The following is a 53,512-nucleotide window of genomic DNA, read 5'->3' on the forward strand; positions in this document are numbered from 1 at the left end:
CACCTGACGGCAGCAATCCGCCCCAATGACGCGCAACGTCCACTCATTGAAAGGTCATGACGTCACTCTAAGATCACTGACGCAAAGCACACCTTATTGTATTTGCAACAAAACGAAACCGATTGTGTAAAGCCAGCGTTACTTTACTGAAGTGAAGAAGAATGGAACCGACTGTTTGTTTATTCGACCATGAGCTGAGCCGATTTCAGGAGGGCAAGCAATATACGGTACAGTGCCGGAACCTGAAACACAAAAGCTACAAATGGTACAATTGAAGACTAAAAATTACATTTGCCCCGAACGAAATTTCCATGCTTTATACTGCAAGCTTATGTGCTTGACAAGCCGAGGACCACGAGCTAAGCTTCTTGGCATTTCAACTTATTCGACTTTATCCAAGGCTAATCGTAATCATTATCCTCGTCCACAGAAGGGCGATCGTCAGTTGAGCGTGTAAGTTCGGCGTAATATGTGACAAATTATCCGCAAAACACACCAGATGCCATCTCTAGTCGGGTCACGGTGACCCGACTAGGTAGACAACTGCAAAATAGCTATGTTTAATTGTCTCGTCTCAACTCTAAACATAACGTATAACGTGTGTCATAGGTACAACACCAATACACCACTGCCCACAAGTAGGTTTATATCTGCCCAATCTTGGATTAAACACTCAATCGCTTCGCTCATCTCGCAGTTGTTTACAGCACACAATAGCTAAATCCCTCAAGTGCTCACTTTCACTTGCTGTTGTCGAATATAGCGAACGGATTACAATGGCGGCGCATTCCAGGACGGGGATAGGTGCACACCAAACCGGTATCTGGTGAGCTTCGCCCCACCACATGCTGCCAGGATAAGACCCCACGCCCCTCCTGTGGTGTACATGAACAATGAACACTGCGGCTAGCAATGGGCATTATTCTGTCCTGGCAGCGCAGGGCGGACTTTGGAAAGGAATGCCACTGGGAGTGCCACCCCAGAGACTCAGCCAATGTCATGCCATTGAATGTCGGTATTCAAGGCTGGCCTTTGGCTGCATAGCCTTAACCTTTTTTGAATTGTGACCCGTGCTCGTTTCCGATTTGTTTTCTTCGTATTTCAAAACGATTTGGCAACGACTGCATATTAAAAAAAGTTTTGTTTTATGTAACTATCTTGCCCTCTAAAATACATCCTATGTCAACAGATTAGACTTTGTCATCATTCTGTAAATCGTTTGAATGCATTTTCGTATCTTTTCCTTTTTCTGTATCGCTTTGACAACCGTTGCCAAAGCTGTTTGTATAAGCGTTATGTCATTTTGTCGTCTGCTGTGACATCTGACCGGCAAACAGTGCTGCGTTGGACGGGTCGGGACACTAGCCGGCTCGTTTCACGTCTGTTGACAAACTGCTGACCATTTGTTCTGCCGTCACAGCTGATGGAGGAATTCAAAGAGGCACACAGAAAAATGTTCGCCCACAAAGACAGCAACATTCCGGCAGCCACAAAACCGGTGAGTACTGAGTACACACGACTGGCTCCCAAAGGCGGCTGCCATTCATTTCTGGCGTCCGTCGGAGACGCAGGAACATTATTATTTTTGTTACCGATGCTACAGCGAGCCGGATGCGTGCTTAACGGACTGAAACCGCATCGTATTTCATTTCAGTGAGTAACCGTTTGAGGAAGGAACATCACGCATGGTTTCGTGTCTCGCAGTGCCTCCCTCACAAGGCGTCGGGCACCGTTCAGAGGCCGACACAGCGCGTACCGTGTCCGTCCGCCCCCACAAGGTCACGGGAAACAGCCACGCCTGAGACGGCAATGAAAACGAAACAAAACATCGTGACCCCTACCCGTCTGTAAACAGGGACGGGCCGAGGCTGGACGAGGGGGGGGGGGGGGCGATACGGGGGCAGGGGAGGGGAGCGACCTTGCGTGACCGACGCCCGCGCTCCGGTCGCCCGGTCGACATTAGATACATGCCGATGAAGCCGTGCTAGTGCCGGCCGGCGAGGACACGGGCAGTGACAGGCGCGCAGCCGACGCCGCGTCGGGCCCTGCCGTCCGCAGTGGACCCGGCCCCAGGCGGATATACCTCCCTCTTCGATGTACCCTCGGGCGATGAAACTCACGACTGAGCCGTTCGTGTCAGGTCGGACAGCGCCAATAGTGCCTGGCAAATAAAGGCGCCGTTTCTTTGTGTGGGTCACGTTGCCGGGCGAATTAGCTCGACGGGTATGGATCTTGGGTGTTTTCGGGTGCTCCGTTGCACAGTTGGATTTTGTTTTCGTAGCGTTCCGGCTGGTGTACAGTTTCAGGCACGCAAAGGCAAAGAACAAACGCCTGCATCTCGCTATAGGCACGCACACATCTATCGCGTGGTTGCCTATAGTTTCATAGAGGAACGAATGACATTAATGATTCACACATGAAATTAAATTAAAAACGGAAACGAGCCATGGAAGAGAAAACACCGGCAATCAATAACAATTATCCGCAGCGCTCACCGGAAAAGTAGCGTGCCTGACATACTTACCTATGAGCACCTGACTAACCCATCCGCTGACTAGAAACCATTAGCTTCCGCTACCATCTGGACGGCTGGAGCCGCTTAATGAGTTCCCGTGGGAAGCGCTCCGGGCCGCTGGGTTCTCTCGCGCTGCCGCCGCGACGGTGTCTCCTGCCGGTACCGTCTCCTCAAACTTCGTATCCTAAACACGCACGGGGAGAAGTTTTTGTAGCGGGGATACGGCGGGCTGGCACTGCACCGACCCGAGTCAGGGCCAAGAGCGATCGAGACGGGTCGGGACGGGGAGGGACGGGGAGGAGAGGCAAGGCGAGACGAGGCGAGGCGGTGAGACGTCACTCGACCGACCAGGCGAGCCAGACCGCGGCATAGCGAACAAGTAATCCCCTGTAAAGGTCATCAGGTCACGCCGTGACGCCGGGCACTCTCTCGGGTGTCCTCGTGCGTCCGGTCGGTCAGAGGAGTGCCGTCGTCCGGAGCGGCCACGAAAACGCCGTCTCTGTGTGGTGGTGGTGGGTTCTCACGTGTCCGACAGCCGAGCGAACCGTCAGCTGCACATCGACCATTGTTGACATCGGTGACCTTTGCCCCTGATACCTCGCAGGGTATCGCTGTGTGACGCATTAGTGTGACGTTCATCGCTCGGCGAACGGCACCAATCCTCGCACCACCTCCGCGGCAATCCTCGTGACGGCTTGTGACGCGACTGGTTTTCGGTAATCAACAGAAAGTGCTCCACTTGTGAGTGAGTGAGCGAGCGTGTGCCCAAAGCGTGACGCCGGGGGCTATCAGCGCGTCGCGCCGCCCCCGCGAGTGCCGGCACTTTTACCGGTGGGCCAGGTGGAGTGCGACCGTCAGTGGAGGGCGAGCAGCTGTATCCGCCGCGCGACCGGCGATCAGTAGCGCACGGGCACGGCACGCGCGAGGGCTGCACGAGCGAGGAGCGACGAGCACGGAGCGAGGAGCGAGGAGCGGGAGCGGGAGCGGGGAGCGAGAGCGGAGCGAGCACGGGGAGTGAGCAACGCTCAGGTGTGCCTGTTGTTGAACGGACGCATTGCAAAATACCGAGAGATATCGTGCGGTGCATCGCGAGGCATCGCAGCGAACGAGAACTAGCGACCACGCAGCGTGGGGTCTGTCAGAGTTGATCGCAGTGTTTTGGTGAACTTTGAGGGCCGTCACCATGGTTCGGGGACCGATCCCGAGTCTGCGCACCTGGGAGGTAAGTGCCGACTGCGCGACTGGGGCATAAATTGAGCTGGGTCGAGGCTGAAGCTTTTTTGGTGGGGGTGAAGCGTGGGGGCGGGCTGCAAGAAACCACTCGTACTTAGAATGTATGACATTAACACGCGCAGTGGAAGGGGGGGGGGGATTTCGTCCACCCCTCCTGTTTTTCGCCAATAACTCGCGCCGCAAGCATAATATCAATGTGAAATTTCGGCTACCTGTCCAGAATTGAATTGCGGATCTTCTCGTGCAAAAAGTAAGAAAATCGGTTCACAACTTTTCTAGTAATAGCGGTGTAAAGTCAAACATCCTGCCGCCGCGGCGGCGTGGCGCGGGGCGTAGTACTCGCAACCCTTCCACTGCGCGTGCTAAGTTACTGCTTATTTATACGTGCGCATATGTTTTTTTGCACCCATTCATGCATTTTTTATGTCCGTTACAAAGTCTGTTGACAATGCTGTGAAATGGACAATAAAAACAAACTTCCTTTTAATTCAGCTGATTTTTTGACTTAATTTAATTGTTTATTTAGTTTTTAGAATTTATAAACACGGGTTATACTTTAGTATTTCTGAATTACTTTTAAGCGTATTTTAAAAGAGTCTGTTAGATGACCAATACCATGGCAGCAGCAACAACAAGCAACAACAGTACAATCATTGGATTGGAGTGAGTTAGGCACCTGGAAGACTTTCCGAAAGTGTTTATTGAAATTTAGCTGTAACTTGAAATAATGTATTTGATTTTTTTATATTTTACCTGCTTATAGATGCTGAATACCACATATGCTTTTCATTAGCCGTTTTCACGACGGACTATCTGGCGAATGCACCTAATTCTCACCAAATCTGCACCGGCCGGCGTGAAAACGGCTATTATAAGGCAGCGCGATTAGATGTTCGTTAGTTAAACGTATTCCAAAGACCCTATACCTATACGAGTACACGATTCTTGTTACTTATTTTCGAACTACTCCGCCACCCAGAGGTGCAAAAACCTCTTCAGGTGTCACATACTTTGCCAGTGGCACACGGAATCTGTCACGCAGCTTCCATCAACCAGGTGATGTCAGCTGAAAGTTTACATTGAGATGACTGGATGTTACTTTTCCCTGATCTCTGAAATATTGATCATTTCTGGAATTTTAACATATTTTAGGACAGGTTCCAATGATTAGGCACTCTTATTGAGCACCTTGAGACCTGACATTTATTTCTACTGTTCTTTTCTCAACAATATTCAAACATTGAAACCCTTAAAACACCTGCCTTCGGACTGTGATTATACAAATGCAGTAAGTAGGTGTGCATCAATTATAGTACTTTTATAAGGCTAACTATTATGATAATTCACTTAAGATGAATAAGATTAAGTTGGTTTAGAGGCAGAAATGACACACAGCCTGGTACACAGCACCCTACACAATGGAAAGCATCAAAATGGGTAAGTGCCTATTGTGAGAGTGTTAACTAATAGCTCTGCGTGTGTCCGCTAGGTGGCAGGCCGGTAGCGAGCATCTGACCGGTCACTGCGCCAATAAACAGTACGCGGCTAGACACGAGCGAGTGCGTTTGTGCAGACGGAGCGCGGACGAGTACGAGAGACGGAGCGAACTCACACATGGCGCAGCCCGACGAGAACCCCGGCGGGGGCCCGGCCGCTAGTGACGATGAGAGTGAGCACGGTGCTGTGGTTGCCTTACCAGCGCAGTGGTTAAGTCGATTGACACAACCTGATAAACTCGACCTCTCTGTGGACAGAGGAGCCGCCTTCAAGACGTGGAAAACGCGATGGACCGACTTCGTCACACTTTCTGGCCTGACCGCACAGCCCAAGGCGGTGCAGTTGGCGATGCTGCGATCCTGCCTCTCGGACGACACCGTCCATATCGTCGAGAATATGGGGCTGTCAAGGTCAGACGGCGAGAACGTCAGCAAAATCATCGAGAATCTGGAGCGACACGCTATAGGACAAGTCAGCCAGGTGATGCAAAGGCGAGCATTCAACCTGAGAATCCAACAGGACGGCGAGACATTCGACGACTATGTGACGTGTCTCAGAGACTTGAGCAGGGACTGTGGATATTGTGATCGGTGCAGAGACAGCCTTATTCGCGATCGAATTGTAGTGGGTATCCGTGATGCGGATGTCATCAGGCGTTTGTGTGCCATCCAAAGTCTGACTCTGGACGAGGCGATAAACATTTGTCGGTCAGAGGAGTGTGCGGCGCGCGACGCCCTTCAGATCGCGGACGGCAGCGTTGGCCCGGGCGTGGCGGCTGCGCGGCGTGGCCGGTCGGTGGTGCCGCCCGCGGGCACGGTCGGTCGAGGTCGGCGGCCGGACCGTGACGTCACTGACCGCGTTTGGACTGGGCCGGTGGACCGGCGTCGGGCACAGCCCGCCCCTCCCCGTGCGGCCCGGCCCGCTGCCGACCGGCAGTCACGTGATCGCCCGGGCGAGGCCTGTCGCCGCTGCGGCCGCGGGCGATGCCGGGGAGAGAACAGCTGCCCCGCCATTGACAGCGAGTGTTTTCGCTGCGGTGAATACGGCCATTGGGGCCGTATGTGCGACAGGAGACTGGGGCCGAGAAGGGCCAATGCGGTATCCGTCGGTGAGAGCGCCTGTGAAGACGACTGTACTCAGCTGAATATGGTGACGGTGAACGGTGTTCAGCACAGATCGGCGCCGACGGTTGCAGTGGACGTGTTCGGTACCAGGCGCGGGAAGTTGCGAGCTCTTCCAGACACTGGAGCCGACATCAGCCTGGCCGGCCCTGAGTTTGCAGAGACGTTCGGCCGTGGTCGCATGACACCTTCAACAGTGCGTCCGATGGTGGTCGACGGCCGATCCTGTGACTCCATAGGCAAGGTGGAGGTCACAATCAGGATGGGAGACATCGAAGTCAACGAGCAGGTCCACATCATTCCTGGAGTCAAGCGTCTGATCCTGTCGTGGAAGACGACGCAGCGCCTCGGCATCATTCCAGAGGACTACCCCGAACAGAAGTGGAACATTCCTCAGGACATCACGGCAGCGGTATCGGCGCGGCGGACAATCACACGGCCAGCCGAGCGGCAGACGGCGGCGCTCGGCCCGCCGGTGGAGCGGCAGACGGCGGCGCTCGGCCCGCTATCCGAGCGGCAGACGGCGGCGTTCGGCCCGCCGGTGGAGCGGCAGACGGCGGCGCTCGGCCCGCCGGTGGAGCGGCAGACGGCGGCGCTCGGCCCGCCGGTGGAGCGGCAGACGGCGGCGCTCGGCTCGCCGGTGGAGAGGCAGACGGCGGCGCTCGGCCTGCTATCCGGGCGGCAGACGGCGGCGCTCGGCGCGCCAGCGGAGCAGCGGGCAGCGCGGACCGGCGCCCCAGGGCCAGCGGAGCAGCGGGCGGCGCGGTCCGGAGCACCAGAGCCAGCTGAGCAGCGGGCGGCGCCGGCCAGCGCACCGACGGAGCAGTGGGCGGCATTGCTCCGCGAGTACAACGACGTATTCCCCGAGACGGAGCGAACTCACACACCTATATGCCGCAAACCAAAAACATTGTCAAGTTTCTAACTAGATGCCAGGTATGGTCAAAGCTATGGCCTAGTTTAAAGAAGGTAAGTACATTTTTGATAGGTACTGAAAATTATTAGACAAACTTGGATTATGTTTAACATGTAGGCTCCGGCACAAACAAAAGCAGGTTATTATGCAAACATAACCTGAAGGTTGACGGAGGGGCAGCATTTGAGCTGCCCAACATTATATTAATTCCCCGCCCCCAAGGTTTTGCACACAAAATGTGATGCCAACCTTAATCTAAAATATTTCATTGATATGATTCAAATAAAAATGAAATGCATCCTAAATACATTTTCATCTATTTCAATTTTGACAGCAGGGTAGACAGCTGAAATTGGATTCCCATATACACTTATGCCAAATTTTCTGACTGAGAATTTGTATGCTGACAGTTTTAGCTGAATCTCACCTCAAGGCTCTGTTATGGGCTATTCCTCGTCTTACATCATGCCATCCTGGTCCACATGCTTCAAGACTGATTGAACTATAAATATTACTATCCACAGCATACATCTTGTGCTGGGGGCATACAAACAGCCCGCACATCTTGCCCGCGCAGCCGTAGTAATGCTGTTGGATCCCATACTGCCTCACCTCACCTCCCCAGCCCGGCTAAGACACTCAAAACACACTGTCACAAACTGTCACAGCCGGCGTGACAATCCGCCGGCCCCTCGCCAACTCCACGGCCAGGCAATGGGGATTTACAATGGAGACAGCCGCCGCGTGACAGAATCCGCCGGCTTTTTGCAGCCCCCCCGGTAGAGGTCTGCACCGGCCGGCTGCAGCCGCGGCTGGCTGCAGCCCCACGGCTGTGGGCCGGGGCGGCTGCAAATATCTCCAAGAACACGGCTACGGCTGTGGCCACGGCTGTGAGATTTCAAGCTCAATCTTAAGTACTCCAATATAAAATTTTAAATCCTTAATCTCACATTCTGATAAGCAGTCTAGCCTGTAAAATTCATGCAAAGGATGCCCAGCAACATTGAAAGTGGTGAAGCCTTTGAAAACCTGTAATGGTTTTACCATTTGTTGTAGGGGAGTTTGCACTCTGGTACAGAATACTAATTATAGGTACCAATTGTTCCTTCATCATCAAGAGCTTGACAGTTTCAGAAAATGCAGCATGTTGCATTGTCACATCCCTCTCAAATCAATCTCACCTGGTCATTAGGAGAGCACCTTACAGCTATTGAAGATGAGCGTTCAATAATTCTTTCAGGTAATAGAAAAAGAAATCACGCCTAGGTAAAGGCAGGTAAAGGCTTCATAAAATATTATCTAACATAACTCTTAGATGTATTTCTGGATTTTCGGCAAGTCCAATTACATAATATAAAACTGGCGCTTTATGTTCTAACTGGTGTGTGAGTGACCGCTAACAGAAAATGCTGATCAAATAAGCCAATGGAATTAGATTATAAGTGAACATGAACCTTACTTACGGTTAATTCACATGATGGTGAAAACCCTGAACACGTAATTCACATGACGGTGAAAACCCTGAACACAATATTTCTTACGCGAGCTGTTGACTTTACTAATAAAATGACGTCTTCTTCTGAAAATGTATAAATTTGATACTTACTCTTTATTTGAAAGCAAGTTTTTGACTACGTAGCATTATTATTTATTAATTATAATTTTTATGGCTGTTTATAGTGACACAAAACAATTTATTGCCACTTCTTTGCTATTGACGTCATTAAAAACTCAAGTAAAATTTTTGATTAAAAGAGGTAATTGTGGCTCGCACGTCCTTGGGGGATTTGAGCGAAGATCATTATTTGGAAAAATCAAAATAGAAGAATGTTTTTCTTTCTTGGATGCTCACTAGTGTTTTGATGCCTTGCATATCAAATTAGTTTGAGACTTGCCCAGAAGGCTGCTTCAAGTCTGGCATATCACACCCCAGAAAATATGCAAGGTAAGAAAGAAGCAAGAGTTTTGACTAGACAATCTCTGTTTGACAGTCCATCAACTTGAGTTTCATTTTCCATACCTAACATTGATAATGAAAAGCATCATGGTCTGTTGTTCTGTCCCACAACCATGCTTCAGGATTTGGCATTAGATGTCTACACTGCTAGTGCTTCTATTCTGGTTCGTTGTTTATTGTTTCTGTTGTTGTAGGTACCTAGGTACCTACCCATCTTTCTTAACCCCTTGCAAGGGCTTGTGTAGGCAATAGGCATGCGTTGCGCATCAGGCTTCAGGCCTTCGGCCTAAAGCCAGATACACAACCACTTAACCTATGATGCTTCATGAGCTTGAGAATCTATAGCCGATTGCAATGTGCTTTTGGCTATATGTTTCAACTAAAAACAACTTATTATATACTATTTGGTTGCATTTCATTGAAAGTATCCACGGCCGGCTGACGGCTGGCTGCCCACAGTTTGCCACGGCTGTGGGCGGCTGTGGCTGTGGAGCCACGGCTGCGGGGCGGCTAGGCTGTGGAAAATTGCAGCCGTGCAGAACTCTAGGCCCCCCCGTAAATGCGTACAGTTATGACGCAGCCGTTACGATTATAATCCACAGCTAATTTACTGCAAAAAGTAAACTTACTGCAAAATAACAAATGAATAAAAGTGGAGCCCCGTAGTAGCTACCTATCTTACTATTCGCAGTTTATATGGAATATAGAACCTGACACGCTAATTGGTGTCTACTTGACCGCAATCTGTCACGTTTCATGGGCTAAAAGTGCTATCTCTGGCACATACTCTGGTTGGCGAGTTGGCAGGTTTTTGCACCTCTGCCGGGCGCCACCCATGATCAGGTGACCAGGAGTGCCCCCTGGTACTTCAATTGCCAGTGATTTCATTTATTTGCGGAAAGGACAACTGCAAAAAGCACAGCACGAAATTATTTCTGTCAAACGTTTCCATTCAGATTTGCGACCTGTTGAAAGCTAACGGCATCTTTTGTGCAACCACTCTTCTCTATCGGATGCACGCAGCAGAAATCGCATTTGGAGCACCCACGATAATCCAATGCATTACGAAACGTTCTTCGTATGGCTCAAACGTGCCTTTTCAGAATAACGAAATGTAACTTCAGGAAATATGGAGAACGCAGATAAAAAAAAAGTACATTTTACACTGTAACAATGATCTATAAAGTAGGTTGCCTATACTTTGCTGGCATTCACTAGTCACAGCCAGGAGTTCATAACAATGCCATTACGGACCACTTTATTGAAAGCTGGCGTAAAGGAGCTTCGCAATCGCCATTCATATGCACCCTTTGACATCAGACACGTACCCACAGTTAGGTAATCTGCAGTATTACGCTGCGCTGCGGTTATGAATTCTCCAACTATCTGCGGTGGTGTTAACTGGAGCTGCAACATCCGCCGTTGCACATGCAGGAGTGTGCCATTCTTACAGCGGTGAACTGAAAATGGTCTGAACTTTGCACTCTGTTAGCGTTGCCAAACACTGGAAACACCCTCAGCCATTCGGAACTGAAACTGGCGCAAGTAGGTCTAATCATTTAAATACGTAAGCTCGACTACGTTGCCACTGACAATTTATGAAGCCCGAAATTTCCTTTGGCAGTTATTTTACCTACTAAATGACTTTTTTTACATTGCTATGCAGATATTTGCCATTGCCTTTGAATAAATATCGCACGAAGTGCTCAAAGAAAAGCCTCAACAAGTTAATATTGACCCTTCTTTATTTATCCTCCACGTCTCCAATTAGGTTTGTTCTGTCATACATTTTGCTTAACAAATAATAATTTAGAGCCAATTCTACCAGTGACTCCTGACCACACCTCAATTCATTAATTTCTCTTTAACTACGCACACCATTTGTGGGCAGATTGCAGACGATAGGCGTATCGGCGTCCCTGCCCGCTGAGAAGTCATTAGCTGGCACTATGTGGCCGATACAGATTACATCAGCTGATCTCTGATAACCCTGTGTGCTGGACTCGGTCGCAGGAAGGGGGGCAGGGTGCACTGGGTGTTTCTGACTGGCCATATGACGGGCCGCCTATCTCGCAGCGGGCTAACAAGGTCAGATTAGACGCTGTTACCTGCTGGGACGGGCTGCGAAGTAAATGAGTGAGTGGTTCACACCCTACAGCCGCGGAGGATCAAACGAAACGCCGACAGGTTCGGTCCGCGGGCTTGGCTGCAAATTAAGACCGGAAGTGATTACCTGTGCGAATATATGACAGCATCAAGGTCACATGGAGAGACCTAGATATTATTTGTAGAACAAGTTGTGCATAGAAGAAGATAGACTATTCTTTTATGTGGGCGAGGATGGATGACATGGTTATGATTAATATAAGGAGGCTTGAAATGATTTATTCTGCCTAAAATAAAAACACTTTGACATGCGTGAGATCATTTCAAGCCTCCTTAGATAGACTATTCACTTGATTAGAGCAACAATAACCAGGGGCGGATCCAGAAAATCTCCAAGGGAGGGGCTATTAGAAACCAGGAGGCCCCCCCCCATAATCCCACCTGTTGGAGGCCCCATCTTCCCACTTGTTGGGCCCCCCCCAAAAAAAACTGCGTTTATTGAGCTTATCTAGCTGTTCAGGCAACATCTCAACATCTGTGCAGGCTTGGAGGCCCTCTGTGCAGGTTAGGAGGCCCTGTAAAAGTGGTCATCTCTGTGAGTATAAGAGACCTCCAAGTTATGAAAAGCTTTACCAATCTTCTAACAAAGAAGTCTTCTCAGCTAGTCTTCTAAGAAATAACTAAGTGGGTAGGTTAAAAAAAACTCATCGGATTTCGGCCACTTTATTTTCAGGAGGCCCCCTTTTCAGCTTTTTAACTTTTTAACTTTTTATTTTATTTTTGAAAAAAATCGGCCAAGGGGGGGGGCCATGGCCCCCATGGCCCCCCCTTGTATCCGCGCCTGACAATAACTTATGTAGCTTCTGGCATGCACACTAATCCTACCGACTGACATTACTGACGTCGGAACCAGAAGTCGCGTCACCTGTCAGTAATTCTGTGGGTTTTGGCTGATAGCAGCCCACCACCGCTCTCAAGGTTATCCACGTGCACAGCCACAGGAGCTGGTTAGGAATGTCTCCGAAGCTGGCGACCGCGGACCGCAGACGTTCAGCAGTGCCGCTGATTGAACTGTTGTTATGGACATCGTGACAATGTGAAAGTCGGAGTCACGAGAGCGTCACGGAACGTCGAAGGAGAGTCACGGGTAGTCACGGTGTGCAGGTACAGACACAGACCCTGTCACGGCACATCAGCGCCGACGGCGAGCGTTTCTCTTGAGCTACGTGCCAGCTATAACGCCAGCTATAACGTGAAACATTTGTATTCCACCCTTTGAATCTCATCTATCGTGATTGGTCAGCTATAATCCTGTAATAACTACTGCAACTGCCTACATTTAACCCTCGCCGGACCTATTGGTTTTATACATACGCGCCAGCCGAGGGGGGGGGGGGCGGGTACGACCCCCCCCTCGCCGTTTCGCCCCTGGTGGAGCTAGCGCGTCGCGGAAAAAAACGAGCGTGTGCACCGTTACGAGACGCAGAGATTGGTACCCGATTTTAAGGTCCTAGGTCAACCGGTGACCTCTGAGGTCAGGTCAAGTGCCCCAGGGTACGGTTCAGTTTTTGGTGAATAACTTCGCAAAAAACGGCCGCAGAGCCGCGATTTTGGCAGCATCGTGTTCGCCTCGCTCAGGCGCGTCGAATGATGTACTTTTTGTTCGGGTCAGGTCAACTTGGGCTGTTGACCTCAGGTCAAGGTCAGGTCAGCACCCTAAGGTCATGAAGTAGGTCGAAAGAGGTCATGTCGCATATCATTCGATTCGGCAGGTCTTCCTGAGTCCATTGGTGGCTTTCCCGACTCGCTAGCTCAATTTGATCAAGAGTTATGGACGAAAAACGAATATGACCTTGATGACGTCATAAATGACGTCACGCAAGGCCAACATTGCAAAAGTGACGCATCTAACCTTGCAAGGAGTGCATCAAATCACGATTCTGTGTGCTTGAGATAGTTGGAGATCGTTCCCGGCGCCAGAATAGCAGTTTGAATTTTTCCCCATTGACTTATAATGGTGAGGTCACGAAAATGACCTGACCTCATATGACCTTTAGGAAAAATCCGAGATATACAAAGTGTGAGACTCATAATGGATACTAGATCCTGCAAGTTTCATTTCCCTGTGACATCTCCTCTGGCAGTGAGGGCGTTGCGAAGTTGCGACATCTGAAGACCGTGCAGAGGTTCACTTATGACGTCATAGGTCAGTGACCTGACCTGACCCAAAAATGCGGTTGGTGTCAAAAGATCCGGCTTGGATCAAAGGTCAGGTATGCCAAGTTTCAGCTCTCTATCGCCAGCGTGTTTGGAGCTATCGCGAAAAAACCCTATGGGGGGGGCGGCACCCGCCCCCCCCCCCTCGGCCGGCGAGGGTTAATGCGAGTTTCTCGTTTTTCCTCTCAATGATCGATAGATAACCGGCCACAGGTTTGTGTCATAATCATCCGATCAAACAACTGACTCAAGCTCATTTCCCGGTCTCGGGATTCCTTTGAAGATGCGCAGCTGTGGACAGTCTCTGGATTACACACAATCTCTGTTACGGCAACGCACAACATAATTAAACTGGGGCTTCGCATAAATATTCATTATGCCATTGTCGCTGCTCAAAGCGACGCTACCGTCGACAAGCTTGGCAGGCATCTGCTGGCTGCTTCTTGACGGCTCCCTGGGAGGTGAAACTTGGTGCCGTCTGTGCATAGAAAACAGTGAGAAGCCAGCCGACAGTGTAACAGTTGTGCTGACATTCTCTGTGGCGGCACGTGTGGCGATTTTCCATCGTGGTACCGAAACGGATTCTGAACAGGTGGTTCTGGCGTGGCTGTCTTTATCCCTTTCATTTATCACAGGCTCAGAGATATTAGTTGGTAGACTGGAGTCAGAGAACAGTGCCATGTAACTGCTGAAGGTGATAGAACTATAACCACTTTCGTTTGCTACTCGATTATTGGGTGAAATTGTTTGAGTTGTTGTTGATTAGGGCATTGTTGACTTGGTGATGTGCCAAGGCTTTGGCAAGCATCTTATTGGTGGTTTCTAAAGCTCTGTTTGCTTTGTCATTTCTTGGCATAAACCTTGCCGATAAGGCACATAATAGTCATTAATTATCCATTTTAATTGAATTTAATCTGTGATTACCATCGAAGAGACATTAATGTCTCCCGTTTTCTGCAATTTTATTACAATCATTGATATATCAAATCCCCACGAAACCACAACGGACGCCAGCAGAAACATTAACCCGCGCCCCGTAGGGCTACCGGCGGACCCTACCACCCGTAGGGGGGGGGGCCGTTTCGGCCCCCCCCCTAAGATCTCGGAAAGTTACCGGCCGATTTTCAAAATTCAAACGGCGTTCGATAGCCCCACCCGGGAACTACCTTTTGACCAAATTTCATTGACCTAGGTCAAACCGATGACGTCACAGGTCAGGTCAAAGGTCAGATTTCCACCGTTCACAGGCATTTCAAAAATGTGTTGTGAAATCGAGTTAATTGGTAATTTATTGAAAACCATCGATGGTGCATTGTTCGTCAAACACATACTTTGCTATCTGAGGTCACTGATACCAGGTCAGGTCACAGCGAGGTCAGGTCACCGGGGTCACAATATGAAAGTGTCGTGTGATACATGTTTTATGGTCCATTTTACATGACAAATGCGATTATGTGGGTTAGGCAGCCTTTGGGGCCAGCCTAGGTCACGTTTTGGTGAAGGTCAGGTCAAGGTCAGGTCAAATAAGGTCAAATTTCAAAGTTGATATTTTTGCATAAAATGGGTATCGATTCGATGCAGCTCGTCACGGGGAGTCTAATGGTGGTCTTTGTTTTGCTCTACGAGGTCTAGAACTCCCAAAAATTGAGTTTGAAAATTTGACGTCATCAATTTTGAACAGTTTTTTCGCTATAACTTGGCCAAAAAACGAGGTATCGATCTGAAATTCGGTATGTAGATAGAAGACGGTAAAGGCTATCACATATATTCCGGTTTTTTTGAAACTCAAAAAACTTTTTGGATTTTTTGGCTAATATATCCAAAAAAATGTTTTTTTGATTTTTGGGGTTCAAAACTAAAAAATTTCAAAAATCCGAGATAGCAGTTTTGTAGCCCTGTCAATTCTACATCTTTTATTTCTTGATCATTTTTCTGTATCTTCAAAGCTGTAGGCCTGACAGGTCTTCTCGCGAAGGTCTTTTTTCGGTCGAAAATGACAGAACATGACGTCATTCTGACGTCATTTGTGGCCAACCTATCATAGCCTCTGGAAAAATTTTTGGTCACAATGTGTAAAATTGATGCCCGGAGGGGTCTTGAAAGTTTGGTGGCGATATCTGAAGCGGTTTAGGAGATATCGACCGAAAAGGACAGGGAGGGGCCGTTTCGGCCCCCCCCCTACGGGGCGCGGGTTAAGTCATAACCACCAAGGTCAAATCTTGTCCTGTTATCTACCTTTTCATTTGACACGCTTCCCTTTCACTAGACTCATTCAGGGGCGGATCCAGGAAAACTCCAAGGGGAGGGTCATGAATCGAAGTGGTGCCCCTACCTATACCCAAAATTAAAAACTCAACGGATTTCGTCCACTTCATTTTGGTGGTGCCCCCATTTTCAGTTTTTTTATTTTTATTTTTTTTTTATTTTTAGTCAGTATCTTAACTCTTAGCCACAACCACATTTACCAATTGTAAGCAAGTATATATGAATGTGCTATGTGTATATGTATATGTTGTGGACGCTGAGTAGTGAGTACTTACCAGGAACGTTATCAGGTAAGCAAATCGTTGTCAGTCCGACGAACTTGACACTGGCGTCTAAAGGGTCTGTCCTTGACACTTCAGGCTTGTCAGGGGCACCAAAGTCCTTCCAGGGACACCACAAACCTGTCAGGGGCACCTACGGCCTTGTAGGGGCGCCACAGGCCCGCCAGGAAGCAGGGGCACCACAGGCCTAGCAAGGACACTACAGGCCTGTCAGGGGCACAACGGGCCTGTTGGGCCCATGAGCACCCCTAGGGGCAGGGGCACCACAGTCCTTCCAGGGGCACCGCAGGCCTGTGAGGGGCACCAGCGGCCTAGCAGGGGCACCACTGGTCTATCAGGGGCACCACGAGCCTGTCATAGCCAGGCATCTCAGGCTTGTCAAGGCCCAGGGGCACCACAGGTCTGTGAGGGGCACCAGCGACCTAGCAGGGGCACCAGTCAACACAGGTCTGCCAGGGGCGCCACAGACCTGCCAGGGGCACCACAGGCCTGCCAGGGGCACCAGAGGGCTGCCAGGGGCACCACCGGCCTTGCAGGGGCACCTTGGGCCTGTCAGGGGCACCACGGGCCTGCCGAGGGGCACTTCAGACTTTTCAGGGGCACCAGTCCTCTCCGGGCGCAGGGGCACCAGAGGCCTGCCAGGGGCACCAGCGGCCTAGCAAGGGCACCAGAGGCCTGCCAGGGGCACCACAGGCCTAACAAGGGCACCACGGGCCTGTCAGGGGCACCTCAGGCTTGTCAGGGCCCTGGGACACCACAGTCCTTCCAAGGGCACCGCAAGCCTGTCAGGGGCACCAGAGGCCTGCCAGGGGCACCACAGGCCTAGCAAGGGCACCACTGGCCTGTCAGGGGCACCTCAGGCTTGTCAGGGCCCAGGGGCACCACAGTCCTTCCAGGGGCATTACAAGCCTGTCAGGGGCACCAGAGGCCTAGCAAGGGCACCACAGGCCTACCATGGACACCACAGGCCTGCCAGGGGCACCACCGGCCTTGCAGGGGCGCCTCAGGCCTGTCAGGGGCACCACGTGCCTGCCGGGGACACTTCAGGCTTGTCAGGGGCGTTACAGTCCTGTCAGGGCCCAGGGGCACCAGGCCCGTGGTGTCCCTGCTAGGCCTGTGGTGCCCCTGGCGGTCCTGTGGTGCCCCTGTCAGGACTGTGATACCCCTGATAGGCCGGTGGTGCCCCTGGCAGGTCTTTGGGCCCCCGGGCCTCAAGGGGGGGGCCATGACCCATGTGACCCCCCCCCTTGGATCCGCCCCTGGACTCCTTAGCTCTCGCAGCTGACTACCAAGATCCTATAAAGAGCGAGAGCCGACTACTGAGTTGCCTATGCAAGAACGGAAATGTCTCTTCTCTTATCTGCTTTCTGCTCTGCTCTCTGACTGATTTTTTTTTCAAGATCATGTCCTATTCTCTTGGGCGCTCTCTGATCTATTTTCTGTTCCCAGGAGCGGCAGGGCTGCGGCCCGCCGCTGCACTCGACCGCTCCATCCAACGGTCTGAAGCGCTCCAAGCCTGTGAACGTGCCGAAGCCCATGCCGTCGCTGGCTGAGCGGGAGGTCATCATCGAAAGTCGATCTGAAGGGCGCCAGATGAAGCAGAGTGTACCGCCGCCGCCCCCGCCACCCCCGGTACGTTATCGTCTGCATGGGTGTGTAAATTTAAGGGGAAAGTGTGAGTGGATGATGTATGATTGCCTTGAGGTGCCTGTGTCATTTGTACAAAGGGACACGCATGGGTTATGCATGGGTACACACATGTTCAAAGTCAATCATTTGTTATTCCGCATTATGCGATGTGTCGCCTTTGCAATAAGATAGTGGAAGTGGGGCATTGTAACGGCTGCCCATTTGCAACAAACTCAAAATATTAGCTGTGTCAAAGCCGACAATGCACACCCGTCTGATTTTTATTTTGTTCTTCGTCCATTATCTGTCCTCCCTTCAAAATACCTGTCCGACGTATATCGCCACCACCGCCGCCGCTGCCCAGTGCCCAGTCTCCAATGCCGCTGTTACCAGTTCGCCAGCGGTCCCACCGCCCACCGTCCACCGTCCACCGTTCACCGTTCACCGTCCACCGTTCACCATCCTCCATCCACCATCCACCGTCCACCGTTCACCGTTAACCGTCCACCGTCCACCATCCTCCATCCACCGTCCACCGTCCACCGTCCACCGTTCACCGTCCACAGTCCGCTGTCCGCCTTCCCCGTCCCACCGCCCAGTGCCCACCACCCACCGGATAGTGTCTCCATTGAAGTCGTTGACGCGATATGCGCCCCCGGCAGTCCACGCCGACAGCTGTGAGGAAGCACAGTCGACTGCGCGCGCACCACTTTCCCCTGTCTGCCGGCACTGCGAGTTCACAACACTCATTTACAGACACACACACACATTGCCTATGAACTTTCGCTCGTCAACGTGAAATGATCTCTTTTTATTGTTTTAGTTAGGTAATTTGAAAGAGTTAAATGTTAACTGTGATTTAACTGGCCCCATTAAACTAGCATTACAGTTCACCGGGAATCGCGTGTTAGCAGATCCATTAGGAACCTATATCAAGTTAGCATTTTCCTTTGACTGCCACCTTGATCAGCTAGTGTCGTGTTCACAACCAACACACAACAACCATCAACTCCACAACCGGCGTCAATTAACTCGCTAACACGGCACGTTGCGTTACACAAACTCCTGGCATTACCGCAGGTGAAACACCACCCAGACTGACGATCGCCGTGCCGTGGCGTGAGCGCTATACACGCATGCTGACTATCGGTCGGTCCATGTTTGCTCCCTGTATGGCCCTCTCACAAAGGAGCCATTAGCGGCATATATGCTGAGCGGTCTCTGGTCAAAGCGTGGGCGCATTGACGTCGATGCCCTTGGGTGGTCAAGCGCTGCTCGCGAAAGCTTTCCTTGAGGGACGTAATGCGATGCCTGAGTAAGAAACGCTTGATGATGTGTTTCGAGTTTTTCCTGTTGAATCTGGCCACACGCAACAACCCGCTACAATTTTCTGCTGATTTCGTTGACACTGATTCGATCAGTTGGGGAAGTGGCCTTAGCTGGACAGCTCGCTCCCAAAGAGAGTTAGTCGCTCCCGCGTCGCTTCAGTGGAGTGGCGGTGATCGGGTCACGTCCAATCCTTCCGAGCTCCTCACTGAAGTCGTCTGATTACCCCTCCCCGCCACCCCTCTCACCCAATCACCGTTCCCCGGCAGCAGCGGAGGCGTCCTCCTTCTCCCGTATCGTGTTCGGCGTATGTCTATCAGAGACCGTTTGTCATGACAACGTCACCTCCGAAAATGGCCGCACCAGATAAACAATGCTGACGGAGCGAATGTCTGATGACAGTGGTATCCGGCCGCGTCCGAATACCGGCATCGTTCATTTCCATAATGGGTGATTGTACTCGCCATGCACTGCGCTCCCAATATCTGGTGCGGACATTTCGCCAAATGCGGCGGCACTTGCCTCGCCTCTGGGCAGGGAAGATGACACCACGGCTGTAAATGGGATATGGAGGGCTGCTATTTATCAAATAAGCGCGTGATCTACATCGATGGCCGATCGGTGGCATGGGTGTCTGTGTATGAACGTGTCTGGTTTATGGCAGGAGAATGGCAGAGCCAGGGACAGTATTACCATCTACTCAACGCCGACTCTGGCTAAGCTGGCACAGACGCAACAGGCAAGGACCCTTCAGCTTCTCTTTCTGTCCACTTATCTGTCTGTCCATCCGCTTTATTGCTTTCCTTTTTGTGTTTGTTTGCTGCTCATATCGATTATCTGTCTACTCTTCTATCGATATAATTATTGACATCTTGAGTGGTACTATAGCCAACTGACACTACTGTTTCTATTTCTTGGCTCGACGCATTTTTCTCTTTACCAGCTTAGTCGGTCTTACTTGGCCCATACATTTTACAATCTATGTATGTGTATAAACGTATGTATAAACGTATGTAAACGTATGTGTAACCGCATATACAAACGTATGTATGTATAATGCAAAAACGTGCATGATAATGCATTTTTGGTTCACTGTTCGTGCTGAATGTTTTTCAAAACGTTGTAAGAACACAATGTGCTAGTGCATTAGAAAAAAAGTAAACATAACAAGTTTAGCCTGCTGAGTGATGACCCTCGTCAGAGTAAAGCGTGTCGGCTCGAAAATCGAGTCACTCTAACAAAGGGACGCGTAAATCTAACTTGAAAATACCACGTTTCAAATTGGTAATGCTCGATATTCGTAAGTTTATATCTGTTACAGGCAAAGTGAAAACTCGGGCATTTTGCAAAATGCCTAGGCAATTTGCAAAATGCCTGACCGGCTAGGCATTTTGCAAAATGCCCAGGCAATTTGCAAAATGCCTGACCGGCCAGGCATTTTGCGAAATGCCTAGGCAATTTGCAAACTGCCTGACCCACCAGGCATTTTGCAAACTGCCTAGGCAGTTTACAAAATGCCTGGCGGGTCAGGCATTTTGCAAAATGCCTGAGTTGTGATTGATTTATTTTACCGTTTTTGTTTACCACAGGCGTTGACCACGTCGTTCCCATGTGCCTGAGCCCCAAGCACATTCAATATTTACGAATATACCCACGTCTTCCGCCACTTCCGTCGAGATGGAGCCACTACTGAATGGACTGTGTAGATTGAGCCAACGTCTCCCTATACTTTTCGTATACGGAGTTGTAGCCGTGCGTGTGTACGAATGCTGTGATGGGGCGCGGAGCAGGGCACAGAAAAAAAACATGGGCGCGGAAAAACGCGGCGACCGGCCGAATATTGACCCGACATTCTTTGCTTCCCGTGCTTACTTACATCACGGCAACAGAGGGCCGCAGTGACACGGGGTTGCCAGCTCGATCGATAGAACAGATACATCGTATCCAATAAGCATTTTTGTTAATCACGTGTCACGTGGAAAGAAATAGTCTATATCTTGAGAAATCAGCCATTTTTGGTACATTTCAGGAAAAACAGCATTTATAAACAATGCATTGGAATGCGACGAGATACATTCCATAGACTAAAAGAACATGTGGCTTTTCCAGAAAAGCAAGTTTTTGGTCATCCACGACCCACGTGCACACCTTTATAATAAAAAGACGCTTAGAAATAACAAGTTTTACATTCAACGGACATGTTCATCTTTACACAGTCACAATGCATTGATAATGTAGGCGTGTGGCCCGCCAATCAAACTACCATACATCGAAAGAACATTCTTTTCTGATCAGATCTACCCAAAGTATTTCCAGAGTCATCAAGGCTCTTAGAAACATTACCATGTTTAAAGGGACCCTCCCACCTTCAAAAAAGTTAATGAATTGGCAAGAAAGTGATGTCGCTCGGTTCAGAAAGAGCGAAAACGAATATATACCAAATTTCATCGAAAAATATTCACTGGTTTTCAAGATATTAGACTTTTACGATTGTTTACTTTTTGGGACCTCCGCTGTTCCTAGCGGTTCCTAGCGACTTTATTTGATAGTGCGGCATTTGTTGCGCGCAAAGCAGCATATACCACCGCGTGCTACAAAACGCATTAGTCAAACATTTAAAAATCGTTAGATTTCTGCGCTGACGTCACACATTCAGAGGGATATTCCTATGCATTAGCCCCTCTGAATCAAAATGCTGCAATTTTGAAATTCAATATTTCCGATTGGATGTTGTTAGTGCCGAAACAGGTAATTGTGAGCCAGGGACCCCATTTTGACTATCTCAACTCAAACCTAATGTTAAGGTGGGAGGGTCCCTTTAAAGGGACCCTCCCACCTTAACATTAGATTTGAGTTGAGATAGCCAAAATGGGGTCCCTGGCTCACAATTACCGGTTTCGGCACTCACAACATCGAGAAATGCCTTAAATCGGAAATATTGAATTTCAAAATTGTAGCATTTTGATTCAGAGGGGCTAATGCATAGGAATACCCCTCTGAATGTGTGACGTCAGCGCAGATATCTAACGATTTTTAAACGTTTGACTAAAACGTTTTGTAGCACGCGGTGGTATATGCTGCGTTGCGCGCAACAAATGCCGCACTTTTAAATAAAGTCGCTAGGAACAGCGGAGATCCCAAAAAGTAAACAAAAGTAAAAGTCTAATATCTTGAAAACCGGTGAGCATTTTTCGATGAAATTTGGTAGATATTCGTTTTCGCTCTTTCTGAACCGAGCGACATCACTTTAATGACAATTCATAAACTTTTTTGAAGGTGGGAGGGTCCCTTTAACGCGTGTTTACCGATAAAACCGCGCCGGGCGCCCGGCAGCCGGCGCGGCGGTCGGGCCGCTGCCTGGGGCTCAGTGACCCTGAACTCGGCAGCGCTACCCGGAGAATGTCTCACTGTGTGTCCTCCCACTTGGTGCGTATCGCTTGTGATTAGCCCCTGTAAGCGGCATTTACAATAATGCTTACGCATCGTCGCTGGTGTGAGTTCGATGTCAGGCATTTTGCAAACTGCCTGAGAAAATAATTTCAGGCAGTTTGCAAAATGCCTGGTGGGCCAGGCAGTTTGCAAACTGCCTAGGCATTTTGCAAAATGCCTGGCCGGTCAGGCATTTTGCAAATTGCCTGGGCATTTTGCAAAATGCCCAGCCGGTCAGGCATTTTGCAAATTGCCTAGGCATTTTGCAAAATGCCCGAGTTTTCACTTTGCCTGTAACATATCTACTGTACGGAACCTCTAAATGGAGCAGCTCATTACGGTGTTCGCTCTTACACTCTACGAACATTAACATTCAATCAATGTTATGTAGCATCGCGAGAACTATATTTCCAAAGAAGCATTTTTATATGATGATAAAGTATGTGATTAATATTCCATAGTGGCTAAAAAGTCGATATCGATGAATGACAGGATGTCCCTTGGCATTAATCGAGTGTCATATACGAAAACAGACTTGGTTCCGGTGCCCATCATGGCATTAGCATGATTGCCTACTCCCGTGAAAATTAGTTCAAGAAAAATGGAATAAGGGCTTCGTAAGGTTACCAACGGAGAGGAAAAGCTACGCCAGGGCACTAAACAGCTAGGCATACATTTATATTATCATTCATATCACTGCATTATTTTTTAGGCTCAAATATCCCTTCAATTCTTGCACAATGCACAATGCACATTGCACGATCCACCTAAGCCCCAACTGACCAATGTCTGACCTGTATTCTCTCTCACCCGACATACCAACAGCCGGCGAAGGCAGCCACTCCGCTCACACCGTCCATCTCAAACGGAATCCACAACGGCGCGAACTCCAGCCGAACTCAGGCGGGCGTAGAGACGGAATCATTGGACTCCTTTACTCTGGAGCACCCGCCGCCGGCCGCGCCCAAGCCTCCTCCTACCTACTTCGACGGAGCGCCGCGAAAACGGGACGTGCTCGTGTCGATTGGCTCGTACGGGGACAGCCGGCCGGCTCCGTCCCGTCTGCAGTTCCTCGGCAGCCAGAAAGGAGGTGAGAATTGACGGGAGACGCCGGTAGTCTGAGCTATTTACGTGATGTGTAAATGCAGACGAGGCTAAATTCGTCGTAGAGACGAGGCTAAGTAAGGCTTTCCAGGGATGTTTCTCTATTTTGAAAGCGGGATTCTCGGCTACTGCAGATACGCTGTGATGTTTTATTCAACAGCGCTCTGGCTGGACTTAGCTCTGTTCCGTCAGCGTGTTTGTGCGTTTTTCTCTAACTTTGGCATGCGGAAAAGGCTTGTCAAGCTTAATACGAAAAGCTTGTAGTATCTGTCCATCTACACGGTGAAGATGAGAAGGCCGTTACATTTCGCATATCCGCCCCGCCGAATCATGCCCGGGGAATGTGACATACTGCGTAAAAGTTTGTGCTTGATTTGAAAAGACAGTATTGTGCTGTCATTTTGCAAAACTGATAACTAACTGTGATAAGACTTTTTATGTGATCTGCCATTGTATGGCAATTAATCTACAGGAGATAGGTAGATTCAGCTCTCTGTCTGAACCTGCACACATGCGATGTATGCGAGATATGTAATGTCCACACGTCATTGAACCATGTCAAGAATGCTAACATTTGCGTAATGTCAGCCTGACGACCGCCTTACGCACATGTTCAGTGTTAACTTCTGTGTGCCTGCCTCTCGTTTAACACTATCGTATAAAGTACTTACGATTTCGAACACATCCTCACCGTCTCGCCAACGCCCATTTTTAGCATATCTTTGTCCGTCTATTGTCTAACGCCGATGATTCTAACGTTCGTGTAAGACCCTTATAACGAATGCCCATCTCCATTGACTGCCTGATTGAACTATTAACCCGCGCCCTGCTGGGGGGGTGTTTGAACACCCCCCCTTGTGGTTTTTCGCGAATATCTCAAAAACGGCGGCGCGGAGCGCCGCCGTTTTTGGTACACCTTATTATACATCAATTCTACACATGTTGTGAAAATTTCAGACCAAGGTCATTCAAGGTCAGGTCACCAGGTCACTTGAAGTGACCTCACCTCATAAAAAGTTTCAATGTCTGTCATAGCTACACCGAGTGACCGATCGTTTTGAAACTTTCAGCGATTGCTAAGAGCAATAGCATGTACAAAATGTGTATCTCAGAATTTTGATATCGATGACCTAAGGTCAGGTCAATTTTGCGACCTCCCCATTATAAGTCAATGGGAGAAAATAGAAATGCGCCTCTTTTGGACGAAAGACATTATAAACACTCCCAAACACCGAATTACAAGTGGTTTAGACACACTGAACATGAAAATGGTGTCCGTGACCCTTGTTTATGCCCTGAGGTCATCTTAGGTCACGAATGGTATCAACAGTTTTTCGCAAATAACTTTTGATAGAGGCATGCTAGAGCGATGAAAACGCCTTAGATGTGTTCAGCTCGACGATACGGATCGACTGATATGCAACATGACCCTTTCCGGTCAGGTCATGACCTTGACCTGAGGTCAAATTTTCAAGTTGAACTTTCAAGGTCAAGTTATAGTTCATTCGATGCGTCTTGACGAGAGGAACACGATGCCGGTAAAAGTAAGCTCGTACAGGGCTTGGGTTAAAAGTTATTGCAGAAAAACTGTTTCCGAAAAAATCGGCTATTTTTGCAGTTTTTGCCCCCTGCAGGCAAAACCGTTGACGTTAGGTCAAATCTGAGAGAATTACTCAGAAAGGGTGTTAATAGGGCTATCGAATGCGCTTTTCCGCGGCGCTGTAGCTCTATTGGTTCCCGAGTTATGCATTGGCTTCTTGGAAATTTTCGACATTCGACCTGGAAATCGGCGAAATTTTGCCTTCAATGACCTCTGGTGACCTGACCTTTGACCTGACCAAAAAAATGACCGAAGTGATTTCGTCATTATTTTTGACGCTCTTTCGAACGCCGCCTTCCGCGTATCGCTACGTGGCCCAGGAGCCGAGTTACAAGGGGGGGGGTGTTCAAACACCCCCCCCCCCCAGCAGGGCGTGGAAATCCAGGAACCCTAGCCGGGCGCGGGTTAAAGTCCTCTGGTTGAATCCACTGATTGAACCACTGATTCCACTGAGTCAATGACTCCACTGATTGAACGATTAAGGTTCTCTGGTCTTCGTCTAACGTCCGTTTAACTCCGGTTCCATGTCTGTTAAATTTTGTCGAAATTCCGCCTATCGTCCGTTATTGCTCCCTTCTAACGGCCGTCTGACGCCCTGGCCGTCTGACGCCCTCCCCTCCCTCGACAGCCGAAGACTCCAACGGCAGCAAGTTCGAGGAGGTGACCACCCAGCTGCAGCACGAGCTGGTGCAGACGCTGTCGCGCTCCAACCTCCGTCATCGGACCGGCTCCATGGACAACCTCCTCTCCGACGGTGGCGCCAGCACGCGGCGCACCGTCACAGACAAATACGGCAGCGTTCTCAACATCAGCGACAGTGGCGCCGATTCCGGCCCTGGCGGCGGAATTCTAAAGAATGGTACGGCACGGAGCTCCAGCAAGTCCATTTCGTTCGGAAAAACGTGAGGCAGATAATTTCGTTTGTCCGCATGTGGTAGGCTAGGTGTGCATCTGGCTCTGCACCGGCACGCACCTCTGTGGAGCACTGGATGAAAGCTGCGGCACCTGCACTTCGCAACAGCTGCAGGCTATTTGTGATATAGTCTACATTGTTCGAGAGCATTGATGATATGCATAGGGTAGCCTGGGGCAAGACGCCCCAGATAATTTATTTTGCTACATAACTTTTGTCCTACATCACCTGGAAGGCCAAATTTGTGCTCAATGCGTTCTTTGGACATTTTACTTTAAATTCCACCCCTCAAATTCATTCACTCATGATCGGACTCCAAGCTAGGAAGTGATTTGTGAAGCAACTGCAAATGGGGCATTTTGCCCCAACCCCAGGGCAAAACGCCCCACGGCCCGGGGCAAGAAGCCCCATACTCTAGATTAAAGATTAAACATGCTAGTTGACCAAATCTTATGTGAGAGGTCCGTTAGACCTTGGGAGGCACGGCACTGAAGTTAGCACCTTCCATCCTATCAGGTGTTCAGCTATGACACTATTGTATGAGCAGGTTTTTCACCTGCCTCATAAGGCCAAATAATAAATTATTGCCATGCAACTGTCAACCAAATACTTCCTTTGCCACCCGGTTGCTGAGAAAACTACACATAAATGCATAGAAACTTACTGTTTGCCAGCTACCGAACATTAGGAAATGGGTAGTACGAACAACACATGAGGCAAAACGCCCCATGGGGCTTTTTGCCCCGCGACCTACTGGGGCGTTTTACCCCATCACGTAGTTCGGTCAGAAAACAACGCCTTGCACTCCAGCAAGACATAATTTAACACGAACCAACCCGGCATTATAAGCGTTAGATAATAGTTGTTCAAAATACATAAAAGTCGTTAACCTGATGTGGACCATAAAAGAACGCCATGATGCATAACCTGACAACAAAACATAAAAATCGCTCCCAAAACACATTTTTGGCTATATCTCCCTAAGCAGTCATCACAATTTCTTTCCAGTCTGGTCATATAATGATCATATAGTGCACGTTTTATAGAAGAGAGAATATTTCCCCAGATCCTTGCCAGTTCCGAGAAACATCGGTGAGGCGTTTTACCTCGGCGGGGCGACTTGCCCCGGTCTACCCTACCTACTTTTGGCTGGAGTCAGAAAGTGGAATCGAATTCTTAGAATGCATTTTCAACCTCAGAATAATTATGCTAATACGATTTTATGTCCATGTAGCTCTTGAGCAGAACGGTGATATGGTTTATGGTTTTATTTGGCTGATTAGGAGTTAACGGTGCTAACCGATGAAAATGCTTGATCATGGTTACATGGCCGAGCATGGCTCGCACCTTGTATGCCTCCAAGCACTTTGCACATAGACACCTGCATTTATATTTGACTGGTCACTTCACAAAATATTTTCATGCTGAGTAAAAATAGCAGTCTTCTGCTGTCTCGCTGTTAATCTCACTCGCATTGTACGAACAATCAAACTGGCTGGAACACTGCACCTTGTTTGCACAGGTTTGAGCCTCTAAACTACGTCATTCAAGGTCAATAGTTGGAGTGAATCACTAAGCCTTTACATCGGCTTAGTCGTGGTGACGAAACCATAATAACAGATCCCGTTTCAGGGTGTTGGCGTTTCCGCCGCTGCTTAATTTTTCAATGAAATACAAATACAATGTATTTGCAATATGCTGAATACGAAAGGTTCCGTGAAAAATATTCCTATTAAAAAGTTTAAAGCTTACACAATGGTAGGTTTATTCTTGTTATGTCTTTGAAATATCTTTTTGTCTTGCTCGTAACACATTATCCGTATCGCTGCCTCTGACGCAATGTAATCAGCGCCCCATTTCCATGTAAATATATTGTTAGGCAGGCTCAGTGCTCATCCACACTAATACCGGCACGATGGGGATGAGTCAGCCTTGTTACCACCCTCCCCTCCCCTGCCCTACACCTCCCCTCAGCTCACCCCACCTTGCCTGGTGGTCTGGCGGACGTGCGCTACCAGACACCCCTCATCCGACACTTGTGCCACCTGACACCCGTCTCCCTCCCCAGGACAATGATCGGCGACGTGCCAGTGACAGTGCTCTGATCGACTGGCACCGTCGCCGCTCCACACAAGTCGTCCGAGTCGGGACGTAATCGGACCTCGAGATCGCGACATCCGACGGAGACATGCGATACCACGCACGCTTAGGCGGCGTTCCAGACATCTGGCTTAGCCCAGCGACTTAGCTAGACTTCCCACCGGACAGAGATGCTACAGCTGTAGACACGATGCGGCTCCGAGCCCAAATCAGTGCTATCTAGCAAATTTCTGGACTCGTGTCTAATCTACACCGGGATCTGAGTGTCGCCGTTTCGCGTTTGACCGTCTGTTTGAGCACGAGTAACTTTCGGGTGTAATTAGTTTGCGTCGGATCGACCCCGTGATGACTTTTGCTGTCTAAGTGGACCGTAACAGCACCAAACGACCTCCAGCGGAATCGGACGCTCCTCAGTGCTTGTCGGTGCGCGACCAATCAGACCCCAGACTGGTCAGACTGCGGAACTCAGTGTCAAACTTCAGATACAGACTAGTCGGGACTGTGAAGCTTTCTATCGATCGGAGATTAGAAAGGGCCGTGCGACTCCCAGTTGTCCGAACTCCAAGTGCTAGTCGGGACCGCTAGAATCAGTGTCGGACTCTGGACTAGTGATAATTGTAAGACTTTTGGTTATTTGTCTGCAGGCTAGTAGAAAATGCTGAATTCTCGGTCGTCCGTCGCTCCGTCGCTGTTGAGTGGCGCAGGCACCTGGTGCTGAAACCGTGCGAGTGGTTCCAAGAAACCAAGAGGTTCGATGATGTGGGTGCGTCGTATGCTGAACTTTTTATTTCATTGTGTATTTCCTGTCATCTGAGCCTTCAATCCATGCTGTTAAACTCCAGCTCTGCGAACGGCCCATGCAAGCCGTTCTTGAAGTGTCTGGTGCAGAAATTGGATGTCGGTGGCATGCATAATGCTGCTATCGCCACTGCGAAAGGTACGGCGTATACGTGTACAATTGGAGGCGTTAGGACACGAATTCTATTCGTGTTATGCTCCGATAAAGTTTTTTTTTTAGAGCAGGAGTTTGTTTCAGACATTTTAATTAGATGTATCTGTGTTTGCTTTGTGTATATATTGTAAGAGTTTCAAATATATGAGCATGTATATTGGAGAACGTTTTTGTACCATTCAAAAAGGTAACAAGTCTTTTATTATAGGTATTCACTCAGTAGGCCAGTCAGGGTGTCAGTGACTTCTTTGTGTGCAGATACACATAAAACATTTGGTGCACGGTAGAACTGATCATTTTACATTGGAAGTGACAATGGAACGGCTCAGTTTCCATTTCTGTTTTAGCATTGATATGGTTATACATTATGCATCAATTGCTAGAAACGCCATTTGACAGTCGAAATAGCATTACACATTGTGCTTAGGAAGTATTTCATTCCCAACGATCATAATAAGGAACGTGGAAAAGATGTATGTGAAGGAGACAAATGAATACGGGCTGGTTTTTCCATATCATGCCTCGTGCATGCCTTTCTTGCATGATTTGTCCTGAATGGCAGTGGCGATCCTCATCATAACGTGATCACATGTTACCTATTTTGGCAAATGTCATGTAGCACTGTGCTAAACTTGAATGTTCTCACACTGTTGCGCCTTATAAGGCATGGTGGAGCATATCAAGCCTCACCATGCCGTGCCATACTGTGCTATACATAGTTACTGTTCCATATCACGCCATTCCGTGTTTTGTCCTGCTATGCCATACTATGCTTATGAGTTATGACCATATCACGCTGTTTTGAGTCAAGCCGTGCTTAACCATGCCACACCATTCCGTGTTGTGCCGTGTTATGCTCAGATGTCACGTCACTTCGTGCCATACCGTGCTGTAAAGTGTAAGTACTTGACCATGTCACGCATTATGTGCCATGCCATACTTAATTTAACCAGGTCAGTGAATAGTCACGCCATTCCGTGCCATTCCGTGCTATATGCACTTAACCATGTCACGCCAGGCGGTGCCACTCTGTACCACGCTGTGCCCTGGCGCACCGCGCGACGTCTGCAGCCGTAGACAATGAGCGAGCGACGAATAATGGAGCTTGGACGCCCTGTCGATACTGCATCGCTCCCTGTCAGGGCATCATTACAGACGGAAGGGACGCAGCGGGGCAAATGGACAGTTCTTTTGCCCCGCGCGGCTCTGGCACCGCCGCCCGCCCGCCGACCGTCGCCGCTTGCAGGGGTGGTTTTGATATCGGTATGCACTAGCACAATCAGAGGCTTTTTTGGTGGATGGTCGGTCGGCCACCGGTCCGTCGCTAACACAATTAGGCGTCTCGCTAGTCGCGGTTCGTTATTGTTGATGCGATGTGTATGCGGAGAGAGCCCACTGAACGCTACGAGACGCATGGATAGACAACGGACTGCCATTGGATATGGAAGCCCCGCGGCGGACGGTGGGACCGAGAAAAAATATCGAGCCAGCGTGGTCGGAAAAAATGTCGCAATTCTTACGTTCGAGGAAAGATAGAGCACAACAGAAAACAAAGAAAACATAAATGAGTGAGTAATACAGCAAACTTTCTTACCTATATTGCTATAGAACACATCCAAAATAAATCAATGACTCTCATCTCATCCGACTTCACATACAGGCTGTCAGAATGTTTGAGCATCAACAAAGGACCCAAAAAGAAGCGATGTCTGCATTCATGGCGATATTAACATTCTGAGTGATCGAAGCAGAACCACGGATGGGCCGATGGCAGGCCGGATCCACCGACCGGAAATGTTGCCATGGAAACGAATCGCAGCGCACTTCCGGCCTTCCATGAAGATCGGGCATCTCGCCAGTCGCCAGTGCCTCACTACTGTCAGTTTGTTTAACACGCGCACTGCAGGGGGGGGTTGTTTTCAACCCCCTGTGGTTTTTCGCAAATCGCGAAAAAACGGCGGCGCGCAGCGCCGCCAAATGTTGCATACCTGTTCTCCCAGCTTTTGCACACCTTGAGTAAAAATTTTGACCCCAGGTGACCTATGGTCAGGTCACCAGATCAGGTCAAGTGACCCTACCTCGAAACGTCAATTTCGAAGTTTGCAATCCCACCAAGCCCACAGTTGTTGAGATATGATCTTGAAACCCACAGGAAATAGTAAAGTCATCACGAGCTACAACTTGTATATCTCGGAATTTTTATATCGATGACCTAAGGTCAGGTCACTTTTGCGACCGGCCCATTATAAGTCAATGGGAGAAATTTCAACTTACTCTGAATGCCATCCTGTGACTTCAATACGCTCAGAATCATAATATTACGGGTCCCTGTTGGTGATTTCACCGAAACATATCACTTATGACCTTTGGAAGGTGATCTCCAGGTCATCTTAGGTCACCTGAGGTCACCAGCGGTTTTTCTTCAATAACTTGAGATTGAATAGAGATAGAGACTCCGTTCGACGTTTATCGTGTTTTTCTCGTCAATGCAGATCGAATGATATGCAACATGACCTATTTCGGTCAGGTCATGACCTTGACCTGAGGTCAAATTTTCAACTTGACCTTTCGAGGTCATATTATATATCATTCGATGCGCCTTGACGAGCTAAGAACGATGGCTTTCGAATCGATCCTCTATCTTGTGTGCAAGACAAGTTATTCAAGAAAAACTACCGCGAAATTCCTGTTGTGAAAATCGTAACATTTTGTCTTCGGTGACCTCTGGTGACCTCGTTTTTGACCTGAGACAAAAATGACCCAGTAATTCCTCTAAATAACATCTCCACCTATCTAACGCCGTTTACCGTTTGTCGCTACGTTGCGCCGTTTTCGAGATCTCCGGGGGGTTGTTTTCAACCCCCCCCCCTGCAGTTCGTGTTCGGCTCAGACCCGCTGCAGTGCGCGTGTTAACAGGGAATATGTTTGAAACCCAGTTCAAAATTTGTTGTTTGATGGTATAATAAATAGGCAATCACTGTGTATACTTGTATATGTATATTCATCATTAGGTACATACATTGGGCAGTAATCGCCACGCCATGTGTGGATCGCCCACGAGCGTAAATACATACATACATACATACATACATACATACATACATACATACATACATACATACATACATACATACATGCATACATACATACATACATACATACATACATACATGCATACATACATACATACATACATACATACATACATACATACATACATACATACATATATACATACATACATACATACATACATACATACATACATACATACATACATACATACATACATACATACATAGGGGAGAGTGGGGTAAGATGCCCAGGGTGGGAAAGACGCCCCACCCCCTCTAGCGACGAAACAAAGAATCGGACCTGGAAATTAATGTTCTTAGCGTAAAGCGGAAGCCTGCCTTGTTAACGGCACCAAAAATTGCGAAGCTCAGTTGGGCAACGGCTGGCTGATGACTGCATGTTTTTTATTTGCTGCTTTCAAAAAATATTTTGGTGTCAGAACATTGTAAATATCAAAGAAGGTAAATAATTTTTGCGTCCCTTGCTATAGTCGTGATACATTAGCATGCGTGTACTGTGTCCCAAACAGTTTGTTTCATGTTGTAGTTTTATGGCTAACAAATTGTACTGATTTAATGTTACTTCGGTACCTTGGGGTAAGATGCCCCCTGTCCTGATGGGGAAAGACGCCCCCCCCCCTAAATCCGTAGGCTGTCCTTCAAACAGCCCGTCAAATCATTTATTACATACTTGTGATGTAGACAAAAGCCGATCTGGGACTATTGAGAGTCCAGTACGGTCGGGTGCTCCCCATGCCGGTCTCTCGGCCCACATAGCGACTTTTTGGGCGGCATCTGACTCTGAGAGCCCTCACGACGGCCTCTGTGGGCCCAATTATTGGCTCCAGGGCCCATCACGACATCCTTTGATGGCTCCCACGTTGGCCCCACGGGCCGCACTGGCATCGGAGGTCCCCACGATGGACTCGAGGGCCCTCAAGCATCATGAAGACCTATAAGAGCCCCACAGTGGTCTCCGAACGCCACCACGGAGGCTTGTTTGGCCGCGCTGGACTATGATGGCCCTAACGATGACCTCTGAAGCCCCTTACGACTACTTTTGAGGGCCCTTATGATGACGTTTGGTGTCTACTGCAGGCTCGAAGGGACTACTGATTCGTTCAGGCGATTCACGTGCCCATTTATGTCACTTATAGTGCAGGGAGCATCTTTCCCAACGTCAGGGGGCGTCTTTCCCACCCTGTGGGGTAAGATGCCCCCTTTCACTTCTTCAGGAAAATGCTTGATAGCAAAAAAGGTAATAATATTTCAGGCACGAAAGTGTGATATTTTTGGAGAAAAATGATGTCGGCTTCCGTTGAAACTCCAAGTTTTTGCTTTCCCATCGTCATTTTCGAATAATATATGACATAGTAAAACCCTGGGCATCTTTCCCCACTCTCCCCTACTTGACTTCCATAATCCAATATCAACGGTGAAGTGTCAACCTGACAGTTGCCTTTAAAGTATCAAGAATGCAATACTTCCTACTGCTTATAGAAAACTGCGTCATTTAACCCGCGCCCCACTGGGGTCTGTGTATAACACGCCCTACTGGGGGGGGGGGGGGGGGCTATTCATAGCCCCCCCTCCTAACTCCGAAACTACTGGACCGATCGTCAAAATTCAAACGGCGTCTGATAGCCCCGGAAAAACTGTCGAGCGAAACCTAATTTCATTGACCTCGAGGTCACCGATGACGTCACAGGTCAGGTCAAAGTAAAAATTATTAGCATTTTGGCTTGTTCACATTTTGGGCTCTGGCCGCCGTCTTACAAGTCAGATCAGGCTCATTTTTGGTTTCCACACTCGTGAAGAGATGCTCTAGATACTTTGAGGGTACCAAACTTGTACTTTGATTTTCAGGTCAGGGTCAGGTCATCACAGGTCACGAAAATATTATATCATGCGTCGGTCACGTGACACATGTTTTATGGTCCATTTGGGCCATAGATTTCGAATTTGATGTCGTCTGTGTCATTTGAGGTCATTTGGAGTCGAATTTCGCTTAGGTCAGGTCACTTTCAGGTCAAAAAAGGTCAAATTTTGAAGTTTACATTTTTCAACAAAAAAGGTGTCTAATGGATGCAGTTTGAGCTCAGGAACACGATGGTGCCATTTATATTGGTGTACGATGTCAAATACGTACTGAAAAATTGATTTGAAAAATTAATAATTGTGAATTTTTTGCAATAATGCGTATAACTTGGCCATTTTTGAAGATATTTAGCTAAAACTTGCTAGAGTTAGTCAACATCATGCGTTCTGTCACATATATTCCGGTTTTTTCGAAAAGTCAAAAACTTTTTGAAAAAAAATATAAAAATATAAATTTTGAATATTATTATATGACATTTTCGAAATTTTCAAAATTTTGAAAATCCGAGATAGCAGTTTGATAGCGCGGTCAATTCTGAGTCCTTTCATGCAAAGAAATTGGATCTAGCTTAAAAACTGAGCTCTTGGGAGCGATTGCCGTGGTTCAATGTTTTGCGTCGAAATCGGACGAACATGACGTCACTCTGACGTCATTTCCGGCCGACCTATGGTACCTACGAAGTTCAAATTTTGACACAAGGTGTCAAATTGATGCAGCCGAAGGTCCTGAAAGTTTGGCGTCGATCCGTCAAGCGGTTTGGAAGTTATTGCAGAAAAACGGGAGGGGGGGCTATAAATAGCCCCCCCCCCCAGTGGGGCGCGGGTTAACTTCAACGTACTATACTTTGTCAATAAAGCACCGTTCTTGTTTCACCCTTGAGAAGTCACAAGGCTAATACCGCCACGCTCCTTCCTCCCTCTCCTTTCCTCCCTCCTCTCGACAGCCAATATCGGCATCCGCTAGCAGCTGCAGCATGCTGCAGTCAACAGCCGATTAGCACGCTCTCCGGTCACGTGCTGTGGCTCGTGTAGCACAGCTATTGCTGGCTGGATGCTGACTAGCTCACGTCTCGCGGCTCACGTGCCGGACTCACGGCAGGCCCGAGAAGGTTGTGCGGTCGCTGTGGCGCCATCACTGTCCGAATCTCATCGGCTTGCTGCTAATGACATTCTGATTTCCTGTTATGGCCGGCTCGGCGGATAGGCAGTGGTCTGACAGCGGCTCTAGCTGCTCCGCCGCCGCCGGACACGGCTCCGGATAGGCCTAGCCGTGGCGGTCGGAGAGGGAGCTTAGAGCTGCGACCTTATTTAACCCTATTCCTGGCGGGCTCCGCCGGGACAAGAAACTGGCGGGGGGGGGGGCCGATTCGGCCCCCCCCCCCTGAGATCTCGAGAACGAAGCAAGATAGCGACAAGCGGTAAACGGCATCGGATACGCACGGCCAAGATCTACAATTTTTACTAAGGTCATTTTCAGGTCAGGTCAAAGATGACGTCACAGGGGTCGAAAAAGTCAAAATGGCGGCGCTAGATATGGAGAGAGTTTTTCTCGAATAACTTTCGAATTAGTCAAGATAGGAACAAACTAAGGGCATCATCGTGATCCTCTCGTCAATCCGCATCGAATGATATATATGTTGACCTCGAAAGGTCAAGGTCAAAGATTGACCTCAGGTCACGTGACCTCGAGGTCATCATGTATATCATTCGATGCGTCTTGACGAGCTGAACACAATGAGACCATCCACGCGTCTGTATCTTGTTCCTGTACGGAGTTATTGGCCAAAAACCTTTGGTGACCTTTGATGACGTCACATGACCTCACAGCTGCCCAACAGCAAAACAGACCTCAAGGTAGTGAAGGTTGATCGTATATGAAGTCATGTATGGTATATGGGGCCATTCCGACCCGTTTTAGTGGTAAAAACAGGGAGTTGATTTTCCCCCATTGACTTATAATGGGGAGGTCGCGAAATTGACCTGACCTTAGGTCACCGATATCAAAATTCCGAGATATACAAATTGCACATACTGGTACCCTAACTAAACCCTGAAGAGAAGAAATTGATCGGTCAAAAACTCTAGCTCTGGCGTGATTGCAAACTTTTCTGAGGTAGCGTCACCAAACCGCCTCTGGTGACCTGACCTGAGGTCAGATCAACTCAAAATTTTCAGACATGTTGCGTAGAAGCCTTTTAGGAAAAGTCAGAAAATTTGAGCTTCCTAGCTCAACGCGTTTGGGAGATATAACCAAAAAACCTCAGGGGGGGGGGCTCCTGAGGCCCCCCCGCCAGGAATAGGGTTAAAGATGTGGTTTGATCCAGTTTGAATAATGTGCCTTTAGTGTCATATTTTAGGGTAGGTATGCTCGGTAATCGGTATGTATACTTGAATCTTGTAATGTATAACGAACTTGAATATCCCGGCCGGGCCCGGGGGGTAATCCCAACCACCGCAGCCCGGGGGGGGGGGCGTTTTTCGCCCCCCCTGTCTAACTCCGTAAATAAGGGAGCTACGGAACAACAGCGATACCAAACGAAAGGTCCTTACGAGACGATTCTAATGCACCTAAAATTTTTGACCTCAGGTCAATTTTCAAGGTCAGAGGTCAAGGTCAAAGGCCAAAACCGGCACATGTGTAGTGATCTCAAAATAAGCCTTCTAGAGGACGGCAGGCTGCATCAAACCGGCAAAATTGGGTGTCAAACGAAAGAAGAGAATCTGAGGATTCTGAAAATGTGCTTCAAATCAAAGGGCAAGGTCAAGGTCACGCTCAAAATTAACCTCAAACTTGGCACTTTTTCGCACATCTTGCGTGCTAACTTCCAATATGTTTTGAAATGTTTTGAGGCTTATCAGTTCCCTATTTGTGGTTCATCTTACGATACAAGGCTGCTCAAAGGTCAAGGTCACAGAAGAGTATCCCTGCTAGAGGCTATTTCACTGATTCAAGTTAGTAATAATAAATAAGACAATTTTGCCATCCGGAAGCTCTAAATGAAGGCTTAGAGGAAAATAGATGCCAGATTCGTGATCAGCGGGTAAAAATCCATCATAACCGACCTTTCATGTGTCAAGGTCAACCAGAGGTCATTCGAGGTCACATGAGGTCAACATTAAACTTGACCTTTTCCGAACAAAATATATATCATTCGACGCGGCTTGACAAGGCGAATGCGATGGTACCACTCCCGTAGCTCTAGGACCATTTTTGTCGAAGTTATTTGCGAAAAACTAAAACCACATTTCGGGGTTGTTGACCTGACCTCTGACCTCAGGTCACCAAAACTATTTTTCTATTTTTCTCTAGGTCAAACGCTACACAGCCGTGCTCGTAATTTGTCTTTATCTCTAAAACTCTATTTTTAGCAGCTATTTGAAGTTTGCGTCTGTGACGCCGAAGTTTGCCGTGCAGGGGTCTAGAAAAATGGACCTTGTGACGTCATCAAGGGGGATAGGTCCAATTTTTTACTTCAGAAGATGTCAAATTGATGGGAGAAAAGGTACGGAAAGTTTCGCCTTCCTATCCCTAAGCGTTCGGGAGTTATCGCAAATATTCGCCAGGGGGGCGAAAAACGCCCCCCCCCCGGGCCCGCGAGGGATATTGTAGTGTATATGATCTATCTATGATGGCTTAACCCCATTTGACATTTTGTTTCATGCTAAAGAGCAGTCAATTATGACAATTCCAGACCATAAGCTGAGTTTCCAACGGCGAGCTGCTAAGCATTACTGATCATAGATGGCAGCACTAGTAACGCCTGAATGCATGCTGTACCGCAACGCCTGGAGCCTCTGCGGTAGGTAAGGCGTCTCGCATCGTAGCTGAATAAAATTATGCTATGCAGAAGCACACATCCGAGGACGAAACGCGCACAAAACAAAAAAGCAAGAAACGTGCTCAAATTTATAATCTTAGATTCTATCCCTGTTTCTCTAGGGACTAGGCATGCACAAAAAAGCACACGAGCTTGACGTGACAAATATGTGCTCCTTACGTGGTCGGGAGCTCTGCAAAGGGGCCGTGCGCGGACGGCGATGCATTGTAGCATCATTAGCGGCCGCTTGCCGTGTCGTCCGGCGGCGCGCGGCCGGCGAGCTGGCAGCAGCATGAGAGATCGTCTGTGATCAATAATAAACAGATTACGGGCCGGGCGGCTGGCGGCGGCCGGCAGCCGGCTTCCTCCCACAGCCGCCGCGGTGGGCTGCCGCAGACCGCACGCATGTCAGCGCCGTACGCGCGAACGAGGGAACGTGGCTAATAGTACATACACGGGACAACAAATAACGCGTGGAATTGGGCTGGCTACCACTGGGTCAAAAACATTTTCTTTTTATAAGCATAGATGATCAGCCAGGCTGAGAATGTCAAAGAACTATATCCACACGTAATATGCATCATCACACGAGGTATGTTGTTTCTGAGCAATATACTTCAAATGAAACTATATTACAGGTCTAAAAATGCCTTTGAGAGTATTGGTAAGATGCATCGCGGTTCTATTGAATTTGCGCATGTCCCTGACAGATGCAGGTCAGCTTTTCATTACCTTGGACCATATTTTAGAGGCAATACCGTTCAAAATGTAGAAAGCGGCAGGATTAACAGCAAGGGCTAAACGTGCTGAAGAAAAGGAAACAGAAACCCAGAACTTTCAGTGATTTATCATTAAAGAGTTATATAAGGACCAAAATAGACACTTTCGGTAGTTAGAAAATTGCATGCTGGAGCCTATTCGAATACGATTTCGTTCGCATCAATCGCTCACACCCCCGTGCCGTAAGTGCAATGGATGTGAGCGAGAACATCAGAAAAGAAAGGTTTAGTTTTATATTTTCCCAGTTTTATAACGTTGCGTGGTGTAGAGTGCTCACTTTGAATATGAAAAAGAACTTATCTTTCGGTTTTACTCTCGGTCTGAATTAATTACGTACCACGCAGGCTGAATGCATTCATGTGGAAACGATCTATTTCTACTGTATCTGCCGGCTCAGCTAGTTGGGATGGACCCGGAACTTTTGTCCAATAAGCTGGTTGAGTGCCTTTCCAGCCTGCTTGACTCTGAAAAGGAAGCCCAGAAAACCAGCTGACGACTGGCAAAAGTCAGACTGCTCCGCTTAGTGAATCTGATGCCCGATCGTCAGCTTTGTAACAGCCAGTGTAACACAGTAACAGCGACTGCCGGTTGGCTACAACAAGGGAATACCAGTCGGCACAGGACAAGCAATATTCGCTCCCGACGCCGCGTGGGCTGATGAGGAATCTGTGGTTGCTCAGTAGTCATTGTTCTGTGGCTCCCAGATCTGTATACATTGCAGTGAATCCTGTGTGTTCTATTGCATCGCATAATTAAAGGCTAGCAACAAACACATGTGGCTCAAAGGCAAATAGAGGATCTGTTTGCCGGATACCTCAGAAATGCCCACTAATTTCACGGCACACCTGACGCACGAAAGCGTGTCCGCTGCTCAATGGCCATCGCTACCACAGCTAATTAATTGCCATCCAGCTTACGACCCCATACAGAAACGCTGCATATAGCCAACTCTCCACAACCACACGCATACACCAACACACTCACAGAAGCGGCGTGCATGCCTGGCCTGGTCGCTGCGTTCGGACAAAGGCGCTGATGAGGTGGCCCACGCACCGTCTCTGGGCAGTTGGTCGACACGCAATAATAGCATGCCGTGTGACCGGGGCGCCGGGGCGGACACGGGCCCGGAGCAGGGCGATGGAGTGGCTCTCTGTTCCGTGTGGCTACCCGTCCGCGGGAGACGGTGGCCGTGAGAGCAACACCGGTGGAGCGACATTGATCGCCACACTGACTGGTCCGGTGGACGGCGCACTCCTCTGGTAAGTGCAGCGGCGTGGGCGCCTTCTGTTGTACTGCTCTCACCAGACTTGTAAACGACTCAAATTTTTTTTGAGTCGATTCTTTGTTTGAGTCTGGAAATTTGAATCGATTCATCAAACGACTCATGATGTTAAATTTAATTGATTCGAATCAACTCATGACTCATCAAGTTCCTCGATAAAATGATTCGAATCAACTCATGACTCGAGCAACTAGCCAACGGAATGATTCGAATCAACTCATGACTCACACATTTTGATGAATCGATTCAAATCAACTCATGACTCACACGACATTTTTATTGAACTTATTTCATTCAACCCATGACTCACTATAGGCATTTGTTGATTATTTGACTCAAAGCTATGATAAGATGAATATGCCGCATACCACAATTGTATTAAGCAGCATAGTAGCCTTGACCAAAGATTCAAGCAGCTACCTAGTAGGACTAGGTACATAGGTACCTACCTTACACCTACCTATCTTCAACACTCAACAGTGCAATGTCAGATAAATTTGTAAGTAACTCTGAGAGACAATTATAATATAAGTAAGGACTAAGGAGTAGCATAGTAACCTATCTCTTATTATTACCTAGAAAGTCTTATTTGAAAATTCAAAAGCACAAGTTCCAAGAGGCATTCATGTTTTCTTTTAATCAAACCTTTTCTACATGATAATGAGACAAATGTTACTACTTCTTACTTATCAGATAAAATTATTCAAACAGTACAACCTCAAAAATAGGATTAATCCCACCTGTGAAACATTCAGCATCAACAGGGCTCCATGGGCCACACGAGGAGTCCATGACCTTGCATGAGTGGCTCAGGCCTCAGAATCAGATATGATCTTGAGCAATTTTAGATTAAAAATGACGTCATTGAATATTAATCGATATCAGGAGCACCGGAGCACTGACCAAGTGGCTCTTTTGGTAAAAATAAATTGTCATTAATTCGGGCAACGTCATCCGGCCAATTTGTCACGAGATTCAGACGTGATAGTTATCAACTGCGCCATTAATGTAGTTTTCTTAAAACTACTATGACTTCAACATTCTATTCTCGAATTCATGACGTCACTCATAGTACATATTTTAGGCCAATGGAGATCGCTGATAAAATATTTCAAAGCCGCTCCTTTACATTATTCTGAAGATTCTATGATGTCATAAAACAAGTTTCTTTTTAAACTTCTATATTTCATGGGAAAATCTGCATTTTGTGGTTTATTGGCAGTTGCCTATATATGGCCTTGGGCAGTTGAGCATCGCAATTTTGTGGTTAACAGGTGAGTTTATTTATATTATAGCATAGCCTATAGGTAGTTTATAGGCTATAGGTAGTTTGGGCGTATTTGACTCAATAGACGCCCAAACTCTTATGCTGTTGATTGATTATTGGGACCAAATTGGGACTGGGAGAAGGGGAGGCAGCCGCAGGTGTCAATTCTGACTTCTGACATGTAAAATGTAGGTACCTAGGTAGTGTAGCAGGCACTTGGTTTGGTAAGACTAAGTACCTACCAACTGCCAAATGCTTTTGGCTCATTAGGCGCCTGTGCCTGAGCCTCTGAGGCTCTTGTAAGTCTGAAATATGGAGTTAAGTGATGGCTCAAGCTGAGGGGGTGATCTAGCATTGATTATTAGGGTGTTGATGGTGACTTGTAAACGACTCAAATTTTTTTGAGTCGATTCTTTGTTTGAGTCTGAAAATTTGAATCGATTCATCAAATGACTCATGATGTTAAATTCAATTGATTCGAATCAACTCATGACTTATCAAGTTCCTCGATGAAGTGACTCGAATCAACTCATGACTCATCGAAAAACGGTTTGATTCTGAGTCGATTCACGAATCAACTCAGAGTCGTTTACAAGTCTGGCTCTCACAGCAATGCTTACTGTCAGAACAAGTGCACTGTCACAGGCAGGCCTCTCACATAACCTGACCACTGTCAAAGTCATACACTCTCAGTCATATTTTCCAGCGTTCTGTCGGACCGTCCTCTCGCCTAGGAGCGCTGTGAGAAAGACGAACACTTCCTTAACTTCCTCTCCCCAGTTCCGGCCACTTCTTAACCCGCGCGGGGCTGGGGTCTCCAGCCGAACGCGCGGGGCTGGGGGGGGGGGGGTAAATTTTACCCCCCTGTTATCTCCCGAACTAATGGTCCGATTTGGAAAATTCAAACGCCAATCGAAAGCTCTCATCACGAACTACTAAAAACATGTACTTAATTTAAAGTTTGAGGTCAAGGTCAAGGTCAGGTCAAGGGTACAAATTGCAAGTTTCTACAGTATCGGCCTTGCACCGTAGTTGCCGAAGAATGGAGTCATGGACTGAGACTGATCGCCCAAAACGTGTTCTTAGGCTACCAAGACAATATTAGTTGCATACAATATCATTCAGAGGTCAAGGTCAAGGTCAGGTCAGGTCAGGTCAGGTCACCAAAAAACAAAATATAGAAAAGGGCATGTGCGACACATGTTTTATGGGTCATTTTACTCATAGAATTCAATAGGCACACTCAATAAGTGATATGGACCACCTCTGGATGAATTTCAGGTCGAGGTCAGGTCAAGGTCAGGTCAAGTGAGGTCAAATTTTGAAGTTGGTTGTTAAGGCCTAAAAAGTTGTCTATCTGATGCAGTTTTTCACGGCGAATCGAATGGTGCTATTTTTGTTTCCGTACGAGGTCTAGAACTTCCAAAAAAGTCATTTTTCAAAAATTTTGTGTGTCGTGACGTCATAAAATTTTGAATAACTCCCACATTTTTGAACTGATTCTTCTAAAATTTGGTATGTAGGTGCACATAGACCACCTCTCTGACATATATTCCGGTTTTTTCGATAGACTCAAAATTTTGGATTTTATAATGATTTTCCCAAAAAAATCAGTTTTTTGAAAAAATTTAGGCCAAAATCCAAAATTTTAAAAAAACCGAGATAGCCATTTGATAGACAAAGTAAAATTACGTATAACCTTTTTTTGTTACGTCTTGATTCCTTTAAAAATGAAGATGTTAGCGGCGTTTGAACTTTTGCCGTTTTTGAGGCGAAAATGGCGAACATGACATCACTAAAACGTCAATTTCTCAAAAATTTTCCGACGGATTTCGCTCAAATTTTCAGGGAAGGTGTCAAATTGATGTAAGAAAAGGTACTGAAAGTTTGGCGGCGCTGCGCGCCGCCGTTTTTGAGATATCGCAAAAATTCGCGAGGGGGGTAAAATTTACCCCCCCAGCCCCGCGCGGGTTAACCCGCGAGTTGCTGGGGGGGGGGGGCGTTAAACGCCCCCACTTTTTTCGCCGCGGCATAGCATAAAAACGGTGCACCGCAGGCGCGCCAAATTTTGGGTACTTATAGGAAATTGATTGAAGTTTATTGTGACAAAGTTTCAAAAAAATCGGTTGGAACATTTTTGAGATATCGAGGTTTTAGTGACGTCATGATTTCTGAGTTTTCGACCAAAAACGACATATGTTCAAAAAATGATATAAAATCACAGAATAGACATACAGACATGCCGTAAACGCCGTTAGACTGCCAATACCATGAACAATCAAATGGCTATCTTCGATTATTGATTAGCATTCCGCATTTTCCAAAATCTTGAACTAAATCTGGGCAATTTCTCGTGACTGCTTCACGACCATGATACATGCATTTCTTAAATTGAACTTTTTGAGCCAAACACGTACACATATGATATAATGAATGTCACCATCGTCTTCTACGCCCCAAATTACCCATAAAACATGTGTCACAGGCTGCGAATATCAGTTTTGATTTTTGGGGATATGTGCCTACCCGGTTGACCTGACCTTGACCCTGACCTATGCTTGACTGACCCCTACATGGAGCTGACACTCTTGTAGGCTTTATATGATGGATTGTGCACCGTTTTGACAGAGTTTGTGACGAGAGGCGCCCATTGCAAACTCCTGAGGTCCATGCTACTGAAAGCCCGATTTCAGGTGTTTGACCTGACCTTGATCCGACCTGTGACCTCAAAATTCAAGTTTAAAGTACTCATCTGAAGCGTCTCGTCGCGCTCTTTCGTTTGCCGCCTCGTGCGTTTCGCTGCACCTATTGGTTCTCGAGTTATCGGCTGGGGCGTTTAACGCCCCCCCCCCCCCCCCAGCAAATGGTGGGTGGCGAAATACCCCAGCAACTGCCGGGTTAAATTCACTGCAAATCACAAACCACAAACTTGCCAAACCCATTAACACGCCATCGTCAAGATGTTCTTGTTTCATCGATTTCATCCGGCTACCACTCGTGTGTGTGCACACTTTGTCGAGATCAGACACGAGGCAGAGAACGACATCTTCCCATTGTTGGCGCTCGCTTCTGATTCTGCCTTGCCCCCACTCACGCTGTCTTTGTTCCGTCCGACCCACTATCCATTTAGTCGGCTAGATACGAATATGATAGCCAGGCGAGACGGGCAGGACTAGCACGGGAGGGCGGGGCCATAGTGGCGTACGGAGGACGGCAGGAGGAAGGAAAGAGACGAAGAGGAGGAGCAGAGGAGAGGAGGAAGAGGGCGGTGCCTCCCACCATTGTGCTCTGGCTCTCTACACGGTCCGCGCTGTGCCGCCGGTGGACCATTCGTAACAATTGTTTGTCCATAATGCGGCCCGCTGATGGAGGCGGCCCCGCGCCGCTGCCACCTGGCAGCGCCCACAGCGGAAAAAGGGGGACAGGGGGAGGGGGCTGCTGACATGGCATTGTGGTTGATGCTCTTAGACAGGAGCGACTAATGGAAAAGATGCATCGGCTTATTTTCAAAATATAAATGTTAACTTAGGTAGGCCCTAAAAGCTGCACGGTCAGTGAATTACTTCTTTGTTCTTAGCTTGAAGACAATAACGCCGTCTTCAAGTTCTTACTTCTTAGCTTGAAGACAGTTTCAACCAGTCGTGCTATATAAAGCATGAGTATTGAGTAAGCAACCGTTTTCTTTTTATGAAAATATTCTTCAGTATCTTTCTTTCCAGCACTTAAAAATACGGAAACCCATTACATAGATTGAAATGCAGTTTTCTCTGCAGAGTAAAAGCCGTAACCTATGTGCCATGAACTACTCAGTACGAAAGCAAGAATATAACGCTTCATGAAAAACGCAATTCATTCGAAATATCTTACGTGGCTACCAAACAAACCCGGGTTGGGGCGGCATCTAACGCCGATGACGTTCCATTTGAGGCCGCCCCAGCTGATTCGCGCTGTGGCGCCGCCGTCAATCTGGTCCCAGTGAGGTCGCGGGCTCCGGGATATCCCGTTTACTGCCGTCCACCAGCCGTTCCCAGCAGGCAATAAGCGCTCACTGCGACCAAGGGCGAAGAAAGCGACGGCTAGCCGGGTCAGTGGCCCGCAGCAACACACCAGGCACCGGCTTCAACATGCTGGAAGATGGTATACAATAGGAGCAAAGAAAAATAACGGAACATGCAGGAAATTATTCCTGGTAATAGCTTCGGTGGGAAGGGGCAGAGGTGAAGGTTACGTTTCTGGAATATGTGAGCGCAAACAGGGCCAATCTTGGGCTGATTGACAGATCGTGTCAACACGATTTATCCATCGCCGAGCAGCCGAGCATCCACGTGTGCATAAAAAGAAAAGGATTTCGGTGGTCGTTTCTCTCCCCGTGTGGTGCTAGGGGATGATATTTGTATGCAATAATTCCTGTTCTAATACAAAACTTCAAATATGTTTTGCTTGTGCATTGATTGTGTCAGGAAAAGAACCATTTTTTTAATCACATAGCATAACTTGAAGCGCTACATCTAATCAAAGACAAACAAATCAAACGTCATATGTTGTCATATTCAGATTCGTTTTCTACATAAGCCCGGCTGAGGGTGATCTTTGGACCCCCAACCAATCGTCATTTGACCCTAATTAGCAATTACGTTATGAGAGCCTCGCGGGAAAAATGAGCGTGTGCATTGGCACGAGAGCAGCGACTGGTACCCGTGTTCAGGGTCTCAGGTCAAACAATGATTCGTCAAGTGCCCCAACGTACGGGAATTCGATTTTCGGTGAATAACTTTGCCATGAATTGTCACAGAGCTGTGGCTTTGGAATCATCGTGTTTTTCATGTTCAGATGCGTCAGGTATAATAGCATGGAATTTATACCTTATGCTCATTCTTTGATTTTTTTTTTTTGGCTGATAATGAGTTAGTTCAATAATTCATGATCAACCAAAAAACCTTCAAAGAATGAGCATAAGGTTCTCTATTCCATATTATTTTACTAACAAATGATCAAACATGCCATTGCTCGCCCTCAACACCTTGAACAAGATTTTAACATGCGTCAAGCTATTTGGGTGAGGTCGAATTACGGTGTTCACCACAAGTCAAAGTCAGATCAAAGTCACTAAGGTCGACAAGCTGGCTGAAGTGGGCCATGCTGCATGTCATTCGATTTGAGAGGTCTTTCTGAGTTTATTTGCATATTGTATATTTATATGCAATATGTTGCAATTGCATGTTTGCATATTTATTTGCAAATTGTCCGACAACACTGAATTGTCGGACAATTTTGCAAAAGAGATCAGAGCATTCATACTGCCTTCACATTCTAACACACATAATAACTCAGCTCAGACCTCTCTCGATCTTCAGGCGAGCCATCTCAAATGCCACCATTGCATACTGCAAGCTAACAAGGCTAAGCTCAGGTTACGTCTCTCGTGGGGCAAGGAATATCCTTTCAGCGCAGGATCATTCTTAGCGAGACCCAACAGGATGTAGACCTCATGGAACCATTGTTCAGACATACCATGAACATTGCGAAAGAGAACAAGGCGTAGCACCATCTCATGATTCATTCGCTGGAAGTTTAGGCCATTGGTATATTTTTGTCACATTTTCCGTTTTATTTTATGGCGTATTCTATGTAAAGCAGCTTGCTGATACGAATAAAAGGTGGGCTTAGGCCTTAAGCTGAGTGCAAGTTTGAAAATTTGTGTTAAAAGTGTCCTCATGGGTGAATGTAAACAATCATCATGATTTGGCATATGCTTATATCCATGGGAGTATGGGAGTTCATCACGTCTCGTGGATGCGCTGCTGCCAATTATATATCGACATTTTGGGAATACATACATCATCGTACAACGCTGATAATTTAGCGAAGACAAAACTTTATTTTGGATCAGAAAATGAATACATGGAGGAACACTCCGGTTAACAACAAACACCAGTTTCATTTGTGCCTTTATATCAATGCCAAACATAGGTCATGGCCATGACTTACTTACACCACATCAAAAACACACAGCACCACACGAGACAGTGCTTCCGTGCTTGAGATCGTCCTCTGGCCGGTAGCTGGTAGCTAGGACCCAGTCTGGGCTTCACCTCTGCCGTTGGGCAGCGGTCCCGTCGTCCCGTCGTCCCGTCGGACGGCCGCGAGCTGCGCCGCCGACCGACGGAGGGGCGTCGAGCCGCAGTCGACCCGCAGTGCTGTGCCGTGTCGGGGCGGTGACCCGTGCAGAGGACCGAGGAGTGCGATTGGAGCGGATAAGAGAACGGGAGCAGAGCGTGGCGCCACCAAAGGTCAGTCATGGTGCTGGGATACCATAGTTCAAAAATTCCCGGGATGCCTATAAGCGCAACTCTTGCGATGCCTAGCAAGTAAGGACAAACGCTTTGCCACAAGTTTGTAACATGAAAGTAAGAGGCAGCGGATAGGAAAAAGGGGCTCGTGGATGGCGATAGCCGATAATTGCATTGATATAATATGAAGAATAATATAATACTTATGTCTTTTCTGTGGCCCGTGAATCATAAAGTATCATGAAGTACAAAGATACAGCACTGAATTACGAGTGCATATGATCCGATTCGAGATACTTTTAGATACTCGTTTCGTATCTCAGTACTGCTACAGTATCCTACCTTTCATTACAGGGTGGCGCCGGTAAATAACCACAAATGTCAAACCTGTGTTACGAGGAAACTGTTTTGTGCAGAGCAATAATTTTTTGCATTCATGTTCCATGCTTTATGTAAATTGTTGTCCATAGCAAAAGGGAACGTTGCAGTTGAAGATGATAACGGAAGAAATGAAAAGGCACACGGTCATTGTGGCGCTTCACGCCGGCAGCTAGGCATCCGAGGTCGCCAACTTCCTCAAGGTCGACAGAAGCCATGATTATAAAGTCGAGCGGAACTTCGATGAGTCTGTGGGCGACGTCCCGTCTGTGGCAAAGCGGAAGAAACATCCCCGACGATCTGATGCCGTCAGAGACGACGATTTCATTGCCAAAGTCGAGAACGTCGTCGACGATGACCCGACGTCGACGTCACCGTCGATGACGGTGACGTCGCGAAGCCCTGGATCGACTGAGTGGCTAAGGAAGGCCTTATGTGTTCCAACAAGACTCTGTAACCGCCCACAAGGCCAGGGTGACGCAGGAGTGGATGAGCGCCAACCTGCACAGTCACATCACGCCCGAGTTCTGGTCGCCAAACTCCCCGGACCTGAACCCGCTCGACTAAAACGTCTGGGGCGTGGTCGAGAGGGACACTAACAAACACCCACACAACTATATTGACTCTCTGAAGTCAGCCACCAAGCAGATGATGGTCAAGATGGACAAGACCATGCTGACCAAGGCCTGCGCCCGGTTCAAGCCGCGCATCGAGGCCGTCATCGACGCGGAGGGGGATTCATCGAGTGAAGTGTGCTCGACAGGTCGCCATCAGCCACCCCAGTTCCAAGCTTTCATCCAATGTACTGACTTTTGCCAAAAAATCATGTTTTGTGTGGAGCACATATTGTCTTCATTTATCGGCGCCACCCTGTATTTTCCTTGCAGAGCTTCCGATGTTTTCCGCTCAACTAGTTAGGTGCTGGCTGGCCATAAAAGCACAAATGTAAAATTTATTCTTAGTGATTGTGGAAATGTACAGTTTAACGTGAAATCATTAGTAATAGTCATTATACTCTTACCCTTCTCATACAAGTCATTTTCTGTTTGTTGGTGTAGCAATTCATTTCAGTTAGTTTTAATCAGCTTTTTAGTTTTTTTTCAGGGCAACACAAAATAACAAATATAACCATATTTCCACAGCTTCAATTTACTATTTCACTCTTTGCATTCGACGCTGGCAAAGTGATTCAAAAAGTCGTCGCAGATATCATAATTTAGTGGTTTCAGGACGGCACCGGGCTCGTAGCTGCGCGACATTGTTAGCCATAAACAGCCAGAAGGTCCAATAAAGTCACCGTCATCGCCCGAAATCATGCTCAGAATCGTTATATATGTAATTGGAGACATCATAAAGTGAGCGTGGGTACGGAAGAAAATGTCAGGGCAGAGCGCCTACGATTCCTAGAAGTGTTTTGTTGATATTGCAAATGCGGTGAGCTGCTGATGATTCTGACAAGTGCTTCATCGTGATTTATCATAACCCTCCCCGGCCAAGTAGCTGGGGGTGCCACCCCCACGGTTTATTCGTGATTGCCTTGGATGCGCTGAGTCGCTGACCTAGAGAACTGAAAAAAACTCCTTATCCTTTGATTCAAGCTGAAACTTGTGCAACCAACACTAATTTCAGGTCAGGTCAGTTCAGGCCAGATCATCGACCTCTGACGTTTTCAGTGAACCTTGCCGATCCTAACCCGCGAGTTGCTGGGGGTGGGGGGCTAAACTACGCGCTCTATAGAGCGTTTTTATGCTATGGCATAAACACTTTTGTAGCTGTAGGGAACTGATTGAAGTTTATTGTGACAAAGTTTCAAAAAATCGGTTGGAAAATTTATGAGATATCGAGGTTTTAGTGACGTCATGACTTCTGAGTTTTCGACCAAAAACGGCATATGTTCAAAATTCATATAAAATCACAGAATAGCCATGCAGACATGCCGTAAACGTTATGAGACTGCCATTACCATGAACAATCAAATAGCTAAATATCTTCGATTTTTGATCATCGTTCCACATTTTCCAAAATCTTGAACTGATTCTTGGCAATTTGTCGTGACTACCTCACGACCATGATAACTACATGTATTTCTGAAAGTGAACTTTTTGAATCAAACAAGTGCTTATATGATAAAACGAATGTCACTCGTGTTCTACGCCCAAAATTACCCATAAAACATTGTCAGACTGCGAATACCAGTTTTGGCATTCGGGGGTATGTGCTTACCTGATTGACCTGACCTTGACCCAGACCTATGGGACTGACCCCTACATGTATCTGACACTCGTGTGGGCCTTCTATGAAGGATTGTGCATCGTTTTGACAGAGTTTATGACGAGAGGCACCCATTGCGAGGTTTTAAGTCCATGCTACTGGAAGCCCGAATTCAGGTGTTTGACCTGACCTTGACCCGATCAGTGACCCGCAAATTCAAGTTTCAAGTACGCATCTGAAGCGTCGTCTGGTCACATTCTTTCGTTTGCCGCCTCGTGCGTTTCGCTCCGCCTATTGGTTCTCGAGTTATCGGCTCGGGGTGTTTACCCCCCCCCCCCCCCAAGCAAACGGCGGGTGGCATACCTCAGCAACTGCCGGGCTAAATATTGTAACTTCTCAACGCCTTTAGAGCCAGAAAGCCTTTCGCAGGTGAGACGAAATTTGCAGGGTGTGATAGACTGCCAAGTCTCAAAACATTTTTGAAGACTTCGGGGGTTCTTCTCTTTATGTGTTTCGGAATAAAAGCGAGAAGAGGATTTTGCCATCAAAGATGCCGTCGACTGTCGAAATGGAAACTCGCGTCGTCTGAAAATCAATCAGTGTTGATCGTTGCCCATGTTTGTGGCTGTGTTTCAGCTTGCTGCTGTGCTCCAGATGGCAGTTGTACACGGTGTTCTTACCTATAAAGGTTTCAAAAATGTATTGATGAGCTTGTTTCTGGATTCATTAGGCGAAAAGGGCCCAGACTCTTCAGGATCGACGGCAGGCCGTGACGTACCATATTCTACAGCACGAAAATTGAGTTTTTTTTATTTTTTTTGTTCTAGTGTAAAAACCATTCTGCCTAGGAACTCGTAATTTTACCATATAAAATGTCAAAACATTGCCACTAAATCTGGAAAATTTGAATAATGTAGGCGTTATGGTTACGAAACGGGAGATGTTCAAAACCGTGACACTTTTTTGAGACACCCTGTATGTGATGGAACACACAACTGACGAACTAATCTACCAAGTTTTAGCCCAATATCTTCAAAAATAGCCAAGTTATTTGCATTATTGTCAAAATAAAATTTCACAATTATATATTTTTCAAAACCATTTTTTCAGTGCGTTTTTGACATCGTACAGCAATATAAATGGCACCATCGTGTTCCTAAGCCCAAATTGCATCTGATTGGTACCTTTTTGTTGAAATTTCATTTTCAAAATTTGGCATTTTTTTTACCTGAAAGTGACCTGACCTCCGGTAAATTCAGCTGAAATGACCTCAAATGACACAGACGACATTACTTTCGAAATCTACGAATAAAATGGACCATAAAACATGCGTCACGTGACCGATACGTGATGTACAATTTTCGTGACCTAGGATGACCGGGCCTTGACCTGAAAAAAATTCGGAGAAAAAGTTCGGTACCCTCAGGGTATCTAAGGCATATATCAAGGAGTGGGTAAACCAAAAATGAGCCTGATCGGACTTGTCAGCCGGCGGCCAGAGTCTAAATTGTGAACAATCAGAAATGCCGATAATTTTTACTTTGACCTGACCTGTGACGTCATCGGTGACCTCGAGGTAAATAGAAATAGGTTTCGCATGACAGTTTTTCGAGGGCTATCAGACACCGTTTGAATTTTGACAATCGGCTCAGTAGTTTTGGAGATAAGAGCGGGGGGCTCTGGAGAGCCCCCCCCCCCCCTCTCAGTCACTCGCGTTATGGAAAATACCCCAGTCATGCGCGGGTTAAAGTTGTGGGGGCACCGCCCCCACGGCCCCAGAGTTGAGTGGGAAGCTGCCCTCACTGCCCCTCCCCCCCCGGCTCCCGCGCCTATGATCACAACCCAAGAAAAAATGTCATGTAAGGAGCAGCTGCATGTCTAGCTACTCGCGCTCAATTACGCTCAATAAAATATGCCGCATTGATGGAAAATAGTTTGACATGACACCCAAGCCCATGTACGGTTGGTCGACAATCTCTGGACTACCGAGTGTCTCTGTTCTTCTCAATCCGTTTGGGGCCACCAAAAGCTGTCCTCTGACTGTCAGTGCTGTAATTGGCTCCTGGAGACCTAAATCCTCTGCGTTTGTCACTTCAGGCGTGCGACAAAGCGGCTTGCCGGGCCTGACCAGATCTCTGTAATCCATTTAGAAAGTTTGGTGACAGAGCAGGGTGTTAGATTCTTCCTCGAAGGGCGCTGAAATCTTGCACTTCAGGCGACCAGCTGCGCATTTTCATTAGCGAGGCGATTGCTTTTAAACTTTTTGTTTGCCACTTCTCTGTTTTCGTTCGGTGTCACTTCCAGCATTAGCACATTAGCTATATTTTGGACATCATCCAAGTCTTTAAAACTTTGTCAAGGAAAGTTGTCCTGGGCTGTAAACATACAATTAGACTCCTTTAGCTAGCAGCTTTATAGCAAATGAGATTGTATCAATTATACCAAACATCAATGCCTATGCAAAATGCGTCTATCTGCACATTTCCTCTACAGCGCCGTTTTTTGCCTTTTTGCTGCGAGCAGTCGAGCAGTTGACAGCGAAGTTAGGTCTCCGTGGAAATAGCCACCATTTGTTGCCACATCCGATGCCATGATAGCAAAACTGTCGGGGCAGATGGTCCATTGAATAAAACTCTGCCGACATCGACCACTGAATGAGGTGGACCGAAGACAAAGGACACAAAGACGACGAAAATAGAGATCGGCATCAGCCGGAATCGTCAAGACAGAAAGGGACTTGATGAACCTCAAATTTTGTTCTGAAGCTCTAATCAATCAATACCGGCGTTCTTCAAAAGTATTAAAATACGAAGACCTTTCATTATATTAAAATAAATCCTGACACATTCTAGATAATTCCTGCATGACACAATGCTCTACAACAAATGGCATCTTTCCGCCGTTTCACCTCACTGCCATCCTCCCCCTGTCATCGGTTTCCCTGTCATCTCACGCCACTGATATCTGCATACCGGGTGGCCCAAAAAAAAAACGTTCCGAACTTTGGAGGCCTATATCTCAAATTCGAGTGCAAATAACGAGCCAAAATTTTCATCAAGGCTGCGTCACTTCTTTGCGCATTGGTATGCCAAATTATAACACTGTAACATTATTTTCAAGCCAGCAATCTTATGTTGAATTAAGTAAGACGTTTTTGCTTTTTTTGCCGATGTTGAACGGCAGTAATGATTGGCTTAGACGTACCATGTTAGAAAAAAGAATGGAAATAGAACACGTGAATGAAACCAGCACGTGTGTTGTTATTTTAAATATTTTGTCCCACTTATGTGCCAAATATTCAAATACTGAGCCAAAATAGTGTTAATCGATGCCATTTGTTTTAACATGTCCTGTTTCGAGCAGGAGTGGCACG

The 53,512-nt window shown here is 47.6% G+C and overlaps 1 protein-coding gene across 5 annotated transcripts; it reads left to right on the plus strand.

The window, feature by feature from the left end:
• Positions 1 to 2,958: 2,958 nt before the first annotated feature.
• On the plus strand, positions 2,959 to 29,112 carry LOC122376666 (formin-like protein 18). Of its 5 annotated transcripts, XM_043356570.1 has the most exons (7): positions 3,451 to 3,737; positions 17,558 to 17,740; positions 19,728 to 19,802; positions 23,318 to 23,582; positions 25,825 to 25,907; positions 25,943 to 26,098; positions 28,178 to 29,112. In XM_043356570.1, exons 1-7 carry the CDS (start codon positions 3,699 to 3,701, stop codon positions 28,262 to 28,264), a joined length of 888 nt encoding a protein of 295 aa, XP_043212505.1. In that variant the 5' UTR covers positions 3,451 to 3,698; the 3' UTR covers positions 28,265 to 29,112. The 5 variants fall into 5 exon arrangements, with proteins under 5 accessions (XP_043212507.1, XP_043212509.1, XP_043212506.1 ...); XM_043356572.1 differs by having other exon boundaries at positions 2,959 to 3,737; positions 25,825 to 26,055; XM_043356571.1 differs by having other exon boundaries at positions 3,377 to 3,737; positions 25,825 to 26,098.
• Positions 29,113 to 53,512: the final 24,400 nt, after the last annotated feature.

Source organism: Amphibalanus amphitrite, unplaced genomic scaffold (assembly GCF_019059575.1).
Source record: "Amphibalanus amphitrite isolate SeventyFive unplaced genomic scaffold, NRLGWU_Aamphi_draft 002230F_arrow, whole genome shotgun sequence".
In the NCBI taxonomy this organism is placed as follows: domain Eukaryota; kingdom Metazoa; phylum Arthropoda; class Thecostraca; order Balanomorpha; family Balanidae; genus Amphibalanus; species Amphibalanus amphitrite.

Bases quoted from the DNA above. Each gene is read 5' to 3' on its own strand.
- LOC122376666 (XM_043356570.1), top strand. From the start codon at position 3,699: ATGGTTCGGGGACCGATCCCGAGTCTGCGCACCTGGGAG. The intron at 17,741-19,727 runs GTACGTTATCGT...GGTTTATGGCAG, and splicing joins CGCCGCCCCCGCCACCCCCG to GAGAATGGCAGAGCCAGGGA. The intron at 26,099-28,177 runs GTGAGGCAGATA...CTCCCTCCCCAG, and splicing joins TCCATTTCGTTCGGAAAAAC to GACAATGATCGGCGACGTGC.